Source organism: Orcinus orca, chromosome 1 (assembly GCF_937001465.1).
Source record: "Orcinus orca chromosome 1, mOrcOrc1.1, whole genome shotgun sequence".
Lineage (NCBI taxonomy): Eukaryota > Metazoa > Chordata > Mammalia > Artiodactyla > Delphinidae > Orcinus > Orcinus orca.
Genome location: NC_064559.1, coordinates 135,782,699 through 135,851,918, shown reverse-complemented (window position 1 = coordinate 135,851,918; position 69,220 = coordinate 135,782,699). Strand labels below are relative to the sequence as shown.

General features: G+C 39.0%; 1 long non-coding RNA gene across 1 annotated transcript; it reads left to right on the top strand.

Moving 5' to 3' along the window:
• The first annotated feature begins 12,772 nt into the window (after positions 1-12,772).
• On the top strand, positions 12,773-32,753 carry LOC117201982 (uncharacterized). The gene is made up of 3 exons (XR_004484143.1): positions 12,773-12,876; positions 29,954-31,033; positions 32,147-32,753. It is a non-coding gene; the product is annotated as an uncharacterized LOC117201982 (long non-coding RNA).
• The last annotated feature ends 36,467 nt before the right edge of the window (positions 32,754-69,220 follow it).

Here is a 69,220-nt window from a genome sequence, read left to right as displayed (position 1 = left end):
GGGTAAGGGTTAGACCGTGTACCGGAGAAGCTGTTTTTTTTTTTTTTTTTTTTCGGCACGCGGGCCTCTCACGGTCGTGACCTCTCCCGTTGCGAAGCACAGGCTCCGGACGCGCAGGCTCAGCGGCCATGGCTCACGGGCCCAGCCGCTCCGCGGCACGTGGGATCTTGCCGGACCTGGGCACGAACCCGTGTCCCCTGCGTGGGCAGGCGGACTCTCAACCACTGCGCCACCAGGGAAGCCCGAAGCTGTTATTTTAGAGAGTGTGATCCATTTAAAATGAACCAAGGCCCTTCTGGGAAGGTGATATTGGAACAGAGACCTTGCTAAAGGGACAATGACCCACCTTTTGTCCACTGCATATTGTCTTCTGGAGTAGAAGCAGAAAAAGAAAACAAAAGCTTTCTAGCCTGGAGAATGAGGTAATAAGACAGGATCAAAATCCTTCCGGTAAGAAAAAATGGGGTGCAGAGATTTCTCAGGATGCAATTTTCTAAGCAGAGTGCTTGAAAGGGCCCGCAGCTCCTGCGTAAGCCCTTCCTTTAGGAATCCCTGAAGGGGCTCCTTCACCCTTTTATCTTCTCTTCTATTTCTCCTGTTCGGTGTGCCCTTCTCTTCAGTTTCTCAAATAGAAAGAATGCCTTTATTTATATAAAATTTGAGAGTATATACAGAGCATAATTTTCTCATTTAATTCCCCTGCAACTGTGTCCATTAAGTACTTTCATCCTTATGTTATAGATGAGGAAACTGCGACTTGGGGACTTTGCTTGGGACCACCCAGCAGTATTAGAGCTTAGACTCAAACTCAGTCTTTTGGTTCCAACCCAACATTCAATTCAGTGCTGAGTTGATGGGCCTCTTAACCAATTTTTGTCCCTTTCCCTCACCCTCACTGACCCCTACCTATGGCAGCTGACTTGTACGGGCTCATGATCTTCTCCTTCTGGAGGATCCCATCATTCTGACTTTCCATCAGTGGGTACAGGATCAGATCTCAGCAAATCCAGAAGTTTAGAATAGGGACTTCCCTGGTGACGCAGTGGTTAAGAATCCGCCTGCTAATGCAGGGGACATGGGTTCGATCCCTGGTCTGGGAAGATCCCACATACTGCGGAGTAATTAAGCCCGTGCACCACAACTACTGAGCCTGCACTCTAGAGCCTGCAAGCCACAACTATTGAGCCCACAAGCCACAACTACTGAGACTGCATTCTGCAACTACTGAAGCCCACGTGCCTAGAGCCCGTGCTCCGCAACAAGAGAAGCCACTGCAATGAGAAGCCCATGCACTGCAATGAAGAGTAGCCCCTGCTCGCTGCAACTAGGGAAAGCCTGTGCGCAGCAATGAAGACCCAACGTGGCCAAAAAATAAATAAATAAATTGATTAAAAAAAAAAAAAGATGTTTAGAACAGGAACATCTGAGAGCTCTATCAAGAGATTCTGTCTTCAATATTCTAACTTAGCCCAAGTGCTATACTCTTTTTTTAATTTTTTAATTGAGGTATAATTGATTCACAATGTTGTGTTAGTTTCAAGTATACGGCAAAGTGAATCAGTTATACATACATATATATATATATATATATTCTTTTTCAGATCCTTTCCCATTATAGGTTATTACAAGATATTGAGTATAGTTGCCTGTGCTGTACAGTAGGTCCTTGTCATTTACCTATTTTTTATATAGTAGAGTGTATATATTAATCCAAAACTCCTAATTTATCTTCCTTCCATCCCCTTTGGCAACCATAAATTTGTTTTCTATGTCTGTGAATCAATTTCTGCTTTGTACATAAGTTCATTTGTATCATTTTTTAGATTCCACATATAAGTGATATCATATTTGTCTTTCTCTGTCTGACTTACTTCACTTAGTATAATAATATCTAGGTCCATCCATATTGCTGCAAATGGCATTATTTCATTCTCTACTCTTGATTGTGTTTTCCCACTACCACATTAAGGATTTTTTTACAAGTAATTATTTTTAAGTATGTGCTGCTAGGATAGCTGATGCTTAATGCTCCTCTTTTTGAGAAAACACGAGATAAAATTTGACATAATTGCTCCTGGATCCATTCCTCTTTGACAAGTGGACCTCTTTTTTTTTTTTTTTTCTTCTAGGACATCCCACTTGATTCTGAATCTGAAAGACTCAATCCCTCAGTGGTGAATTCTCTCACATGTTGAGGGAACTCAGAGACAATTTCCTCTGTGGGTGAACTCTGCTGCACAGTTTATGGTGTCAGGCTGAGTAGGACTTCCTTTGAGTTGCTGTTGGAAAGTACAGAGTTTTTTTAAAGTTTAAAACCCAATGTTCAGTGTCAGTGTCTCAGAGAATATATGGGAAGCTACTGTGCTTTTAAGGAGATTGTTCTTAAAATTTTGGAAATTCAAGATGATGAATGGTCACTTAAGGCCGTTTCTTCTGGCATACAGATTGACAATGCTAGACATTTTTTAAAGGTTCTTTTTGGTATACAAACACTCCAACTAGTATTTTTTAATCCTTACGATAATTCTGCGTGAGGTAAATATTTTTCCAATTCCCATTTTATGCTACAGTAGCACTTCGTATTTCTCCTTCAAAACATTTTGCTCACTTGTAATTAACAACTTAGTTTCTGTAATTATTTGTTTAATATGCTGGAGTTTCAAAGGCACATTCTGGAACCAGACAGACCTCATTATGATTTTTGGTTTTGAAAGCTGTATGACCCATGACCCTGGGAAGGTGTCTTAAGGCCTCCCTGCCTCAGTTTCCTCATCTGTAAAATGTGAACAATAAAGGTATTGGCCTCATACGGTTGTTCTGAGTTTTAAAAGTGATAATATAGACAGGGCTTAGGATAGTACTTGGCATGCTATAAGCATTCCATGACTGTTAGCAGTTGTTATCACTATTGTTGTTACTATATATTACTACTGTAATAAATAGGTGACCATCTGTCAGGTTTTGCAGGAGACAGTCCTCATTTGAAAGTTGCCCAGCCATGATTATTAACATGTTCCCCTTTGCTTTCAAAAGTCTCCAGTTTGGAAAAACTATACGAATGGAGGACTGATTAGTGATTGCCTGGGTGAGGAAAGTAAGACTGGGAAAATCTGAATAAGATTAGTGGATTGCATCAATGTCTATAACTTATTTGTGATATTGTACTATTGTTTTGCAAGATATTACTATTGGGTAAAATCAGGTAGGAGGTACATAGGATCTTTTCATATTACTACTTACAACTCCATGTGAATCTACAAAGATTTCACGTAAAAAGTTATATTAAAAGAAGAAGAAGGGGCTTCCCTGGTGGCGCAGTGGTTGAGAGTCTGCTTGCCGATGCAGGGGACGCAGTTGCGTGCCCCGGTCTGGGAAGATCCCACATGCCGCGGAGTGGCTGGGCCTGTGAGCCATGGCCACTGAGCCTGCGTGTCCGCAGCCTATGCTCTGCAACGGGAGAGGCCACAACAGTGAGAGGCCCACATAATGCAAAAAAAAAAAAAAAGAAGAAGAAGAAAAAAGTTTGAATTTGAAAGATAAAAAATAGTATGGTCATTCATGAAACAACACCCTTGGTCCCACCAGGACATGACCACCTTCTCTAAAAAGAACTGCCATTGGTTCCCTCTATTTTCTTTACCTGATTTAATTTTTCTTCATAGTATTTATCTCCTCTTGACACATATTTAATTGTTTCACCTTTCAACAGCTATTTATTGAGTGCCTACTAGGTGCCAGCCTTGTATCAATGAATAAGTTCTTTGTGAAACTTACATTCTACTGGTGGAAATAAATAATAAACTAAAAATATAATAGATGAATTATTTAGTGTCAGAAAGAGATGTGTGATGGAGAAAAGACAGAGCAGACATATTAGTCAGAGTTCTTCAGAGAAAGAGAGCCAACAAGATGTATATAAGTACTTGTTATAAGAAATTGGCTCACATGGTTATGGAGATCTGCAGCTGGCAAGAGGGAGACCCAGGATGGTGTAGTTCCAGTCCAAGTCTGAAGGTCTGAGAACCAGGAGAGCTGATGGCATAAGTTACACTCTGAAAGCTGACAGGCTCGTGAGCCAAGAAGAACCAATGTTTCAGTTCAAGTCTGAAGGCAGGCAAAACTAATGTCCCAGTTTGAAGGTGGTCAGGCAGAAGAGGTCCCTCTTACTCTAGGGAAGGTCAGCTTTTTGTTCCATTCAGGCCTTCAACTGATTGGATGAGGCCCACCTACATTAGGGAGGGCAATCTGCTTTACTCTGTCTACTGACTCAAATGTTAATCTCATCCCAAAACACCATCACACACAGAATAATGTTTGAACAAATAGCTGGCCACTCAGGGCCCAGTCAAGATGACACAACACAGCAGGGTAAAAGAGAATGGATACTGGGTGGTGGTTGAAATTTTAAACAGGGTGGTCATGTAGCTTTGTTGAGAAAGGGATATATGAGCAAAGTCTTGAAAGGGGTGAGCCGATTATTGACTTTTTTGCTCATCTTCTCCTATCAGAATACAAGCTTTAGAAAGCAAGAGATTTCATTTTTTATCTGTTATATTACCAGTGCCTGGAGCTTATCAGGTCCTCAAACATCTTTGCTGGGTGAATGATTGAGAATGAGAGCTGTGCTCTGTGTGCAGTTGTATCTCTTGCCCTTAGCTCGGTGTTTGACACACCCTAACAGTCAATAAACATTGGGTTTTATTTGATTTCTATAATTGTTTATAACAGCTAATAAACATCACTGAGGACACGGGCTTACTTGTTTTGTTTGATATTGGAACACACATGGGAGTTAGTCAATAGTTGTTATTATTATTATTATTATTTTAATTAATTAATTAATTTATTTATGGCTGTGTTGGGTCTTCGTTTCTGTGCAAGGGCTTTCTCTAGTTGTGGCAAGCGGGGGCCACTCTTCATCGCACGCACAGGCTCAGTAATTGTGGCTCACGGGCCCAGTTGCTCCGCAGCATGTGGGATCTTCCCAGACCAGGGCTCGAACCCGTGTCCCCTGCATTGGCAGGCGGACTCTCAACCACTGTGCCACCAGGGAAGCCCTAGTTGTTATTATTGACTGTGGGCTCAGGTAAGGAGACTGAGGCTCAGAAATGTGAGGTTGGCTTGACCATGGTCTTGTGGCCAGGAAGCAGCAGGGTGGGAGCCTTTACTCTGTTTTTTTAACTCTCAAGTCACAGTATACATTGACATCACATTGCTTTAAAAATTGTCCTGGGGTCTCTCCTTTGGCCATAGCCTTTCTGTCACTGCCCCGCTTGTCCCTTACTTGCCCACACAGGGCCGTGTGGTGATGTCTCCCTGAGGGACAGGTAGTCAGGTGATGTTGAGTTGTCAGTGCACACACCTCCCTGAGGACAGCCATCTCTTCCAGGTACCACAGTGTCAGGTACCCCCTCATGTTAACACAAGTGAAAGGGAGTGCAACCTTTTGCGACCATCGACTTTGTCAGACAATAGCACAGTTCAGTTTGAAAGACTCCACCAGGAAGTTGCAGACTTCTGAAACTAATTTGGTGTTTATTCAACTTTGCAATCACTTCTATGTACTGTCTGTGTTTCACACACCGTGAAACGGCACTATGCTGTGCAATTGAATTAGTTGTACAGTGACTCAAAGGCATTAAACAATGACTTTGATATTTTAAGTACTGACTAGGAGGGATTTTTAATTCCTTCCTCATAATCAAAGCAACAAAAAAGCCCAGTTACACAACCCTGGAACACTTATTTCTCTTTTCTATTCTGGGTGGACCCCACTGAGACAGAAAAAAACCTCCGAGCATTTAGTTTGCTTAATGGCAGAAGAAAAATTAAACAAGCATAGACGTGCAAACTTAATGACACCCAGCCACACTAGAATAACAGTTCCCAGCTTCTAAAACCTGTTATTTAATATAATGGGGAAATCTTGTGGGAGCTTTTCAGGTGCTGCTGAGTCTGAAAAAAAAAGCTACTTTGTGAGCAGGGGCGGGGGCAGAGGCAGGACACGGGCTCTTCTTGTATTCTTTTGCTTGGGGGTGGCGGGATCCTCAGGGCGCCATCCAAAGCAGACAGGGGCTGGGTGAAGTACAGCGCTGGCTGGCAGTCCCTGGAGGCTGTGGCCCTCGTGAAGAGAACACCATGCCTGTACGAGGCACAAGTGTTGCCAGTTCTGCCGGTGACATTATGGGACTCTTCATCCAGAGCCTTTCTGGAGATGGCACTGACAGAAAGGAAGAGGGGGGAAAAATACCCAAACAAAAATCCCAGCAAGTGAATTAATGCCGTGAAACTCCAAGCATTAGCTGGTAATAGTCCAGGGTAAAGCACCTAAGTGATGATTCACATCTGACAATAAATATATGAATAGCTGTTGAAAGCTTGTTTGATTTTCACAAAGAGGTTTAAACAAACATTCGTTTGTTCATTAGTCTTAAGCAACACTTTTATGGCAGGGGATGCATTAAACCTAACATATGTCTGCAACTAAGATAGCTGGTGGTTTTAAAGATGAAGACACAAAGCCATGCATATCATTTATGTGGAGAGGCCTTGAACTACCTGTAATGGAGAGAGATACAGTTATTATGGATTAATGCTGTGAATCTTCATCCAAAGAGAGAAAACAAACAGGCAAGGAGAAGGGCCCCGTCTTTGGAGATAAAGACTTAGAGGGCTCTATGTGCAATTGGTACTGAGTCTGCATAAACTCATTTTGTTGTTGTTTTTGTTGCATACTTTTCAAAAACCAAGTGGCTTAAATCTGTTCCCGGAGGTAATTATGCTAAACTGGCATTCCAACACCATAAATTCCCTGCTTATGGCAATCTCTGCTAGGGTGTCAGGTCGGGCTAGGTTACCGAGCAAATGGGTGCTTCGAAAGTTTTAGGGTAATTGCCTCTATAACTCGTTGAGTATAGGCCCTGTCAGGCAATCTCTAATTGTCACTGACGCTTCAGTTCCCTTTCTCCCTCCTCCTTCTTTTCTCCACTGTTGAACTGAAGGCCACTCTTTGGTGCAGAATGGCTTTGGACCTTTCATCTTCTGGAGCACCTGGATTTTGTCACCGTTAAAGCTTTTGCTCATGACATCATGATGTCACCCCGATGGAGCCCAGAGGGCGGTAGTTTGGCTGAGCAAAAACTGTCCCTGTGCAGCCTCATCCTTGCCCAAGAAGCTATCAGTTGAGAGAAGATAAGTTATGATGATGGACTTGGTATGAAATGAAGAGTACATGACCATAAGCCCAATTCTTCTAGGTTTGTTTTTTTTTTTTTTTTTTTTTTTAACGAAGGCTAGATTGGTTGTTGATGTGTACTAGGATGGTGTCAGCAATTTCAAGAGCATACTTTGATCTTCTCCCCTCCCTTTTGTGTGTGGGCATGGGGCCTCAGTAGGAAGGATGTTTTTGGATTGTAAACTAGACTTGTGACCAGGAGTTTCTATTGAACTCTATCTATATATGGGGATTTTTCATCAAACTGCATCATAAAATATGTTAAATACTCAGCTCCTAAATCCAATTCATTAATTATCTTGCTTAAAGTATACTTCAAATAGATCACATTTGACATGATATGTCACTGATAGTAGAGGGAAATGATAACACTTAAAACCAATAAATGTTTTAAATTTATTTTGCTTATTATGGTTGTCATATTTTGACATGGAGGGCTGACGTGTCAACAAAGCTGTTATCACGATGTAAAGCAATGGCATTGAACTGTCTCACCTTTCGTGTGGTTGTTTCAGGGTAAAGTGGGCCCAGGGGGAAAATATAGCTAAAATCTCCAAGGAAGCATCTGCTTATGGAGTCAATACAGATCATCACTGCATAAAACAGCCTGAGCTCAAAACAAAAGCTGGGGGAAAAGTTCATACTTTGATCTGCTACCTTTTTCCTAGTGGATTAAAAAATAATGAGAGGTTAAAAGGAATGTTTTCTATTTGCCAGAACTTGTGCAAAGTGTCTCATGTATTTTATCTCATTTCATTCTATGAGGCTAGATATTTTTGTCCCTGATTTATAGACGAGAAAACTGAGGCTCGAAAGTCATAAGTAGCGTTCACAAGGTCACAAAGCTAGTTAAGTGGCAAAGCTCGGGTTTGGATGGATCAATGTCTGGCTTTACGCAGACACCAGAGCCACCACTGTTCTGTGTGGTTTGGAACTAACGTTGATTCTGGCTTCTGGCTCATCTTGACTTCCCACTAGAATCCAGCCTCATTCCCAAGCTCTTGCCATCTCTGCCTGCCATATGATGATATAGTAGAACTTAAATGTGGACAGTGGGTTGTGATCTACAAAATGTTTTCATATACCTGGGGAGGATAGGTTTGGAGGCAACCAACATGCTTCTCTTTGTCTCCAAGCTTTAGAGAATAAAGGTAAAGTCAAAGGAAACTGCTAGAAAGGAGGGCTTGAGAGCTATGCTTTTTCTGCTATTTAGGACAGTGCCAAAGCCAGACTTTTTAAAAGGCTAAATGTAGATTTGACCCTGATCGAACTAAGCACCAAAGCAATGAGTAATAGATGTGACTTGGAACCCTTCACAGCAGCAGTGTTCTCTATGCCCAGCTAATTAAAGTCCAGCAAAGAGCTTGCTGTGGGCAGGGCTAATGTCTTCTGTACCTCAGTCTCTGTTTTGTGCCCAACTAATATTTGTTGAATGTAGCTGTTCATGCATAGCCAGAGACCAGCAGCTTGTTCTTATCTTAACCTCTCTTTTCTCAACTACTGATTTGCTTCTAAAATGTTTTTGTTTTTATTGGGTAGTCTACACCAATGCCTTAACAATTAGCCTTGGCAGCTAAGAGCTAGTCATTTGTTCAACTCATATTTATTTAATGTTATTTTTATGGACAAGGCTTTATGTCAGGCACTAGAGATATAGCAGTAGTGAACGAAATAGTAAAATGTGGCAGATAGACATCGATCGATGAATTAGACAATTATTTATCATGGTGGCAAGTCTTCCAAAGTAGAAGTATAAAATGTTATTGGTGCCCATGATAGGAGAACTTGATCTAGACTGAAGGATCTGTGAAGGCTTTCTTGGAGAAATAATTTTTGAGCTGAACTATTCAGGGTGAATGAGAATTAACCAGAGCAAGCAGAGTAAGAAAATGATAGGAGGTAGGATGGCAAATAAACAATCCAGGGAGAGAGTGTATTGCTGAGAACAGTTTGATAAGAAGAAGCTCAGTTATGTTCTGAAACAGAAACCAGATAAATTTGGCTGGAAAAAGGTAGGGAACAGTGGAGCAACATGAGACTTTTTTTTTTTTTTTTTTAAACCAGCTAAGACTATTTGGTTGCAATAATAAGGAAAATTTATTGGTTCAGTAAACAGAAAAATCCAGAGGTGGATGTCTCCAGTCATTACTTTATCAGAGATCATTATTCCTCTCCGGTTTTCTTGGCCCTAATCTCTCCTGCATGTTGACTTAAGTATCCTAAGGTAGTGAAGTGACTGCAGCAGCTCCAGCCCTCACATCTGCCTTCTACACCATCCAGAAGAGAGAAAAACTTGTTACAGAATTCCTAATAAGAGGCCTGAGATGAACCCCAATTGGAGCAGTGGAGGCCACATGCTCTGCTTTGGACCACGCACAGTGTTGAGGAGACAGGAAAAGCCTGCTTTAGTGTGGCCTGGGCAGAGATTTGTTCTCTGGAGCCAAGGGAAGATTCAGCTTCTCTGGAAGCACAGAGATTATAAGACAGAAAGCAGGACTGCTGGGAAGCACAGAATCGATGAGGAGGAGGCCGCAGAGGCCACTACAAGGCTGAAGAGGTGAAGATGGGCCTGTGCTATAGGACTTTGGGCCTATTAAAACCACAGGGCATCATTAAAGGATTTTCAGCAAGTCAGTAACATCATTAGATAAAACTGAGATATTTAAAAACAGATTATGAACTCCATTTTGACGCATCTATCGTTCCCAAGAAGAAAATCAGTCAGGTAAATAAACAAATCATTAGGCTAGGAACAAAAATGCAAATCTTTATTTGTCTAGTTTTTCTAATGATTATAACAACTAGTTCTTATTAGTTTATCTAATGTTAATAATAGCTTATAATGATAATAAGCCAACCACATTGAGAAGAGCTTTACAAAAATTACCTCATACAATCTCCACTATAATCCTGGGAGGTAGGTTCCACGATTATCTCCGCATTATTAGTGAGGAAGGGGTAGCTGAGGTATGGAGAGATTAATTTACCTAAGGTTGTGTAGCTAGTAAATAGCAAGAGCAATAACCACCTGAATTGAAATATTGTGTTCTTTCCACTCAACTCCGGAATATCATGGGGGTGGGGGAAACCATGTCTTTCTTTATTTGGAAGATAATTACTGAACAAAGCCTCATGCCAGGACTCATGAGTCTCAACTGGCTAGCCAGATTGCATAGAATCTGCCTGAATTTAAAAAAATATATATTGTGGTAAAATATAAATAATGTAAAATTTGCCATTTTCACTATTTTTAATTGTACAATTCAGTGACGTTAATTACATTCACAACGTTGTGCAACCATAGCCACTATTGATTTCCCAAAGTTTTTCATCATTCCAAATAGAAACTGTAACGATTAAGCAATAACTTTCCACATCCCTCTCCCCACCAGCCTCTGGTAACCTCTTATCTACTTCCTGTGTCTATGAATTTGCCTATTCTCGATATTTTATGTAAGTGAAATCATACTACATCTATCTTTTGTTCTTATTTTATTGTGCGCTATTTCACTTAGTGTGGTATTTTCAAGGTTCACCCATATTGTAACATGTATCAGAACTTCATTTCTTGTCATGGATGAATAATCTGCCAGAAAGTTGACAAAACTATTTTTATTAGTAGAGTGATTACAAAATATTTGAAATTGAATAACTATAATTTTTTTTTAACCCCACATTTGTTTATTTATTTTTTTATTTTTGACTGTGTTAGGTCTTTGTTTCTGTGCGAGGGCTTTCTCTAGTTGGGGCAAGCGGGGGCCACTCTTCATCGCGGTGCGCGGACTTCTCACTATTGCGGCCTCTCTTGTTGCGGAACACAGGCTCCAGACACGCAGGCTCAGTAGTTGTGGCCTCACGGGCCTAGTTGCTCCGCAGCATGGGGGATCTTCCCAGACCAGGGCTGGAACCCGTGTCCCCTGCATTAGCAGACAGATTCTCAACCACTGCGCCACCAGGGAAGCCCTTGAATAACTATTATTTTAAGCAAGCTTGTCCTCTCCAGGTTTCACTACCCTCATGATATGCTATTATCTTAAAATCAGCTGCCTACTTACTCTTAACATTTTCTGTCTGGTTCTTAAGACATTTGTGTTTGCAACCATTGCCTTGCAATCTGGGGTGACAGAGCTCTTGGATTAGATGGATTAGACTGAGTCCTCTCCTCAAGAAGGTAGAAACTTATCTCTGTACTCCTTTTTGCAATTACCTATCAGCACAGTGACTTATATACTAGGTGCTTAATAAATATTTGTGGATTCAAATTTAAATTCAATGTAGCGAAACTTTATCAGATATTTATGATGTTCCAGGCACTGTGTTAGGGAACAGGGATACGATGGAGATCAAAAGAAATGTGGTTCTTATTCTCTTGGAGACTACACTACAGGTAGACAATGATGATGTTAAGAGCCAGTGATCTTAAAAATAATAATGTCTTCTATTTTTATAGTTTCTTTTGTTTCCAAAGACTGTGCACATATATACTAACTCATTTAGTGCCATGACGTTTGACATACATTTTCTCCTAATGGCTATTTTTTAGTATATTCCAAATGAAGTAAGTTAGAAGAGATTATTGGTTAACCGAGATTTTAAGATTTGATTTAATGGGGTGGTAAATTAATTAATTCTTTCAGAAGACGGTATCTTTAAATCCAAAAATAGCTTGCATAAAGGACATTGTCTCTCGGCAAGTTGGGAGATGTGCCAATTTTTGACGGGCCCTAAGAATCCTTACCAACTTTCCTGCCATTTCATGAACCTAACTCTCTTGATAGCTCCAGGATTTAAGTTAAAAGAGTGCCTAAAACAAAGTCCAGAGCACATGACCCTTGTCTCTTCATGTATGCTGTATGTCTCTAGATCAGTCGTGAAGGCTTTCAACGGTTTCACTCTTTCCTTGAGTAGGTTTCCTGAATTCACCAGACTTGCTGTCACCTGGAAATCTCCTGCTTATTTGGTTGTCAACACAGGCTAGAGGAATAGAGGATAATGCCACGCACACCTCAACAACTTTCTGTCTTGCTATGTAACTGAAAGTGTTGGTCTCGCTTTTTTCATTTGTCGCGGGCCTCCCCACGCCAAGAACTGTCTGAAGGACATAAATGGAAAGAGGCAGAATTTAGGATGACTGAGAAGAGATAGTATATTTCTGAATTTTCTAGTAAGCACTTATTCCCGTGTCATTACCAAGTAAGGATGAAAGAGGCTCACGGAGAGCAGTGGACGAGGATCATTTAAAAACTCCAAATGCAAATCACAGTTACAAAAAGTGCTTTTGGTCAAACATTAGGAAAGAACATTACTACATTTGAACAACCCTACCTAAGAAAACCGTGTAGGAGGGAGAGAAGGAGACTCTTGGAATGGGAGGAAATTCCAGTTCAGTCTGGTTTACAGAAACTTCAACCACAAGCTCTTTTCAAAAGAATATCAGGATTCAAGCATGACATCATCTAAAGAAATGCTCATTGGTGTTCAGACCCTGACTGGCTGGGATCTGGTTCTCTTTATTTAACCCTTTCTCAGCTATTACCCGTTTAACTTTGGGAATACACTTTTCATGTTGTTTGCAGCAGCAGTAAGCACTGGAGCAGAAAACACTGGAACGCAGTTGCTTTCTATAAACTCCTCACCTCAGTGTAAATTTTTATGCTTAGAGTGTCAAAAGTTATTTCAAATGCTTTGTTGCTATGTAGTTGCAAAAGCAGCATTACTGAGAGAAATGCTTCAATTAAAGCCTTTGAAAAATAGAGGATATCAAGTCATTGTGTGGTTATCTTCTCCACCTTAGTCTCCTTTCTCTTATTTTTATCCCAATTTTATCGAAATATAATTGACACATAATATATTGTGTATGTTTAAGGTGTACAACATAAAGATTTGATACAAATATATATTACAAAATGATTACCACAATATAGTTAGTTAGCACATCCACCACCCCACATAGTTACGTGTGTGTGTGTGTGTGTGTGTGTGTGTGTGTGGTAAGAACATTTAAGATCTACTCTCTCAGCAACTTTCAAGTATACAATACAGTATTGTTAACTATAGTACCATGTTGTACGTTAGATCCCCAGAACTTATTCATCTTATAACTGGAAGTTTGTACCCTTTGACCAGTGTCTCCCCATTTCCTCTACGCACCGGCACCTGGCAACCACCATTCTACTCCCTTTATCTATGAGTTTGACTTTTTTAGATTCCTCAGATAAGTGAGATCATACAGTATTTGTCTTTCTCTGTCTGCCTTATTTTGTTTAGCATAATACCCTCAAGGTCCACCTATGTTGTTGCAAATGGCAGGATTTCCTTTACTTTCAGAGCTGAATAATATTCCCTTGTATACATATATCACATTATCTTTATCCATTCATCCTTTCATGGACACTTAGGTTGTTTCTATACCTTGGCTATTGTGAGTAATACTGCAATGAACATGGGAGTGCAGATATCTCTTCAAGACAATAATTTCATTTCTTTCAGATATATACCCAGAAATGAGACTCCTGGATCATATGGTAGTTCTATTTGTAATCTTTTGAGGAATTCTTTCATACTGTTTTTCATAGTGGCTATACCAATTTACACTCCCACCAACAGTGTATAAGGATTCCCTTTTCTCCACATCCTTGCCAACACCTGTTGTCTCTTGTATTTTTGATAACAGCCATTCTAACAGTGTGAGATGATATCTTCTTGTGATTTTGATTGGCATTTCTCTGATTATTAGTGATGTTGTGCATATTTTCATGTACCTGTTGGTCATTTGTATGTCTTTTTTTTGGAAAAAAAAATGTCTATTCAAGTCCTGCCCCTATTTTTAAATCAGATTATCTGGGTTTTTAAAATTTGTCTGTTTTGTTTTGCTATTGGGTTGTGTGAGTTCCTTATGTATTTTGGATGTTAACCCCTTGTCAGATATATGGTTTGCAAATATTTTCTCCTATTCCATAAGTTGCCTTTTCATTTTGTTGATGTTTCTTTTACTGTGTAGAAACTTTTTCATTTGATATAGTCCCACTTATTTATTTTTGCTTTTGTTGCTTGTGCTTTTGGTGTCATATCCAAGAAATCATTCCTAAGGCCACTGTAAAGATTTTCCCTATGTTTTCTTTTAGGTGTTTTATGAATTCAGGTCTTTCTTACATTTAAATAATTAATCTATTTCACGTTAATTTTTGAGTGGTATTAAGATAGGAGTCCAACTATATTCTTTTGAATGTGAATATCCAGTGTTCCCAGAACAATTTATTGAAGAGATTATCCTTTCCCTATTGAGTATTCTTGGATTCCTTGCCAAATATTAGTTGACCATATATGTGTGGGTTTATTTCTGGGCTCTCAATTCTGTTCCATTGATCTAAGTGTCTGTTTTATGCCAGAACATACTTTTTTGATTACTATAGTTTTGTAATATAGTTTGAAGTCAGGGACTGTGATGCCTCCAGCTTTGTTCTTCTTTCTCAAGATTGCTTTGGCTATTTGGGGTCTTTTGTGGTTTCATACAAATTTTAGGAACATTTGTTCTATTTCTGTGAAAAATGCCTTTGGAATTTTTATAGAAATTGCACTGTTCTATACATAGCTTTGGGTAATAAGGTCAGTTCCCTTTCTCTTATAATCACACTCTTACCTTTTGGGTTAACATTTATGTCAGATTATTGCTTTACCTTGTCATTATGGATGGATATTAAAATTACAGGCTTATAACTAAGCAGCTATTTGCAAAAACTGAAGTAACGTATCATGACCACCAAAGAGATGTAAGTATTTTGGCTGAATGGTGATAATTTTATTTGGATATTCCCCACTTTATCTAGGAAAAGACACTGATACAGTTAATGATTTCGAAAATATACCATTCTGGAATTAGCCTTTATTCTTCCTGTCTTCTCACTGGATGCTTGAATGGAACCAGATAGACACAGGCAGTAATTGTGGGTCAGAGTGATAAAATGACTCATAATATTGAGCTTAATAGTTGTGAAACCTAGGGATATTATCTTGATTTCATATCATTTTCACTGCCTTCTACTGGTAATATAGGAAATATGTGATTTCCAGTTAATAAATTCAAACCCTCCCTATTTCAATCATCTTTTGATTTTCATAACATCTCTGGAGATAAAAGAGACAACTATCAGAGGCAAGAAACACAGGTCTAGAGGCATGAAGAGCTGTATACAATAAAGGAACATAGGGATGAGAATATGGGCACTTTGATCCCACACCCACTGGCAAGACGATTGATGGATGAAACATAACTGTCAGCCAGTAGACTAAGGAGGAAGGAGCTACTTCTTGAGCTTTTCAAACATGATGAGCTTACTCTCCCCTCTGGTTCTATTACTACCAAAACAATCATAAGACTTGACCCCACCAGTCAGGATTTGGTCCCTAAAGATATGAAGAGAAGGGTGGGAAGGCAAGACCCCCCCTGTGGTTGACTGTCAGAGGAGATAGGAAGTTCAGACAAAGAGAGTATGAATAGCTGGGGAGCATTAGCTGTCTCTTTACCCTCTTCCACACTGGGACCTGCATTTCAACTAATACAGAATTGGTGGTTGACTCAGAATGACATAGTGTTTAACACTGTCAAAGTAGTTGTGTTTGAAAGGGTAACAGTTGTATATTCTTTACCTGGTTCAACAATATTCCCTTGTCCCCTGTGAAAGGCGTTTTCTAGAATAAAGACTCCCTCTAGCCCAAAGCTCAAAATTAGCAGTCATATTGAATAGTAAAAACAAATCAACAAACTGCTATGCATTTGATTCAGTTTATAAATCCACTGTCTTTCAAATATCCATGTTGTAAAGCAGGTTCTTCAGGAAACAGACACTGAGAGCATGTACTGGGTAGTACCCTGCCTTTTGGAGAAGGGAAGGCAATAGGATTGGGGAGAGGGCAGAGTCAATGTGTGATGGTCCCAAGAAAAGCCTCAGGTTACTGTGACATTTGTCACAGAGCCCTTTGGGGATCTCTGAAGCTGGACTTGCCTTGCAGAGTTGTCCTGAATTGGCACTAGAAGACTGGGTCTTTATACCCTTGCAGTGACAAGTCATGGGATGTGGGTGACCCTGTGACCCTGGGTGAGGTGGCTTTCTAGGGTAAGTCCTAGAGAAGGACTCAGCTGAGAGCTGTAAGTGGTCAGTACAGCAGGTAGCTGAGGGAATGTGTATCTCAGTCCTGGAGGATGGATTTGGGCAGTGTATTACAGCATCCACTAAAATACAAATTAGACTTCTAAGTTATTTAATTCTTTCAAAAGTTGCCAGAGTGTACCAGAGTTATAAAGACTTCAGAGAGATCCTTCAATGGCCCAGAGATGGCAGATCTCTTAGAAATTATAAGGCAAGTCTCTTTTTTGGGACCTTTTTACTCATCAAACAAATAGATTTTCCGTTTACTATATGGTAGCAAAAACACAGGGGCTGTTCTGGTTTTTGATATGTAGGGTGTTTGGGGGGACTGGGGCAGGAGTGTAGCTGCCTCCGTACAATCTGCTTGGAAGAATAAAAAGTGGTTGGCTTAACCTTCACCACCCCAGCTTGAGTCCACATTCTTAGAAGATGAGCTAAAGGTTGAATTCTGGATCTTTCTGTGTAAGAGGGGGAAAAATCTGCTGCCAAGTACAGGAGCACTGGAGCCTTGAGACGGAATCCAAAAACTGGTTGTGGATGAGGAATAATGCCTTATATGGCGTGACTGTTCGGAGCCACTTCAGGGAGCTGGGGGATCATCGTGGCATTGCTTATGATAATCAAGGGCTGTCTGAGATTCAGGAGGTGAAGCAAGAAGATATGTGTGCCTAATGTTGAAGAAAAGCATTTCTATGTCTGTTAACATTTATGGTGTCCGATTGAGTGGGTTAGCAAAATAAAGACAGATGGCAACAGATTAATGCGAACATTTACTATACCTACAATACTGTGCCCACTCCAGCTGAAGCTCTCCTGCTTAACTTCCTCTACAACTCACAGTCAAATGTCACTTAGTGACCCTGAAGAGAAGAGCAATTTATGATGGATCAGGAATCAGGATTAACCATACATTTATCATGGAATGAGGAATCAGAAACTTCATTTAATGTATAAGTGATGTTTGTCTGGGGCTGGTGGATCATTACTTTGCAATCACTCCTTGTGTTAGGAAGCAGGAATTGATTAGCCTAGGGTCATTAAGTCCATCCCCTGCCTCCAGGCTGTACAGTTTGTGTAAATGGTTCCAGCTGGATATGCCTTTATGCTATTCTTAAGGAGCTCCTGAAGAGGAAATTACGAGATGTCCCTGAGGAGCACATTGTGAGGGTCTCACAGTCTTAAGCTCCAAGAAGTTCTTTTCCATATTTAAGGAGCACTGGAGGAGGGAGTCATAATATCTGGGCTCTCCTACTAACTCTATTAACTCTATTGTGACTTAATTTTTCCTATGTAAGAGATGAGTAAAAGTATTTCTCCAGACAACTCCAGCACCCCTCCAACACTGTCAGGAGGATCAAAGGAGACAGTGATATGGAGAACACTACTGTGTTTCTAAATTAGGTCATGATGTACCAATTCAAGGTACAAATTGAGATCAATTAGATGCAATTAAGGACTGATCAGGTCATAGAGAAGCAGATGTGATTAGGAGTGAAAAGCCTCAGTGAGTTTAGATTGAGGACAGGTCTAAGATGAGGTTTATCATGCCTACAGTAGAACATCAGGTGTATTTGACTTGGTCATGTTCAAGTCTATTGCTTTCATCACAATGTGATACCAAAGGTTATGTTATCTGGTATGGGCGTTTCAGTTATCATTGTTGGGTTTAAGTACCATTTGGAATGCTTTTTGTTTCTTGCTTTAAGATGCTCAGGGACCTGGAGTGCACTGTCCTGTGTTTGTCTGAATCCGATTACTTGTAGGACAGTGTGGGTTTGGTGTTGAACCAGAAACCTACCCACTCATTGCACATGTGTTTCCATATCCCATAATGAAAAATTCATTGTAGATTCAAGCCTCTGATAAATGGTGGTAAATTTTTTCCAACGTTGGAATTTTTCTAACGTCTGATAAATGTCTTTCATAATTCACCAAAGCTTTTAGAGCACAAGAGAACATCCATTATAAAGCAGAGATATGAATTCTCCCTGTATATGCCTCTGATATGAACTCACCTTTGCTTTGCTGGCGTTTGAGTTGGGGCCGTTTTGTTGTTGCTGCCCAATGGGCTACGCAGTTGCACTGGAAGAGTTGTGACCCCCTCTCCTTCGACTCTTGGACACAATTTGTCCTGTCTCTTTCACCCTTGGAGAGCCTCACAGCTGGTCTGCATGATACCCGATATCATTTTGATGATAAATGAAGGCCTTTCTTAAAGTACAGTATCTCTATCCTGCGATGGTGAACGGAAAACCTCCTCCAAGGACGATGAACTTCCTATTAGTCGCAGTTATTGCACAGTCATTTCTGCTCTTTGATTTTTGCATTTCCTAAAGTTTGGGTATATTTCTTTCTTTCCTTTTCTATTTGATTTCTGGGGCTTTACAGCAGAGTTTGTTTGAAGCTCCTGTCTTTCAGAGGCCTTTTAAAGTTTGTTTTTAAAGTAATGAATGGAGGCTTATATAAACAACAAATTGTGAAGACTGAAAATAACGTAACGATATATTATATTTGGAATAGCACCTCATAACTTACGAAGTACTTCTATTACCAAGATCAGCCCTTGTTTCATTTATGCTCACGTTGGTGCTGCAAGGTAGAGAAAGGAAAATATCAGAAAACTGGGCTTAATAAATTTAGATGTTTTGTTCATTTTCTTATTTCTACCAAGTGATGGTGCCAGTATTCAAACTCAAGTCTTCTGATTATTTGTCCATGTCTTTCAACTTGATCACACTGTTTAGTAGTAAATAAACCTTGCAATGATGTTTATTTGACACATTTAACAGTATGACTGTGGATGACTGGGCTGCCCGGCCTTTAGACAGCTGTGGTAAGTTACACAAATGAAAAGGGTAAGTGTGTTTCAGGCACAAGTCAACATTTGTAGAGGTGGTTGGAGAGTGAGCGGAGAAGGAGAGACAAAGAGGTTGTGGCTCCCAGCAGTCCTTCCTTGCAGGCGTCAGGGGATGAGCCTTCCATGCAGGCTCATCTTAGGGAGGTGGCTGTCCTGTCTCAAGTCAGTTCTGGAGCCCCAGGCTTGGAAAGAAAGACAGGGTGGAGGGTGGCGTGGTGAACATCTTCCCTTTCACAGCACTTGCTTTGGGCCTGCCACTTTTCACTTCTAGGAGACAGAAAAAAAGTAGATGCCTCAGAGAAGCTTATTTTAGGGTTTAGTAGGTGACTTTGGTGACAAGTTTACATCTGCAATGGTTAGTTTCATGTGTCAACTTGATTGGACCACAGGGTACCCAGATATTTGGTCAAACATTGTGTTGCTATGTCTGTTGGGGTGGGGGTTGGATAAGATTAACAGTTAATCATAAGACTGGGTGAAATGGATTGCCCTCTCCAGTGTGGGAGGGCCTTATTCAATCAGTTGAAGGTGTGAGTAGAACAAAAAGGCTGACCATCCCCTGAGTAAGAGAGAATCCCTCCTGCCCGACCACTTTTGTACTGGGACATCAGCTTTTGCCCACCTTTCCATTCAAAGTGAAGCATCAGTTTTTCCTGAGTCTCAGGTCTGCTAGCCTTCCAACCGGAACCACACCATCAGCTCTCCTATGTCCCCAGCTTGTGGACTGAGGTTCTTGGGAATTCTCAGCTGTCATAATCATGTGGGCCAATTCCTTATAATAAATCTCTTCCCAGATGTACATCTTGTTGGCTCTGTTTCTTTGGAGAACCCTGACTAATATAACATCCTTCCAATAAGATAGGTGGTACATAGCAAATGACGAGGCAGACGCGGCAGTGGTGAGTGAGCTGTTGGAGGTTTGGGAAAGGGGAATGGGGTCCTGGCAGGGAGGACACTCAAGAAACAGGACACAAAAATGCAGAAACAGCTACACTCTCCATACAATGTATGGGTGTGATTTCTCAACTTTGCTGTGCAGGAAGTGTTGCTGGGGAAGTGGTGAATGGAAAGAGCAGGAGGGGGAAGGCAACTTGGGAGCATGAATAAGGAGGACTGGGCCAGGTTCCACGGCAAGGGTCTTGCACAGTCATAGAACAATATAAAATGCACTGGGGTGGGGAGAATGGGAGAGAAGTAAAGAGGGTGAGAGAGCCATTCTGAGAGGGTAATAGAAGGGCATATAGACAACATCTCAAAGACTGAACTTTGTCTTTTTTTTTTTTTTGCGGTACGCGGGCCTCTCACTGTTGTGGCCTCTCCCGTTGCAGAGCACAGGCTCCGGACGTGCAGGCTCAGCGGCCATGGCTCACGGGCGCAGCTGCCCCGCGGCATGTGGGATCTTCCCGGACCGGGGCACGAACCCGTGTCCCCTGCATCGGCAGGCGGACTCTCAACCACTGCCCCACCAGGGAAGCCCTGAACTTTGTCTTTATCCAGCTTTGCTTGCTCCTTTCCTAGAGATGAAAACAACTGCCATTTCACTCTGTCAAATCAAATTTACCTTATTTTAACTCAAGCCAGCAAATATTTTCTCATTCATTTACTCCACAAATACTTATTGAGTGCTTACTGTGTACCAGGCATGGTTCTAAAGTACTGGGGATATAATAGACCAAACAGATAAAATTCCCTGCCGTCGTGGGGCTGCCCATCACAGACAAATAAGCATCTACCCTTCTGTACCTTACCCTGGCTCGTACTCTAGTAAAAGCCAACATTCTGAACAGACAAGACAGGCTCTGCTCTGAAGGAGCTTATAGTCCAATAGGGTGATTTAGACATGCACAAATAATGATCATAGCATAATTTGACATGTGGGAAGAAGTCTGAGGGAATGAGAATTACTCCCTCCTAATTTTACTTGACCCACTTTGAGATCTTTCTCTTAAGCCATATGATTACTTAGTGAATAAAAAGTATAAACTGCATTTGGCAACCGTTAATTCTCTTCAACCTCCGAACAATCCTTCGAGTTAGGTAAAACAGCGATTATTATTTGCAAGTTTGGGGAAAATGAGTGCTCAAATGTTAATGGTCCTATTTTTATGCAGAGTTTTATATTTCCATTTCATGTCAGACCACACATCCTGCCTTTCTTAACCTCTCCCACTGGAAGAAGTGAAGCATTGTGTGCCAGGTACTTGGTAAGACAGTGGCAACAAGCTGGCTCTGAGGGGTTACTAATCACGGTAAGCCAGGTGGATACAAGGGAAAATATGGTGTGGTGGATGTGGGAGTGGTATTTTGTCCTGTAATTGGCCATGCATGCCCAATTTATGTGTAATCAATGTGAGGGAGGAATGTTATATGATATTAAAATTTTCTAGGGAATATTTCCCCTCCACGTACAGACAACTTTTAACACACATAGATAGATGTATGGCTCTTTCCCTGTCAAACAGGTCCCATAAAAGGGAGGATGAACAGTGGGAATGGAAGGCAGCAGCCTTAAGGGGCAGTCTTCCTAGCAGTCCTCTTCTGGGAGAAAAGGAGGAAGGAGGGGAATGAGGACCAGTTCTCCCAGGATGCTCCTAGAACAGACCCAAGGAATTGCTGCTGTTCAAAAGTCAAGGAGACTGAAGAACAAAGACTCAGATTTTACCTAACAACTTGTGTTTAGAAGAGTTTAGCATCCCTTTCACCCTCACCATCCTCCTGAGAGGTAGACGGAATAGGTACTGATAGTCTCACGTTATGGAAGAGGAACCTGAGACTGAGACCTTAAGTAATTTATGGGGACTATAGACGAGTACAAGTGGAGTGGAGATTTGAATTCAAGTATATCTGACATTTAAACCTTAGATTTCTTTTCCTATGCTACAGTGTTTCCTCTCATGAATAAAAAGTGAGGAGGAATCAGTGATTAAATTAAATATTGTAAGTAATTATTTGTGTATTTAAATTTAATTATTTTGCAAGCCAGCATTACACTTACTCATAGTATTGCTTTTATTCTTAATTGTGGCTTGCAGAGTCTAAGGGTAATAGTTCTCAACCTCATTGCTCACCTGGAGCTTCTCAAAAACATAGGATGTGTATGTGTGTGTGTGTGTGTGTGTGTGTGTGTGTGTGTGTGTGTGTGTGTGTGTGTGTGTAGGGGATGGCGTGGAGGCAGTTAGCTATACCTTTTATACTGAGTCAGAATTTCTAGGAGGTGGAATGTAGTGTTTCCCAGGTTATTCTGATAGGCAGCCAGGTTTCGAAGCTACTGTTAGGTCTTATGCTTAAGCTGAGTCTGGCTCTGTCGGAGTGTGGCTGACCAAGCCTCCCCAAAAGGTGTCCAAATGGTGACCATGCTTATATATATTCATAACTTAACAAGGCCCATTCTTGATTGACATACATGGAACAACTTAGCAGAATTCTGAGATAATCCCGATGACCTGTGTCCTGTATATTCCTCTCCCCTTGAGTGTGGCCTAGACCTGCGAATATGATGAGACAGTCACTCCCTTGGTTAGGTTACATGATGCTATAAAGGTAAATGGATTTTCCTGATGTGATTAAGGTCCCCAATCAGTTGACTTTAAGTTAACAAAAGGAGGATTATTTTGGGTGGGCCTGACCTAATTAAATAAGCCATTTAAAAGAAAGTCTAGAAATTGGGGTCAGAAAAAACAGCAGAGGTGCCCTCCTGTTAGCTGTGAAGAAGCAAGCTCCCAGTCATGGTGAGGGCCATTAGGTGGGGAAGGGTGGGTGTCCTCTACAAACTGAGGGTCTCAGTCCTCCTACCTCAAGGAACTGAATTCTTCTGACAGCCAGATAACTTGGAAGGGGACACAGAAGCCCAGGTGAGATCTGAAGCCCTGGCTGACATCTTAATTTTAGCCTAGTGATACACTGAGCAGAATACCCAACTCATCGGTGCCTAGACGCCTGTCCTGTGGTGAGATAATAAATTTGTGTTGTTTTAAGCTTTTCAGTTTGTGGTAATTTGTTATGCAACAATAAAAAAAAAATGATACAAATATTAAAGTAAAATAAAGATTTTCTAGGACAATGGCTAATAAACTGCAAATATCTTGGAATTATTTAAGTGCTTTTCTTTTTTCTAGGTTAAAGGGAACCACATAGTGACAAAACAAGCAAACAAAGTTTCAGTGTTAGACACATTTGCAATCAAATCTTCATTTACCTCTAACCCATGTTGTTGTTGTTGTTGTTGTGTGTGTGTGTGTGTGTGTGTGTATGTGTGTGAGTGAGAGAGAGAGAAAGAAAGAGAGAGGGAAGTATGGATAAGTTAAATTTTATTATAGTTTTTAAATTGAGATATAGTTCACAAACCACAAAATTCACCCCTTTAACCTATACAGTTCAGTGTTTTTTTATTGTATTCACAAGGGTGTGCACCTAACATCACTATCTAATTCCAGATATTTTTATCACTCCCCAAAAGAAACCCTGCGCCCCTTAGCAATCACTACCCATTTCTCCCTCTCTATAACTCTTGCAATCACGAATCTACTTTCTCTCTTTGGATCTGTCTATTCTGGACATGTCATATACATGGAATCATATAATATGTGGCCTGTTGTGTCTGGTTTCTTTCATTGAGTATAATGTTTTCAAGATTCATCTGTTATATAATAAACAAAATGTGTTATATCCATACAATTGATATTATTCAGCCACAAAAGAAATAAAATACACTTTTCCTTTATGGATTTTGTTTTTCTGTTGTTAGGTACATATATTTTTATAATGATGTCATCTTGATTGATTGACATTTTAATCATTTAAAAACATTCTTTATTGTCTGTAGTAACACCTTTTATTTTAAAGTTTATTATTTCTGATATTAGTATGGCCATTCAAGCTCTCTTCTAGTTGCTATTTGTATAATAGATCTTTTTCTGTATTTTTACTTTCAAACTATTTTCTCCTTTGACTCTAAAGTTTGTCACTTGTAGATATCATATAGTTAAATCATGCTTTTTAAAATCCAGCCTGCTAATCTTTGTCTTTTATTGGAGTGTTTAATTCATTTACATTTAATGTAATTACTAAGGTAGGATTGATGTCTACTATTTTCCTATTAGTTTTCTGTGTGACTTATGTCTTTCTTGTCCCTTTTTTGTTCTATTAGTGACATATGTTACATAGATATTTTTTACTGTGGCATTTTAATCTCCTTGTTGTTTCTTTTAGTATATTTTTTTGAGTTATTTCCTTAATGGTTGCCATGGTGATTACAATTAACATTATAATTGATCACAATTTAGTTTGTATGAATACAAATTTAATTTCAATATTATACAAACATTTTGTTCCTAGCTGCATTCCCTCTCCTCTCCTTCGTCATAAAAATGACATCTTTGTGCATTATTTGCTTATCAACGGAGTTATAATTATTGCTTTACACAGTTGTCTTTTACTCTTATAGGAGAAGAAAATAATTACAAACTGAAAATACAGTTTAACTGTTTTTATATTTACCTATGTATCTACCTTTACCAGTATTTTCTATTTTTTCATGTGGATTTGATTTATTTTCTAGTATCCTTTCATTTCATCACAATAGACTCCCTTCAGTATTTCTTGTAGGGAAGGTCAGCTAGTGACAAATTCTCTCAGTTTTTGTTCATCTGACAATATTTTAATTTCTCCTTCATTTTGAAGGATAGTTTTGCTAGATATAGAATTCTTGCTTGATAATTCTTTTTCTTTTAGCACTTTGAATATTTTATTCCACTGCCTTCTGGCCTCCATGGTTTCTGATAAAAACTGGATATTAATCTTGATGATTTCTTGTACATGATGATTTATTGTACCTTCTCTTGCTGTTTTCAAGATCTTCTCTTTGCCTTTCCATAATTTGATTATAATGTATCGAGGTGTGGATCTCTTTGAGTTTATCCTATATATAGTTCATTGAGCTTCTTGAAGGTGTAGATGAATGTTTTATAAATCATATTTGAGGGGTTTCTGGTCATCATTTCTTCAAATATTCTTCCTGTCATTTTCAGTCTTCTCCTACTGGGACTCCTGTTATGCACATGTTGGTACCCTTTTGTTGTGCCATAAGAATCGGAGACTGTTCATTTTCCTTTATTCTTTTTCTTTTTTATTCTTTAGACTGGATAATCTTGACTGACCTATTGCCAAGTTCTCTGATTCTTTCTTCTGCCAGCTCAAGTCTGATATTGAGCCCCTCTAGTAATTTTTTATCTCTATTATTGCACTTTTTAACTCCAGAATATCTATTTGTGCTTTTAAAAATAAAAATGTCTATCTACTGATATTTTCTATTTGGTGAGACATTATTCTCATACTTTTCTTTAGATGTGTTGCCTGTCAGGTTTTGAATATATTTAAAATATCTGATTTAAAGTCTCTGTCTAGTAAGTCTAACATCTAGATTTCATCAGGGACAGTTTCTCCTGATTGACATTTTTCCTATGGAGGGACCATACTTTCTTGTTTCTTTGCATGTTTCACAGTTTTTTTGTTGAGAAATAGACATTTTAAATAATACAATATGGCAACTCTGGAAATCAAACCCAGAAGTTATTGTTGTTTGTTTGTTTAGGGACCCTCTTGAACTAATTATGTAATCTCTGTTTTCTTTGTCATGTTTAGCCACTAATATCTCTGCACAGTTAGCTTGGTGGCAAGATAATAATAGTAAAGTTATTTTCTTAAATGCCTGGAACCAATAAGACTCTCAGCCTTTGTTGAAGGGCTTTGTCTGTGTATTGGGGTACATCTTCAACTCTCAGCTTGGTAGTTTACAACTTTGCATAACCCTTCACTTCTTGCTTCCACAGAGCCTCAAGGTTAGCCAGAAATGGGAGTGTAGGGCCTTCTCATACACTGGGGATGTGTGCAGCCCTATGCACGCACATGGGTTTCTAGATTCTCAGAAATATGTCAGAGATTTTTAAAGCCTCAGTGAATATTTCCTTATGATTTTTCTTTTAAGTTTTTTGGTTAGCTTCTTGTATTCCCCAATTTTTATCCCTTTCTCAGGCAACTGAAAGGTTATACAGTTGCTGCTGATTTATTTATTTATTTTTTGGCTGTGACACATGGCATGTGGGATCTTAGTTTCCCAACCAGGGATCAAACCCATGCCCCCTGCAGTGGAAGTGCAGAGTCCTATCCACTGGACTGCCAGGAAATTCCCAGCTGCTGATTGTTTTTGATAAACATTTTCAGGGAAAAGGCTATTCATACTAAGTGAGCTCTGATTCAGGTCAAATAAAGACAGTCTTTCAAGTGGGATTTCCTGGGAACTGGCAGACTGGAATGACAGTTCTCTGGGAACCCTCCTGTGGCTGTTAGTCCAGTGATTTTTATTGTAACTCTGGGGCTGTTGGTTTTCAAGGTTGTATCAGCACTGAGAAGAGGGAGATGGAAACAGGGCAAGTCATAACACCATAAAGCTTGATTTTCTTATGGGGATTCAGCTGTTTTTCTTGAGTAAACAATCCTCATTGCAAATGTTTGGTTAATTTCCAGAGTTTTGAAATATTTAATTTTGACCATTTTGCCAGTGTTCTTTTTGCTTTATGAAGAGGCAGATTTTTGGAGGTCCTTTCTCTTCCATTCCCATTGACATCATCATCTTTATTTTAAAGAATAAATCATGTTTACTCTTTAACAAATTTCTTAAGATTCCATACTTCCTCTTTTTGTAAAGTGGACTAATAATATCTGACCTACCTTATTTTAGATTTATGGTAAGAACTAAATGGAGTAATACAAAGAACATAAAGAGTTCAAAATAAGGACAAGTTGAAATTGAACATACAATTTTAATTGTATTATTTTTATTGTGTTATTGTTCTTTTGTTGAGATATCTATATCCATATAGTGCTCTGGCAGAGATGCCTGGCTCTCCTCAACATTTGTGCTTCCTTTTCCAGGGTGTAGAGTTGTCTCTTGGAAATGATTTCCTGGCCACAGGCTATATTTTCAGCTCCCTACCCCTTATATCTAAGGGAAACATGCAATTGGTTTTCACCAATGGATTTTATGCAACGTGTTGATGCTGAGTGACGGGCATTAAGAAACAGTATGCCTCTCTTCCCCCTTCTCCCAGTTTGATGCAAAAGAGCATGGTGACTTTGAGGGTCACATGTTAAATATAGCGGAGCTACAGGAGGGAATGAGTCTGGCATCCTAGATTATTACTTGAAAAAGCACCCATCCTAGTTTTTTTATTTTTATTTTGGTGAGTGAGAAATAAATTGTTTTGTTTGATCTATTAATGAATTTTTGGGTTCTTTTGTTACAACAGATAGAGTTACCTTAATACAAGAGGCAGTTCCATGAAAGCACTGTTGGGTAAAATTATTTTACCTAATCTTGTATATCTGAGGATCTCAGAGTGAGGGTCTACACTGTATAGGTAGTCAATGTGGGTATACCTAGACTCTATTCTCTGGGCTGGTTTAATGAACTGGTGAAACTCCCTTTAGACAGAGGAGAGAATTAATAGCTGTCAGGTTGGGGTTGATGACTTGTCCCCCAAGGAGAAGACCCTCCCAAGAATAAATGGCTAGCCTTTAACTTCCTAGATAATATGTTAGACTGAGGAAGAATGGGTTCCTTTTATGTAGGTCCAGGAAGGCTTCTCTAGGCCAAGGTCAGAATCTTAAAAGAGACTATGTCAAGGGTGGAAATACCTGCCTAGAAGATTGATGTCAGTTTTAACACGTGGAGAGTCATTCTGGGAGTCAGGAATAGCAGAGAAATTTGAGCAAATGTCATAGGTGGTAGTGGAGGAGGCTTGCAGTGGTTTGGGACACATATGAGACTCCCCAGGGATTCCTTGAATCAAAATGGGCTATGGAATCTCGATATTTTGCTAGCGAGGGTTATGTAAAGGACTGTTCTTCTGTTGCTTTATCGTGACATACATTTCTGATTGAACCATCAGGCTTCTGAAACCTGAGGAAATTGCGGCACACACACACACACATGCTATGATGAGCTGGGTTATACAACTTATAATGGAGGCAGAAAAAGACGCTGTGATTTGAGTCGGTCCTTTGCTCCTTCTTTTTTATTGTCTGAAGTTTCCTTTTCCTTTTCTAATTGTATGACCACTGGGACTAGAGATCCCATGGATGGAGTTCTGAGAAATCCAGTGGAATGTTGTAATAAGAATCTGTTTCCTATTGATCTTCTCCCCTCCCAGTAAGCTCGTATTTGGATTGCTTTGGGCGTGGGGGGAATGGGGCAAGAGCAAACATCCAGTAACTTACATTTTCAGGAGCTTTGTGGTTTCTACTCAGAAACTCAGTGAACTGATCATGATGGCAAGCAGAGGTTAAATCTCCATCTCATCATCAAACTGGGAAGAATAAAGCATTTGTATTCAGTCACACAATGTGGAATGAGGGCAGCTCTTAAAATGATTGCTCAGGGTGCTTTTTCACATAGCCTCTGTTTAGCTGTATGTGACAGCCTGCTCAGAGAGAAACTTTTGACTAGATATATAATAAATGAGAAATGCCCTTGGGAAAAGGGAAACACCTGTTTTTCCCCCACTTAGTTCAATTCCTACCCATTAATTACTCAGGAATACTTAGCTGGCAGACATGAACTGTACAGCCCTGCCTCCCCTCCCGCTGCACCCCATTCTCCTAGCCCCTGCCCCAATACAAGTCCCTTTGGCATTTTAAAAATTAAGAGCTATTTTTTCTTCCCCTTTGGCCAACGGTTTGCTTTTATACTGTCTCAATGGGGCCATAGGAATACCCTGCCCCTGAACATACACAAACCCGAGTTTGAAAAGCCTGATGTGGGAATGATCCACAGAAACAAGAGAATGCCTTTGCTTTTGCCCGTACGTGGACCTTGGCACTGCCGTGTGGGGAATTTGCCCAGGCTGTTCCACAGCCTCTGCCCTGTGCCCTCGGCGGGCAGGCAGCTCTGCTTTCTTTAGGACGGATGCTTCCGGAGAGTGACCGCTCAGAAACCTCAGATGCTTTCCCTTCACAGCAGAAGGGCCCTGCCCCAGGGTTTTAGCTGGAGCAAACATTTCAAAGGGAGATGTTTCCTGAACATCCCCTCCCCTCAAATCCATTCTACTCCACACCAGAGCTTTGCAAGAAACTCTTTCACTGCCACCTCCCACAAGTGTTTAAAAATGTTTCTTTTTCACTTAATTTACTTTCCAATTTCTTACTCATACTTGGCTCCCGTCTTTACTTCTGTGCCAATTGAAGGTAATATTATTTAATAGTCATAGATACACCTACCCACACGGGGGCCACATCCTTGTTACATTATAAGTCCACAGCTGCCCATTCTATTCTTTGAAATCAAGAGGAAACCTCCCAACAAAACAGGGCAAGATAATAAGCTTGGCTACTGTTGCTGCAGGAAACACTTCTGGTTGGCTCTGGGCATGGAGCCTCAGATTTTGGGCTGGGCCTCTGCTTAAATGGAGGGGGCAGTAGAGACCCCGGCCTGCAGCAGCCAGACCCCAGCTCCCTCACCATAAGCCCTTAATTGTTTATTAATGAAGCTTTCGCCAAACACATCTACGCATTGTCTAAACCCTCCGCCCCCAGAGCACATTCCAGCCCGCCCAAGAAAGTGCACTGTAGGACCGTTCTCTGAAAAGTCTCATTCCGTCCTTGGCAGAGTTGGTTAGGATTCAAACTTTTCATTTTTTTTTTTTTTTTCACTTTTATTGGCAGCACCAGCTAAATATGAGATTGTTTCTGAACCCTTATAAATGGCGGCACAGGTGTCACCACTCAAAGCTGAGCTCGCATCCCTTTGCCTCCACCGCCTGAGAACAGTGTCCCTTTCTGCTCCGCAGCTGGTCTCCAGGCCTCAGAGACAGGAAAACCCGGGTGGAAACTCCTCCCAAACACCCAGTGGATGGAGCAATCCAGCAGGAATAAGCCAACAGTTGCTGCTTGGTATTTGAACATCATTTAATGAGTGCCCAGAATTCATCTGTAAATGTACATTGTTAATTTAGGGTCTGCTATTCATTAATTAGGGCTTTAGTGGCAACTGCCATCGAGCTATCTGCAATGTTTAAGGTTACGTCAAGCCCTAGTAAACGGCTTGCTGATAACAGGCTGCATCCATCTTCATTACTCGGCCACTCCTGTCTGACTTCGCTCAGCATCTTCGAAGGGCCATGCCTCTTGGAACTGAAGAATTAAACTTTTATCCAAACCAGATTCTGCTCTTTCACCTCTTCTGATTCCTTGAGTAGTTCCCATTTATTTTGCCTAAATGACATCTGATTACCTAACATGGAGTAGAGCAAGGTCTTAACCTAAAACAGCCTGCAGACCTCAGTTCTCAGCTGGAGAATTCCAGTGGGTTAACGCTAAGGAAATCCTTACATTTCCATTTCATCTGATACCGGGCTCAGTGTAAAAGCAATAGTTTCTGATTTTTCTTCTCATAAGGTTGCAGTTCCAACAGAATTTTTTTTAAAGCCAGAGAAATACAGGAAATTAATTTTAAACCTGGAGAATAAATGTCCTTATTGGTTCGAGTTTACTTTTGCAGTGTTTCTCTCTCTGAAAACATGTATCATTTGAGGCAATCACCGTGCCAAATGAAATAATTCCAACCGTCTAAAGAGCCCTACATTCCGAGCCTCAGCTGTACAAACGCAGTCATGTTGGAGGTACACGCTCAGTCACCAGAGGGGCTCAGAAACCTACACTGCTTTCCTGTTTCTAGGCCCACAGTTGAAGCAGGCAGCTAGGGCAGACATTTAGCGAGATACTGTTCTTAAAGAAACTATATAAGTACAAGTTTGTTTATCCTTCAAACACTAGGTTAGAGGATTTGCATAAAAACTAACTTCCATTGACAGATGGTCTCCATAAGTCGTTGATTCTGAGAAAGGAGAGAGCTACCTGGCATGGCTGTTTAACACATTAGGGAGCTTGCAGGGAGAGCTTACTGCTCCCCTGAACCATGGTTCAATTTTAAGCATCACTGGCTGGGATGGGCTATTTTAACTATGTCAAGAAGTGAGCTCGAGAGCCTCATGCTCAGTGTGTGCAAGGGAGAGGAGAGGAAGAGAATGATATAGCCCAAGGGAGGGTATCTGAAAACCTTTGCACCACTGAGCTGGCACACTTATCGCAGGGTGACAGTCTATACCGCAGGCCTGCAGTGCATTGCTGTTTGAAGTGCATGCTGCCAACTGGCTTAGAAAATGCAGATCCCCTTCTCAGATAGAGAGAGCGAGAGACAGAGTGTCAGCTGACTGACATTCCCAGTAATCGGTATTCCTTGCCTCTGGATGTGGGAGTGCGGATCCCAGCCGGGTCTGCCAGATTGGAGGCGGCTCTTCCCAGGAAAGGCCATTGTCTCCCAGCTCTCACCACCAGCGCATCCGGGGCTAGCCTTCCGCTGGAGGCTCCCTACCCCTTTTCACAGGCTGGCAAGAATGCCATCCCTTTTTCTTCTCCTTTGAGTTTGGTAATTAAATTCCACATCACAAAGATTAAAAAAGTGAGTTGTGTTTGTGGATCATCTTCTCGTCCTGTATCTTACCAAACACAAAATAGAAAATGCCCCAGAGACTATGGTGAGGAAAACAAACAAACAAACAACAAACCCAAGGAAACAAAAGGCTTGGTTTATAACATTTAGTCGTGAAGTTATCTACATTATATGCTATTGAAAGAGATAATCTAAAGGCAATGATTTCTTAAATTTACCACAATGATGTGCTGGACACTTAAAGTAAGAGCCCTTTGAAACTGATGTGCTTGAAGGATAAAGCACACTCTTTCTTTGGAAGAGAGAAAGCCAATATATTGTGGAGGCAGAAGGAACAATGGAGGTCAGAGCTGAAGGTCTCTGCTAGAAGCAAGCTATATACAGGTATTTTAATTTTTTTTATTCAGACAGAAACTCTGCTCTAGGACCTGGAGCACTGCATGCAGACTGCTGGTAGGAAAAGTGCTCAATTGTTCAATTTTTATTATTCAATATTGTATTAAAATTTTTTTAGGCTCTTTGGGCCAAGGCGACTTTTAAAAGGTTAAAAGCTATTCAAAAGGGTTACCGTATCCATAAAAGCAAATGAGATTAAGCCTAAAGACTGATGGAGGAAAAACAATAATTTAGATAAACTGCTACCAGCTCAAAAATGTTTTGACTTTTACCAGAGAAAGGGAATTCAGAGATTCTTAGATTGGTTGTCATGTCAAAGAAAGATTCATTAAATTTGAAGCAATTATTTTTGTGCTTTTTATTGTTTGGTGTTTTAGACCAGCTTGCACCTTTCTTTGGTTATATTCTTTATAATGGTTTGGGAAATGTAATTGCATGGCTCCAACTTCCATCTGTCAACTATTGACCTTGCTAGTTGGGCATCTGTAACATCAGACACTGTTGTCATGGAAAGAATTATGATGTTTCAATCGAATGTATTGCAAAGTTAACAAATCCATAACATGATCTGGATCACATGGAAGAGTTTAGAAAATGTGTTTCAGAGACCTCAGGGAAAAGTGACTAGGAGCTGCCCATTAATGTTTATCTCCACTGCTTGCCATTAATTGTGAAATTTATCGTATTACAGCAGAAGAGCTCAATTTTACATTTGGTAGCATATATAAGTCCACGCCACTCTCTCACTTCATCCCAGCTTACCCTTCCCCCTCCTCATGTCCTCAAGTCCATTCTCTACATCTGCGTCTTTATTCCTGTCCTGCCCCTAGGTTCTTCAGAACCATTTTTTTGTTCTGATTCCATATATATGTGTTAGCATATGGTATTTGTTTTTCTCTTTCTGACTTACTTCACTCTGTATGACAGACTCTACATACATCCACCTCACTACAAATAACTCAATTTTGTTTCTTTTTATGGCTGAGTAATATTCCACTGTATATATGTGCCACATCTTCTTTATCCATTCATCTGTTGATGGACACTTATGTTGCTTCCATGTCCTGGCTATTGTAAATAGAGCTGCAATGAACATTGTGGTGCATGTCTCTTTTTGAATTATGGTTTTCTCAGGGTATATGCCCAGTAGTGGGATTGCTGGGTCATATGGTAGTTCTATTTGTAGTTTTTTAAGGAACTTCCGTACTGTTCTCCATAGTGGCTGTATCAACTTACATTCTCACCAAGAGTGCAAGAGGATTCCATTTTCTCCACACCCTCTCCAGCATTTATTGTTTGTAGATTTTTTGATGATGGCCATTCTGACTGGTATGAATAAGGTGATACCTCATTGTAGTTTTGATTTGCATTTCTCTAATGATTAATGATGTTGAGCATCCTTTCATGTGTTTGTTGGCCACCTGTATGTCTTCTTTGGAGAAATGTCTATTTAGGCCTTCTGCCCATTTTTGGATTGGGCTGTTTGTTTTTTTGATGTTGAACTGCATGAGCTGCTTATATATTTTGGAGATTAATCCTTTGTCAGTTGCTTCATTTGCAAATATTTTCTCCCATTCTGAGGGTTGTCTTTTCGTCTTGTTTATGGTTTCCTTTGCTGTGCAAAAGCTTTTAAGTTTCATTAGGTCCCCTTTGTTTATTTTTGTTTTTATTTCCATTTCTCTAGGAGGTGGGTCAAAAAGGATCTTGCTGTGATTTATGTCATAGAGTGTTCTGCCTATGTTTTCCTCTAAGAGTTTGATAGTGTCTGGCCTTAAAATAGATAGCTAGTGGGAAGCAGCTGCATAACACAGGGAGATCAGCTCGGTGTTTTGTGACCACTTAGAGGGGTGGGATAGGGAGGGTGAGAAGGAGATGCAAGAGGGAGGAGATATGGGAATATATGTATAGGGATAGCTGATTCACTTTGTTGTACAGCAGAAACTAACACACCATTGTAAAGCAATTATACTCCAATAAACATGTTTAAAAAAAAAAAGAGGGGCTCAGTTTGAACTTTGAACTTGGAGTACTCCAAATCCAAATGTAGGGTTCAGCAACTGAGACAAAAACCATTATATGTTTACGGCATGAAGTTGTACATTCATATCATTGATTGACTTGGTGGCAACTTTGAAATGTTAGCCACTATTGGGTTGCTTTAATTTTTGCTCAGAGTACTTAACGATAGGCTTTAGTTTGGTTTTTGCTGCTGATCTCAGAAAACTAAACCTTCCAGAGGGTAGATCAGTCAAAGAAGTAGACCAAAGAGGTAATTAGAGCAATCAGGGTCAGCTTATATTTACTTGAAAGTGTAAGCATATAAAACAGCAAATTTCTTGACATTAAAGTGGGAAGTGAGTTGATACAAAATTATTTAATCTGCTATGGAAACTGGATCTGGCCTGACAAAATTAAAATGAATAGAAATAATATTCTGGACACAAATTTTATTTTCATCATCCTGTGTCTGAATAAATAAGCGTTCCAAGTAAGTAAGAGGAACTAAAATTTCCATTTCACGAGAAATATTCCCTAACAAAGAGCTTTTGTGCTACATATCTTTCACTTTTATAAACTCTAAAGGAGAATGGTTGTTGTGAACGTTAAAATAATTGGTTTCTTGGATCACAAAATGGCAAAGCAAAGCAAATCTGATGCATTGAGAAGAGCTAAAAAAACCTGATTCGGGTTGGCCCTGCCTGAAGAAAAATCTATTATATGAAAACAAAAATTTACAGATGAATAAATTAGGGGGTGATTATTCATACTGTAAAAGAGTCTTTAAAGGATTCCCCCAGGATTCTTTTAAAGGCTGAGCTCCACTAGTTCATGTAAGTGTTTGTGTGCAGGTCATTAACTATTTGACAGGCCGACCGGAAAGGCAGGTGGAGAGAGCCGAGCGGAAGGGAGAGAATGTTCAAGAGACAGAGGAATCACTGACACCTGAGGTTCACCAAGTCTCAAGACAAACGTTGATGAAACAATAATGAAAGTCTAAGTGAAAATATGACATGTATTTACAAGATATGCTGTATACACTAGAGCTCTTGAAGGCTGACCTTTTGAGTTCATCTCCACCACCCATTTAGCTGTGCGACTTTGGAGAAGTTCCACAACCTCTCTGAATACCAACCTTCTAGGGCTGTGTAAGTCTTACATGAGTTAAAATATATAAAGCACTTAGTGTTCTGGCACATAATAGATGCTGTGTACATGTTTCTAAGATGATTCTGCAACAAACTATTATAAAGTATCAGATATTCCCCAAGGCAGAGATTGTTAGTATGATCACAATGCTGGAAATTATTTAACAAAAACAAAATACTCTGTACCCCTGCAAAAGGAAAAAAACAAAGACATTTTGAGAAATGAGTACTTTTTTTTTGGGTTTCCCAAAGGAGGTCAAGCTAAAATTTAACCTTCTTTGAAATTATTGTCCTATCTTCAGTTTTCTAGGGGTTTGGCAAAATTTCCAAAACTGGGAAGCACATGGAGGCAATCAGCAACCTAGTGTCTATTGATTTTTCTGTTAAAAGGCTTTTATTCACCTATTATTGCATTTGTCATTTTAAGAACAATAGTACATAGTTGAAATATAACTTCTTATTTGTGGAAAAGAAAACTTCTTGTTTGGTTGTCTTTGCTTGGTTTGCACAAAAATGAACTCTTCTCGTGTATTCTATCCAGTGCATCTGTGCATATAGAGGTTTGGGCTTGAAATGCACATGGATTGATACTTTCTAAAGGAACAACCAGTAACAAAGTGTCCCAATTTGCTCTCCCAGTCTGATCAAATGGTTGAGTTTAACAGGTTGCAAAACCAGAAGCACTAAAAATGGGTATGACCACTGGTGTGTGTGGGGTTGTAGATAATATGGCAGTGGGAATCTCAGAGTCAGGTGAATGTACAGAAAGGTGCAGGTTCATTGTAGTCGACGTGGTCCACTCTGGGGTCTCTGCAGTTACAATTGTCCTTACCATGTCAATTCCGACATGGCACATGAGAAAGCCCCAACTTGTTTTAAGGGCCAAGAATGACCTTTTTATTAAATTATAAAATGGTCTCCTAATTATTTAATGTATTCTCCTTTTGTGCCCTCCAAAATTCCTCTTTCACTCAGGGCAGGCCTCCCTGTCTGGCCAGCCCTCTGGCCATATCAGAAGACCCTCTACTCTGTCACACTCTATCCCATGTCCCAGTTGGATACAGGATGAATAAAAATATGCTTTCTGATCCTCACACTTAGTTTATGTGAGTGAGTGCTGATGGAAATAGGTAAGTAAATAGTTTTTAAGTGCAGTACATCAAATTACTTCCTTTACAACCTGAAGTTCTTGACAGTTCTGGAAACACTATGCTTTTTCCAAATGTGAAAGTGGGTTGATCTTTACCTAGCTTCACAGCAGATTGCTAAATTGTCAGCTTTCAATACACCCTATTTTTTTTCATTTTTTAAAATTTTATGTTATTTGATTCATCTTGGGGAGAGATTTCTACAGTTCAGTAAATTTAAAACCATGGACATCTGTAAATGCTTTTATTTCTGACTTGAATTATATAGAATAAGGGACAGAACTGTGATGAAGTGGGAAGTAGTTTAGTTGCCTTTAGTTAAACACTTGTCTCTCACTGGTTATTTCCTGTGTGTCCAATAGCCTTTATATTTTAATACCAAGAAATCAAAAAATTTTAAACTTTGCTTGTTATACAACTTCATCCAAAGCAACCTCGTCTCCCAGACTTAAATTCCCCTGTTATATTTTTTCATTTTACACTTATCCTTCACAGCATGTAACACAAGGGTATCGAGCAATTTATTTGTGTAATTATTTGTTTAATGTCTATCTTTACTGATAGACAGTGAGCTCCAGCATGATACGGGCCAGGCCTGTCTGGCTCAGTGCTGCAGACCCAATGTTGCACAAAAGTACACACATAGTAGGTGCTCAAAACATTTACTGAATCAACAGATACTTACTAGTAAATTTTCTGTGCTTATTCTGCTTAGTTTCAATTAGATAGCTATTATACATTGCATTGACATTGTTTTTTTTATTTAAAATGTTTTACTTTTAAACATTATATATGTAAAATATTCAAACTTGTGTACATGTGAAATGGACGAAAAGTAAAATTTATCCTCACTGTCCTCTACTGAACTCTAACGGTTTCTAAAGAAAATGATTTTGTTTCTCTTTTTTAGCTATTCTGATATTTACCATCATATTTCTAAACAACAATTTTTATTCTTGGTTTTCTTAAGACTTCAGAGAGTATCTATTGCTTTCCAGATGGAAGATGAGAAATTTTATATACTCATACTTTTACTTTTTCCCTTCTCCTTTATTTCCCTCTAAGTTGTTGTTGTTGTTTTGATATAGTTCTTCCATTGGTTACCTTTATTACTTAATATACTTAAATTATGTTTTTCAGTCACCAGCTTTAGACTGACTCTACCTTCCATGTATTAGGTGAGATGAAGAAATAAGTGCACCTACACTTCCTTCTTTTCTTCCTTCCGGCCGAATCATTATATTTTACATTTTTAGAGCTTAAAGCAATTTATATGCAAACATTATTATTATAATAACTATACTTACACATCGGTATCATTACATTTATTCCATTTACACATTGATTCTGTATCCAGTGTCTTTCATGAATTGTCTATAATTGGATTTAAAAATATAAATATCTGGAAAAAATCAATATTTGAACATTATGAATATTAGTTTTTCTAGAACCAAGTATGATTAAGCACATGGAGAAGGTAATGTAGTCCCATATAGTTCCAAACACCAAAGTCCAAAGGCTTAATATATATAATGTGACAAATATTAAATCTTATTTGTTAATTATTATTATAATAATAAAGAAATAAAATGCATATAATATGTTATACCTATTATATATATATCAATAATCGCTCAGATAATGTTACATTTTAGCTTGCTTTATATTTCACCATGACTTTTCTCTTATGTCTGTTTGCCCATGCACACTGCCATTCTCAACCCACCTCCAATTAATATAAATCTTTTTTTTTTCCCACAAAGTCCTCGGATTTCCTTCTAATTTCTACTCATTACTTTTTTTGGCCTACAGCTCATTCTGAGATTTCTTTAATTGTACCTCTGGATTAAATTAAACTGTTCTTAGATTCTTTTTCTTCTTCTTTCTTAGATTATTTTTTCATATTATGGGGGTACATCCTCATAATATTTTCTTTAGAAGAGGTAGATGAGAGGTAAATTTTCTGAATTTTTTTCATGTCTAAAAATGTCTTTATTCCTCACTTAAAGTTTATTTATAATTGTAATTGGTATAGAATTCTAGATTTTAAATTTCTTTATAGTCTTTTAATACCTTATATTGTTGAAAAGACATTGATGCCAATTAGGTGGTTATTTCTTTTTGAGTAATCACTTTTTTCCCTCTCTTTGAAAATTTTTAGGACTTTTCTCTTCATGCTTAGTGTTCTGAAATTTTACAAAGATATATATAGTGCATTTTTTTCACTTGGCTTGTGGTAGGGTATGCCAATTGTGGGGCTGATATTGTTTCCAGTTCCAGGAAAGTTTCTTTATCTATTTTCTTTTGCTATTTCTTTGATTATTTCAACTCCTTTTTTGTTTATATTGTCTCCTAAATCATATTTTACATAGGTATTGGGTCTTCCAAGTTTATGTTCTATATCAGCACTTTTCAAATTTTAATGCATACGAATCACCTGGGGATCTTATTTAAATGAAGATTCTGATTCAGTAGGTCTGGATGAAGTCTTTTTTTTTTTTTTTTTAATAACCTGTAAGAGATTATAAGCAGAGTTACGTAAGAAGCTTATAATAGTTACACAAGGATTGTTCTAGGCCTGCTTTACTTCAATCATACATACTGGATTAAGTCTTTGATTCTGCATTTCTAATGAGACAGATGATGATGATCCTGTTGGTGCATGGACCACAGTTTGAATAGAGAAGATTTATATTTCTTGAAATGACTTCTCATATTTTTTTTCTCTCTTTTTCTTTCTATTTTGGAAAATTTTACCAATTCTACGTTTAAAATTAAATTTAAATCTTTACTTCTGTTTGCCATTGTTCAATCCACAGTTTAATTCACTTTTAGATGATTTTATATTTTTATTTCCAAGAACTTGTATCAGCTTTTTCTAATATTACAAATATACTATATTCTTAAAAATTGGAGGATACTAACTAGAAATTTTTAATGTTCTCTTTTATTTCTTCTATTATTAGTCTCTTTAGTAGTCAGTTTTTTAAAATTCAACTTTGTCTTTCTTTTTCTTCTACTTAGTTTCCTTTAAATTTATGGTAATCCTTGGTTGATCACTAATATTTGGGCATAAAAGACTATATTTCTTAGTTTAGATAACTGACATGAATATCCTTTTAGGTCAAAGGCACTGTTTTACCCAAAAGGCCACTTTCCTGAATGCAAAGGCTGCCTTCAGGCTCTGTGTCAAAGGGTGAATCCTATAGACAAGTGGCTTTTCTTTCAAGTACATTAACAGGCTTGAGGCACCACAACTGCCAAAGAGGTCAACTATTCCATATACAAGATCCAGTCTAGCTGCTCTGAAGATGGTCTTCCCTTACAAATCCTTATTGCTGCCCCTTAGAAATTTCTTCTACCAGTACCTGCTTGGAGCCTCTCAAGAGATATTTTAAGGAAAATGATCCCTACCTCTACTACCTCTTTTTTTTGTGTACATTTTGGGTTGTGATTTAGTCTGCTAGTTTATCTAACAATACAATGCAATCTGTTTTCTATCTTCCAAGACTTCATCAAACTTTCTGGTCTGCTAATGTCATCCCCCTTTCTCCTCCCTTTTCTGGTTTGTTTCAAGAGCTGCCAAGGGGTTATTTATTTTTATGTGTATATTGTCATTTCAATGGGAATTTGGAATGGAGAGGAGGCAATGTAGGGTCTGTCCATCATCTTGACCCAAGAAGCTATATAGCTGTCTCAGAATTGCTCTAAATGCTGATCTGAACCTGGCTGAAACTCATCTGACTGTTCACAAACAGACAGACCTAACTGTAAATAGGTAAATTCCCATACAAGTTCCCTAGACCTTGCTAATTATTCTTCATGGATCAAGTAGGATTTAATAGTGTTAAGGGCTTTGGATGATTCTAAATTGTTCCCTGAGCCTCTTGGCAATTTCGTGTGTATATAGAAGACTGTAATCATGAAGCAAAGTAACTATAGCGATGTGCCTAACATAAGAAGGCTAAGATAAAAACGAAGGTTAAAGCAGAATTTGAACTGTCCTACAATTTACTTTGGGGTGTTACATATTTTTATGTTAGTTGAGCTTGACCAACTCTACCTTGGATTTGCCAAGAAAATAATTGATGTAATCAAGAGCCAAGAATGATAACATGTGAAGATCTGTGGAGGATTGGCAGAACCCCAGATCACTGGGAAAAAGCCAGTGCAGTACCTATATTTAAAAGGCCATACAAAGTTGTTTGAGAATTAATGACCTTTTATAGAGTAAAAAACTCTTATTTGACCCAAATAAGTTTTAGACAGTCTTATATAGTAATGGCAGTAATGAATAGAAAAGAAGTGTATTCATTTTTTATATCAACATAAAATTAAGTATCTAAAACTAGTTAAATGTTTCTTAATGTAAAATACTGGATTTTTATTTATTATATTTATTACCATCATTTTGTTAGGGTTTGAATCCATATGATGTCAAACATCTAGATAATTCAAGACATCTGGATTTTGGCCACATTTCTCCATTTTTGCCCAATATGTGTTGGTCTTTTAGATGTTCTTAATTATACAGACATAGGATGTTAAATTGAAAATATTAACAGAATCATAATTCAGATGCCAAATCCTTCCTTGATATGTATGTAGGATATATGTTAACATTTTGCATATATGACTAAACCTGATGGTGGCTGCCTTATTCTAGAATTTAAAATTAAATTCAAAATGATTCCAACAAACCAAGTCATCACTGTTCTAAAATCAAACCTAATAAAATGAAACAACTGCTGATATAGGGTGTCTTAATTAAGAAGGCAAAGAGAATCCCCCCATTTTTTAACTGAGGAGAACAATTTAGGTAATAATTGGGTGGAAGAAAAAGATCAGGGGTCCCTCAGAGTCCCCAGGGAGCACTATCCACTGACTCTATAATTTGATGAGATCTTTCTTACCTCTGGTCTTTGTCTATAATGCTTCCTCTGCTGGGATCTACCTATTTCCCTTCTTTCCCTTAGAAATTCTCTACTTATCCTTCCAATCTGAACCATGTGAAGCCTTTCTTGCCTTGCATTTTGAGTTAGTTTTCTGTCTTCTGTGTTCCTTTGTTCTATACATTCAAATACAACCAACATCTGTTGAGTGCCTACTGACTTCCAGGCACTGCATCATGAAATAATAGCTATATCATGGGGCATGACCTTGGTATGATTATCTGTATTTAACCAATTGAAGAAGCTGAGGCCAGTTCGTTCTTTTATAAAGTATTTACTTATATTTATTGTGTATAAAGGTGCTTCATCAGTCTTTATGAGAGGAATAAAGTATATAGACACAGTCCCTGACTCCAGGTTCCTGACTTCAGCATGACAGGATGTAAGAGATGTGTATTCATCATGGCGATGCAAGGTGGTATGTATCAGTGCTATAGCAGTCAGAAGAGAATGTGCCAAGTGATCAGGAAATGTCTATAAAGAGTTGATGTATGAGCCAGGCTTTAGACAGCTCTGTTAGGTGGTAGAGGTGCTCAACGTTTGCTGTATGCTAAGTGGCATTTTGAAGGTTGAAATTTAGGGGGCAAGCTATTCACTCATTCAGTTATTCATTTACCCAACACATATTTGAGTGCTCACTAGATACCAGACTCTCCCAGGCACTGGGACATTGGTTATTTTTCTAGGTGTGGACCCTTCTTCAAACACATTCTCATTGTGTTAGATTTTTAAATAAGAATTGAATTCCAGGGTTGGCAAGGGTCTTTAAAAGTCATGATATCCACCTAGTCTTTAGTTCTAACTTCTAGGATAATGGCAGCTACTAGAGAATTAATATAAACACTGGATTTGAAGCATGCATTTGTCACCCCATTTTCAAAAAATTTACCAAAACAGCAATAAGAGGAAAGCACAAATATGTCCTAGTGCTCTCTTTCACATGTTTCCAGCTCCAAGGCTAACCACCATAAGTGAAGAATTAAAGGTGCAATGAAGGATCAGCTCTACATTAAGAAATAAACTGCAATTAGCCTAGATAAAACTTTCTGATTGATGTTAGATCCTAACTAATAGTGTGGCAGGATCTGGGTAAATAAGTTTAAAAAGAATTATCTGTCACATTGAGAGAATTTGAAAAATATTAAAAAGTACCCATGACATAGCCCAAGATGATCTTAAGACAGTCACGAGAATAGTTCTATCAGTTCTATTCATTCCCTGACTGGATATGAGAATGACTGGCTGAATATGAGAAGGTCCCACTGTACCAGAATGACTCAGACCCCACAGACATTTTGAGAAAGGGTTAGTGGCTCTGGAAGAATTAGGATACAGAGTCCCCATTGGTTCTGAGACTCTCAAGAACGCACAAGATTTGACAAGAATCAAAATTTACATGGACTTAACCATTCTCTGCTAATATAAGCACGGTCCCTGATACTGAGCTGAGAATGAACACTCTAAAGTAGCTTCTTTTTACTAGCAACATTTGTAAAAGAAAAAGAGTCCTAGATGCCTCCAAACAAGGCTTGTCTAACAACACGTATTTTTTCAGAAAGAAATGTTCACTTCTAGACTAAAAATCTGCCGCCTTCCGCATTAGCCTAATATATCTTTAAAACAACAAAAACTTGACAATTAAAAAATGAGTTACAAGTAGGAAAATGCAACACTCATTTGTGGGAGGTCAAGTAGAAAGGGAGAGGTGGATATACGAGACCCAAGTTGAAATGTCTGTCATGCCCTATAGAATAATTGTATTAGTTATTCAGGGAGCGACTGTTGAGGAAAAACACCAAAAGACTTGTTCAATTGGCTTCGTTTCTCTTTTACTTGGTCATAGAGCTACACGATGAATCTTCCAGTTACGGCCTTCATTCTGTGGCCATTTCCTCTCTTTTTTTTGCCAATAGAGCTGGTTCTGGGGGCCACCCTAGTCCAGGACTCCCCTTCCCACCTGCACACCTAAGAGGTTATTCCTTTTCCCCACTCCAACGTCCAGAACAGAAGCTCATTGCTTATGTTGCAATTTTGATAACCTAACTGGCAGAACAGTTATTCAAATTTTAAGCTTCTGAATGCAGCAAGATCAACCTGGCCTATCCACATAAATAATTTTGACACGATAAGTATGCGAGAGCGATGATAACTGATAAGTGAAGCAATTACCTTGCTTTTCTGGATTATATTAAATGAAGATTCTGATAGAGTAATGAAAAGAGACAAAGCAGACAAAAAGTCAGCTGCAGAGCTTTTGGGCACTGTGTTATCTCTATTATACCATATTGAAATAGAGAAGCTATCACCAATCATGCATTTCTATGTAACTTCTGGCTTCTAACAGTGAACAATGAATAAATTGTCACAAGACAGTAACTGATAAATTGGATTGGCAGTGCTTTTTAAAAAGCATAAATAAACTTACTAGTCACCTTTTTCTTTCTCAAAGCAGTTTTTAGGAGACTCTGGTGGGGGGGATCCACTGCAACTTATGTTTCCTTCTATTTCCTACCTCTACCCCAGCCTCTTCTCTGCCCTTGTTCTTTGTTTAATAATTAATTTTAAGGAATCAGAACTGTGTTCTGGCATTATTACGAAATTTCACCAGTCTGTCCTCTCGATTTGGTTTGTGGTTTGACTAACTGAAATTCACAACTTCAACTTAAGTTTAAAAGTTTATTTTTGGTAAAGCAAGTTTTACAAATAAGGGTAAGTATAAAATATGGGCAATTCATTCCATGAGCTTTGGATTCTAGCAGAACAAAAGTTCTTTAACAACTCACAAATACTTTAATGATGGCCTAGTGCTGTATTCTCAGATTGTTCAGAAACAATATTGCCCTTGTTATAAACCCCTTAAATTACAGAGATGCTTAGGTATGAGTGGATGAACTTTTCTAATGTGAATCATTCCAACTCAGTATCCTGGCAAAGTCTGTTCACCCAGCAGTTTGTGGGTTTAATGATGACTTGTTTATTTATTTGTGCTTTCTTTTTCAGATGGTCTGTGGTATGAGAGGGTATGGTTTAGGAATAAACAGAATTCAGTTATTTTCCCAATTACACCATGGACCTGCTAAGCTCATTATATTAACACACCACCCACCATAGTGCAGAGGTGGGAGCTTGAAGTGTTCAAGTCCCAGTGCCACCACTACTCACGGTGTGACATTGGTCAAGTCCATTTTACTTCAAGTGTCTCTTCCGTGAAATGGGAGTCATATGGTTTAAAGGAGCACATATAAGTGAAAGTGCTTTGTAAACAATTAGGAACAGTGCAAATGTTAGTTAATATTGATCTGGCTGGTGGATGCCCTCAAAGTTCAGAGAAAGGACCAGGTCCAATGCCGCCACTGGCTCAATCAAGATTGGAGTTTCAGACTGATCACTTGTAATGGCAGGGTCGGCTGACTTAGTTCCTTGAAACAAAGAGCATGGGAATAAGCATCATTAGTCTTCTGCTCCTACAAGCAGAAGCATTTATTTCCTCTCGTTAAAAATGCATAAGCAAACCATTCACGTGGCCACTCTTCAAAATGAAAGGGCCAATAAAGTTATTAAAAGCAAATCACATTTGATTAAATTATTATCATTATGGTGTTTAAAGCAACATTTGTTCTGTTGATCAAGTTCCAGTCTTACTGCATCAGTAAAGAATTTGCCTTTAAAGACCAGAAAAACAACAATGCGGAAATGAAGCTCAGTGCCTGCACCGAACACTGGATCTTTGGATTGTTTTTCCACAAGTTCTTTACAGCAAGCCTGCACTGCTAGAGATCAGACTTCCAGACCTCCAGTCACACAAGCTAAGGACATGTGGATTGAGAGAATCCAAGTCTGTGAGGAAGAGACGGAGGAGGAGAACGGAGGTGTTGATATTGCTAACCCAAAGCAAGGTCTGGTTTTACATGACTTCGGCAGCTGTTTTACTTTAAGGACACATTTAGCAAGTTGACTTCCCATACTATTTGTTACTCATCCTGGTCTTCTTAAAAGTATAATTTCTTCCCTACAATCACAAAGACTAGTTCTTGCTGTTACTTGAAATAAAGGCAAGGAAAATTTGTCAATTTGTACATGGCCTTATCCCTAGATTTTAGAAATCAGTAATATTTTTTAATTGAAGTATAGTTGATTTAGCAATCTTAAAGTATGTTATAATGAGCTTGATCATGATTGATCATAACCACGGAGACAGGCGTTCATCAGAGTGAACCAGGTATGTACTGTGCAGCTCAGGGCCAACTGTGATCATTGGTCAAGGACAGCAGCCAGGAGTTCCAAAAGTACCCCTACTACCTCTGCCCCCACCCACCAATGCCTCTTCCAGAACTCCCTGCCGCCCAACAAATAAGGTTAATGACTGGCACACATGGGATCTCCATATATCCATTCTGATTGGTCAGTACCTATATCCTACTGGTTGTTAAGTATTTGAATATCATACATGTCTACTTAGTATTACAAAGTCAAGTAGAAAGACTTGAGAGCTATATTTCAGTCCATGGAAATGAACTTATGTCTGTAGCCCTTAAAAGAAGTCAAGATAAGCCTGATAGAATTCAAGCAGACAAACTTAGGGACATTTAATACTTTTAATCTATGTATTCTATTTATGCTGTGATGGGTTACTCTGGGTACGTTTGATAAGGATTCTTAAGCTTTCTACTTCACATGAGTGTTATATGTAGGGAGGAAACCAAAGTTGTAGGATTTGGGCAGCCACTGACAAAGGCTCATGAACCAGCCAAAACACCCTGTAAACCTCGTATGGTATTGTACCTTTGACAACTATCCTTAAGAAATAGGGAGTAGATTGAAAAGGATGTAGCTTGACCCAGCTCATGCCACTTAGAGGAGCACTGACATATTGGGTTGACCAGTATATTTACTGGGTTTTCTGTGAAAACCTGAACGAACTTTTTGGCTAACCCAATATTTACAAGATCTGCAAAACTATGCAAGGCATGTACGTGCCCCAGGACCAAAATATGCTTTCCATAAAACCTAGAAAGTATTCTAAGATAGTCTGGGATTCCAACTAGTAACATTACTTATGGATTGCCTCCTTTTTGAGCACTTTTTTTTTTTTTAAGGAATAAAAATGAGGGCTTTGGGCTTCCCTGGTGGCGCAGTCGTTGAGAGTCCGCCTGCCGATGCGGGGGACACGGGTTCGTGCCCCGGTCCAGAAAGATCCCACATGCCGCGGAGCGGCTGGGCCCGTGAACCATGGCTGCTGAGCCTGCCCGTCCAGAGTCTGTGCTCCGCGGTGGGAGGGGCCACAACAGTGAGAGGCCCGCGTACCGCAAAAAAAAAAAAAAAAAATGAGGGCTTTTGATGAGATATGAACCAGGGATCTGGCCACTGTGCAATGAGTGCATCTTGAGTTTTGAGCAGCCTACCAGATGCCATCGGCTCACATGCTCACTGGGTTCACCAACGTTGATTTCATCACATGGAGGGTAGTGGTGATGATGTCTATGTGAGGGGGGCACAGGAGTTGCAGGAGGCAGGCATGCTCCCTTATGTGGAGGGGAGTATAAGTAAAGATTTGGTCTCCTTCCCACTCCCTGGGGTCCATGTTCCTCATCCCTAGTGGACATTTAGCAAACACATATTGAAAAAATAAATATTCTTAGAGATGAAATGGTAAGTCCCTTTTTCCTCCCTCATGCTGGTTCTTCTCCTTGGAATGATTGTTTTTGCATTCTCTTTGTGCCAACTCCTCATTCTTCATTTATTTGTTCATCAAATATTTACTGAGTGCTTACTGTGAGCCAGGAACCAAGTCAGGCACTGGGATCCAGACCCGAACAGGACCTGGCTCAAAGATTACCACCTCTGAGAAGCTTTCCCTGAGTCTCTTGAGCAGGAGTTGCCCCACATCTAGATCCCATACTATCTCCACGGTTATAATATTTATTACACTGCATTCTAATTAGCTGTGTCAGGTTCTTTCCCCTACTCTAAACTGTAATTTTCTTGAAGGTGATGATTGGATCTTGATTACCACTGTATTCTCACAGCCATAAAAATATTATTTGTGACAGTGGTAGATTGATTGCAAAAGTGACCATGATTCTTCACCCTTCCCTGCATCCACAGCCTTTGCCATACGACCTTGTAGTTTTACCCATCAAGAGGCAGATATTATTTCCTGATTCCTGGAACGTGTTCTGGCTAATAGAACATGGCAGAAGTGATAGTAGGCCAGTTCTGAGACTATATCTCAAGAAAGAACAAGCCTGACCTGACTTGCTGGACGCTGAGAGATTCATGGCTCAACCACCCCTTCGTCTCCCTGTGAGGAAGGGATGTGTTCCTCCCATGTGAGGAAGGCTATCCTACACCAACAGCCCTCGGACAACTCCCCAACTGAATACAAACAGATGAATATGCCCTGCTAAGGTGAGCTGAGTCTGACCCAGACCAGCCAACTTTCAGCTGATCCATAAACTCATGAAAAACAATAAATATTTTTGTTTGAAGCCACTGAGTTTTGATGTGATTCGTTATATAGCAATAGCTAACTGATACAGTGGCATTATTTTCTTTTAATTTTCTTCTCCTTCTACCTAAACAACAAAAACAAAGGCTGTGTATGCTCTTGTCTGGAGACCTTAGCATTTTGTTTGAGGAGAAACGGTCAGTTCTTTATCTTTCTAAAGCTAGCCATTGCCAGTCTTGGCCTGGCTTACTAAATGTCAGAGCTGGAAATTGGCCTAGTGGTCATCTTACCCACTCCCAATTCTTGACAAGGAAACTGAGCCAAGAGAAATGGTATAACTTTCTCAAGGTCACCTAGTCTCTTCCCAAGTGCAGATTCAATCACAGGCTATTTTGATATGGTACCAGAAGAGAACCTCGGGCCTCCACATCTGTGGCACATTTCTCACGTCCCAACCAAGATTTGATAACTAAAATCTTTCATTTACCTTCTTTTTTCTTTTTTAAAGGTAAAGTTGGCACAAAATGTACATAGATGTAGCCAGGCACAAAATGTTCATAAACGTAGTCAAACTTAATGAGGAATGTTATAAGCATCTAAGAATGAGGTTATCTAATTGCTTCAATTACTAAAGAAATGCAGTATGTATATTTTCTTCTGCCCCATTTATAATGTTTTTGGACCCTCACTGCAGGCTAAATGGATGCCAAGAGTTCCCCAACAGACAGATGTGTGCTCATGCATGCCCCTGCAGCTTGAAGCTTATTAGTCTTACAAAACACCAATTCCTCAGCCGACTGCATGATGATTATTAAACTCTGACTTGGAGGATATGATCACTCTTGTGGTTTGTTTGCTAGAGGAATTTCACTTGCTGCTGGATCATGTGATTCTTGGATGACCATATTCAAACAGACTCAGGGGCTCTTTAAAGAACATTACTTTCCAGCAAGACAGCTAACACCTTCATCTGAAAAATATATTCTGGGGCCTAACATTTTTGTGTTTGGCTTAAGTAGAATATAATGTCAACTTTCTTTGCTGAGTAGGTGAAGGAATCATGGATTGGAGATAGGAGAAAAGAACTGAGGGCTGTGGTTAAAGCATTTGGGTGTTGATGGAGTGTTTTTCCAATGCAAGTCAATAGTTGAGAAACTGATGTGCATCCCTAGTCTAAATTTATAATAATCAACGACAATGAAGAAAAAGCTTTGGTATGGATCTTCTCTTAATCAGAACTCAAACTGAGCCTTATCTCATGACAAAGTAAAATTAACTCTTTTGTTAATTACTATAACTATCTTCCCCACATTTATTTTGACAACAGTGTCAGTGGTAGGAAACCATCTCCTTAAATTGCCTCTTGCCTATTATGAATTACAAATTCATACAATTTTGATAAATGATTTTCTTCTCTCCTTTATACTTGCTTTGGGGCCTTTTGCAACAGATGATTTTTTCAGAGAAATGTCTTGGTGACTTAAAAATAAAGAAATGTGAAGAAAGGCCATATCAACAAGATAAACTGTGGAGAGACACCAGGCCTTAGAAGTACCTATCAATCACAAGGAGCCTCATCTTTCCTTTTGTTTTCACCCCAAGAGTATTTCAGAACCCTAGAATATTATAAGCAAAAATTAAGAGGTTATTGTGATTGGCTCAGGAGTTGTCAGCCCAGAGTTTCCTTAAATGTGACTTTTAGCTTTAGGCCTACGTTTTCCCCAATGTTACATCACGGTTGAGATCTACTCTTCAGGAAGTGGCAAAAATTTTCAGATCGCCATGAACAATTAAGCCAAGGAATAAAGGCTGTTGGTCAGTTGCCCCAGCAAGTCTCCATTAGTCACCACTGAGACCTCAGAGCTCTCTGGCTTTAGCACTGTTCCTCTCTTGGGCTTTACAAATCATCCTTCATCTCCCTCTTACAGTTTCTTCAGAAGCCAAGAGTGATAAACTGTGCCAGGACCAAAGGGGACATATTATTTGCTAATTTAAACACTTTATGTCTGGTTAGGCAGAACTTCTGCAAAGAGTTGGCTGCTGGCAGCATTTTTCCAAAGCACCCCCATTCTTTACTAAAATGCTAATCGGCTAAAATGACCTTATTTAACCCAACTTGTGAAGCAGGTGGAGTAAAGATAAATGTCAAACTTTAATGCTATTTTACCATGGTCGTCACATAAAATGAAATTCATTCAAGTCATATATCCATTCATCAAACAGTTACTAGGCATCTACTATGCCCCAGGCATGATAGTAGGTATTAGGGGGTATTAGGGTATTAGGTATTTTGCCTTCCAATGCTCATAGACTGGTACAGGAAGCAGGTGTATAATCGGAAGAATACAAAACATTGGTAGGGACATTTTTTCAGCTCTTATATTGGGTCCCTTTGAGTAAACCTAATTTCTGTGTCTTACTTGGTATTCATGGAAAAATGAAGCTACTTTGCTTTGGAAATCTATAGACTGGAGAGAATGCCAAAAAAAGGTGAAGAGTGAAGCTAGAGACAGGCACATTCTGTCACAGGAGGACAAAGAAGGTGTACCTCATCTAAATTTAGGAGTGTGGTAGGGAGGAAGAGAAAAGCCCTACTGGAAAAGGTGACTCCAGGATAAATCTTGATATAAATGCGAGTTGATTCCTATTAGAGAGGGACCAATTCTGCATCTTCCCCATGGAACCTCTGTCTTTAATGAGTAACTACCCACAAAAGCATTCAGATCTGCTGAAATATCTTTCAGGGTTGCCCATGTTATGCTCGAGCAAGCTAGTGGAGACACTTCTGCATGTTGTTCACCCTGTTTGTGCTGGCAAGTCAATTAACTAATCTGGCCTGCTCAACTGGGGCTGTGATGTGGTTTACAAACCACACGTTTTGTGGTTCCCTTTCATTTATGTCATTATTACTGATGTTATCTATTATGGATGTGTAGTGAAAAAAATTTTTTTTGCTCGCTCCCTAGTGTCTCAAGGAAAAGGAGAGTTTTACAAACTAATAAATAAACAAAATTTCCTAACACAGAAAATGTGGAGAGTCCTGTTCTTTGATAAACACCTTGGCACTTTCATTTGGAAGGTTTTTGTTTTCAAATGAACGGCTTTCTTGTTCTCAAGTAGTTTTGCAGTACTTTAGAACAGAAAAAATTGAAACGTTAGGTAATTTTCTCAGTCAAATTGAGACTTTAAAATTTCCTTGGACTTTTTAGTGATTTTTCTTGCACATTTTGCACATTTTATACATTTTCCATTTAATGCACTCACGAAGGCAGTGCTGGCTTATCTATGAGTAACTAGGCGCTACCTTGGCTCAGACATTCCTAAATCCATCTATTTTAAGAATTTTAAAGTACCTCTTATCATTTCAGAATTCAGATTCAAAGTCAGGGTAAGGAAGAGAGATGTTTGTTCTTGGCCTCGGTCCCATTCTGAACAATATGAGGCTGATATGGTAGCTTGGAGAATGAATTTGGGATGTGTATAGATTTTATTTTAAAACTACTTACAGTTCCTTTCATGAACAAGCAAATGGTGGTTTTGCAACCGTCTTCCCCAACTAAAAACACATCTATTGTGAAAGGAACACTCTCTTAGCTCTCACTGGGTCTTTTTAAAATAAAAATAAAACTTTATCTTACTTGTTTGTGGGAAGGTTAAGATACTTTACTTAGAAAACCTCTTGTATAGAGAGAAAGTCAATAGCAAGCATGAGATCATTTGTCTCATGAGTTCTTGGAAACTTAGGTACCTGGACAGGAAAGGTAAAGCACAGAATTGAGTCTTATTTCTGGCTCTTGACTAAACAGGGGTGGGCAAACTGAGGTTTCCAGGCTCCCTCAGCCCGGTGAAAAATCTAACCAGAATTCCTAGGCCATCAATTTTACTTTGTGTTTTGGAGTTTCACTATTTCTAAAGATAGCTAAAATGATTCCACAGTGTGATTAGAAAGACTATGTAGACTTTACTTCTTAGATGACACTGTTCCATGGCCAATGCCCTCCTCTTGTCCTGCACAGGAAGATGCAGCATAAGATATAACACTTGTGGCATCTCCTCACTTCACTCCTAAAATCCTGATATGCTAAAAGTTAGTCCTTCCTGGTCAACATTAACCAGTGTTTCTCTTCTCAGGTCTCCCTCAGTGGGTCCTGTGGCTGCTTCTTGTTGGATCTCACAGAGCCTGTGGCCCAGTATTTCTGGCAAAGCTGCACATGCTAACATCCTTATAATTTCTTTCATTTCCTGGCTTTTCTGTTTCATTATGGCTCTTCCTCTATGGGCTCTTGTTTTCAATCAAGTTTCTCTTTAGTGAGACGTGAGAAAGGGTCCTTTCCTTTTCTTTGCTGTTTGTACTTCTCTTCACCATCACCATGGGGCCATTTCAAACTATCATTTTTAAAGGTCACTTGTTTTGTTCTACATGCAGTTGAGCCTGACAATGGGTTAATGACACCCAAACAAGCCATATTAAAATTACATGCTGTATGATCATAAACAACTCTTGAGTAAAAGAAGAAAGTAAACAAGCTCCCTTCCAAGAAACCAACACTGAAGATATTAGTTAAAATGTTAAAGTATATTAGCCAATTACATAAAATCCTTTTATATTGCCTTGCTTCATTTCAAACATGGCATGGGCTATTTTGTCTGTGAACTCAAGTGGAACAAAAAGCTACAGAATGCAATTTGTGTCAGGAGCTGGACTACAGAAGGACAACTAATTCTAATTAGTACGAATTCCCCATAGGCCAGAGGGAGGCCAAGCACAGGAACCAACTGCCTAATGCTGTTTCTATCTTGCAACAGGTGGGCCAAGGCCTTCTAAAGGTTGTCATGGCAATAGCTAATGATAGACCTTTAGCTGGACACCCGTAATTAATTGTGGGCATGTCCAGCCTTTGAATGTGATATCTTTTAATACATTTCTGAACGAAAAGAAGATTGGCTCTTCTAATTGGCTAAAATTAAAACAGCAGAAGGCTTTGCCAGGAACTCCTGCGATATAGTGAAAGTCTGATTTCAGCTTCTCAAACTCAGATTCTTGGCCTATCATTACATGAAGGAGTAAACAGAAAGGTATTTACTTCTGATAGCACTAATACTCAGTTGCACGTGGTCTCAAGAGCAAGACATTCATGCAGTACAGTGTTCCATCATGCTTGGGGCCTTTAAGAAGCATTCCTTCAAAATTCTGACAGATGATCAGGAATGCCATCTGATTTCCCAGTCCTGAGTGTGTATAGACTGCAGGGCAGCTTTCATTTAGATAGCAGTGATCTTCTGTGATGGCCTTCTGTTTGAGGGGTGGCCCTTGACCATGGATTGGTTTGGGGATGTGGCCAAGAACTGGGAAGTGGTGGAGCCACCAGCAGGATGAGGCGACTGAAGAAAGACAGCTGCACTACGTGCTCCACAGGAGTCCCCAGGATGCCCAGCTGCAGAGCCTGGGTACCATTCCAGCGTTTGTAAGCAGCCTTACAAACTACTCAAGGCCTACATTGGCAGGCGATTTGAGAAACAGGACATGGTCCAGTTTTAACAAAGTGCCTGAGAATAGGGTATAAAGAGATTCTTCCCTTTGGGTTTGGAATTGTTCTGTTGTCTATTCTGAAGTTATAAAATAAGATGAACAACCATAACAGGAATAATAGCTAACACGTATGTGTGCCAGGCATCATGTTAAGTACTTTGAGTGCATTATCTTATTTGATTCTTCTGGCAACATTAGGAAATGCGTATTATTATTATTCCAGTTTTAGGGCTCAGGAAACTGAGGTGTAGAGAGGTGGACTTGCTCATTGTCTCCCAGACAGTAAGGGACAGGGTCAGGATTTGAATCCAAACCTGACCCCAAGGATTGAGCTGTTCACAAACGAGAAAGCCATTGAAACAATGAGTTGAGCTGTGTTTATGCAAAAAATCAACCAACCTCCCTTTTATTTTTTTTTTTGCAGTACGCGGGCCTCTCACCGTTGTGGCCTCTCCCGCTGCGGAGCACAGGCTCCGGACGCGCAGGCTCAGCAGCCATGGCTCACGGGCCCCAACCTCCCTTTTAAATGATCCAAAACACATTATGTAGTCTCTGCACTATGAGTTATGAACCCTGAACCTGAATTCCTGACCTATGGCCTCATTTATTGAGATGGTTTTTCAAGGGACCTTTCATTAAATGCTTATATTTCTAATTATGTGTCCGTTTGTCGTTCTTCCCTTTCTGTTGAACAAAATGGGAAATGCAACTATTCTTCCCCCTTGTTCTCATGGTAAAAAAGTGAACAAATAAGGAAGGCGTTCTCCCCATCCTCACTGTATCAGTCAAAACACACATTTGGAAATTTCCAGCCACTTCTCTCCTATGTCTGATGTTTTTTAAAAAATAATGTTCTGGTGAAACAAACTCAGATTCTATCCATTTTGAGAAGGGGATGTTTTAAAAATATGAGGTTCTAAGCAAAATGATGCTGAATTGCATATTTATGAGGATTAACTTGTTTCACGTATGGTACTGCTTTTCCTGGGTGAACAATTTCCTTTTGGCTTTCTTGGATGAGAAAAATACACAAAGAAGTGGGTTTTTTTCCTTTTTTTTTTTTTTTTAGAGATCTTAGTTCTTTAGGTAAACACTTGAATTCGAAATATCTATTCTTGCTACCCTTCAAGTGTGGGTGAATAAGAAGTACATGAGAAAAAAAAAGGCATCTTTAGAAGTTCAGTTCATAAAAAAGTCTTAGCGCTGTTCTTTGACTACCTTACTGTGATACGTTATGTGGGCAACAGACTCCTGCACTGTGTTGTCACACATCCCTAATGTTGATACATGTATGTGCTCATGCATCCCACCCGTACCTACACACATTCAAAGCAGAACAGTTTTTTAATTCACTGTAACAGATGGAAAATTTCTGGGCTGTGGACTACAAAAGGAGAAAGATTTTGGAGAGTCTTATTGTTCTAATACTGTTCCTTTATCAGGACCTACCGCTCGGTAAATAAGGCAGCCATTGGACTCTCCATGGATTTCCTTTTACCAAACAATTGGACCGAAAATGCTCCAGAGGGTAACGCCCCCACCTCCATCCTGTTACTGGAATCGTTTTATTAATAAAATGCTTTTAACATGACCTCCCAAGATTTTTGACTCTTATTGCTTGGGTGGCACTAGAGGCTAAAACGAGACTCCTTTTAATAACACATTTGCATAAGTTGATCTGAAAGATCCCCATGCGATTACATGACTCCAGGGTTGTTGGCCTGTCATCTCAGAAAAGCCTGAGGTACTCGTCCCAAAGAGATCAAAACTCAAGAATTAACTAGTCTTCGTAAAATGGGAACATCTCTAGGAGCTGTAAAACAAATGATTATCATTTCTTTTTGGCGTTGAACTATGCCAAGCTAGAGAAAAACAGAGCTTTCAAACGTTGACAATCTGGTATATTGAAGTATGACCATTATTTTTTATTTTCCACATTTTTGGTCCAAAGACAGTTCTGAGTAATTGATTCCCATAATGAGCTATGGTTCGTTAGTCAATTTAATTTATAATTGAATTGGATGGATGTAACTCTGTGTAAAATTGTCTCTGAAGAATCTGTTTTGTTCGTCTGTTCAACTTCTGACAGGGATGGAAGAAATTCTAAATTATTCCCTCCTGCAAGGGGGAAAAATTCAGAGTCTCAGCTTCCCTGGTGAAATTAAGAGAAAAAATGTTTTTAATAGTTGCCATGCAAAAATATTATGGCTTGACTAAAATTTATACAAGCATGCCAATTAACACATTCATGGCAAGGTGGGTGGATTCAGGCATCTGAGTAAACGCCTGAGGCAAAGACCTTTCCTGAGCACCGAGAAGGATTTCTCATTATTAGAATGAACACCAGGCCTCTCTGCATTTATTTTTATCAGTTATTGACAAAGGTGGTCTTATTGCTACATAAATTTACCCAGAAAACAATAGCTCTAATTCTCCAGGTGTTTTGCAATCATCACAACTTGTATTTTCTATACATTTCTGATAATGGTGTAATTTGGGGAACAATTATTAAAATAATAACGTAGAGTTTTTCTTTATTTCCTTAAGTTTTGAAAGACTGTCAGGAAAATGTTGAACTTTAATTGTTAACAACAGGCTTTCATTTTTGCTCAAAGATTTTTCTCTGGTTCCCCAAGCGCTTCACATTTAAAACTTTTACAACCATCTTAGCACACACTCAAAACAAAGCCATAATTATGTAAAAAGAAATGTTTTACAGTTAATGCCATCTAAGACACTCACCAAGTGCCAAAATGCATAGGATTTTGGTAAAAGGCAATCTGTTCTTTGAGGATAATACATGCAAACTACTCTTGTGCAAAACCTGAGGCAGGAATAGTACCCTGCCTTAGATCACACCTATGGAGCTGACTTTGATACTATGCCCAGAAGTGGGTTACAGGCTGTGATTTGAATGAAGTTTAATCATTTTTAGAAGCGAAGGGCCTTTAGGGTACTCTTGTTCCCTAAGACTTATTATATCTAAGAGAGACGAAGGCATAGGCTTTATTCTTCCTTGTTAACAATAGTAATACAGTAATGATCTCTAATGATGGACTGTTGTGTGAAATAGACTGGGAAGAGAAGCTGGATGAAAACAGCTGTCATTTTACATTGTCAAACCCTGTTCTTATGTGGACAAAGAGATCATGAATTCACAGCCCATAATCTGATGGAGAAGGCATTATATCACTGTATGTCCACTGCCATTTGTATGGGCTTTAATCTAATCCCTTGCAAATGTTAAAAATATATATTTCAGTTAGTTACAATGATATGTATAAATAGGTTGAATTAAGGTGGGTCAGGATATAAAGGTCAAATGTTACAGCTACCAAGAGACACATCTTTTGCTGTTTCTCTCTACGCACATATACCTGACTGCTCTCTTTTTCTCTGAACTTCGTAGGGTTTCAGCCAGTTTTTATTTTTAAAATTTCTGACACAGATAAAAAAGATATTTCCTTTGGAAAAATACTGCCCAAATGAGCCAGGCTCGACTTTGGTTTCTGATTCTAAACAAAGGAGGAATTAGCTTGATCAGGTGATCACTTAAATTCATACTTGTTACATTCATCCTGGAGAATTTTTCAATAGGACTCATCTTTTCTGTACGTCAGCTACATAAAATGGATTGAAATGTGAATCTAACAAAATATTCAAACCCACATCAATCATTCATACATAATGCACAGTTCAATGAGGGCCGACTCTGGAGCCCAGATAAGCAGTGTCACAGTAAGTTATGTTTTATGGTAGCAAAATCAGTTGTGATCAATCACCTAGTAACCAGCACAAGTTACATTTTTACTTTAGTCCTTAAACTCTTTGGAGTGCACTTTGAAAAGTACTGTTTTTATCTAAAGTAGTAGATCAATACTGGGATCAATAAGCATTCATTTCCAACTAACAAGGACAATGGTGAGTGAATTCCTTTAAACAGTTTCATAGCAAGAAATATTGGGCTGAATAGTAGATCATGAATATGTCAAATTTTAAGCAGGGATCTTAAAAATCTCTTCTAGGACAACCCTCAATGAGCACCTGCATTCTTCAAGACAACTGTTCTATTCCTGGAACTTCCAGTAAAGTCATCAAGACCTTGTATATTGACAGGTCCTACAGCTTCAATCCAGATCCAGTAAATCACTATTTATTGATAGTTTTGGCCATTGTGAAATTTCATAACACATTTTGTGTGATGAGGTGAAAGCCTTTGCAGTGACACTAGTGAATATCAGAGTGGAAAATAGGGAGGCTCTGTTCGTGGGCCCACACTTACTTCCAGACGTGGGATCATGGAAGGAAGCCTGCTTACTGGTCTTGAGATCAGGAGAAAGAAGGAAGAATTGGACACTTGTGACCCAGGTCCATCTTTTCTAACTGTTCGCTAATTGTACTCTTTTGACCAGCTCCTTGAGGCAGGGACTATGGCTTATATTTCATTGTCTTCTGGAGTTGCTAGTGTCTCTTTTGCACTGTCAGAGATACTAAGGGAATATTCAATGGAGATATTTCTCTAGTGCCTTATGGTTTTGACTTAAAAGCCACAGCTTACCATTGATTCAGTGGCTTTACTTCTACAACAGCAGAGGGTTGGCCCGGATGAGAAGTGGGCAGGCATCACAGGATTGGATGGACAATAAAATGGCCTTTAAAAAAGTACTAGGCTTCAGGCTTTGAGAGGACAAAGAGAGACAGGGTGGAAAGTGGAATGGGCAAGAGGGAAGGGGCTTGCTCCTTCCTGGACCAATGTTCCACAAGTTCTTTCGATTGAACACTCCTCAATAAAACATTCCCTTGAGCACACATCTATACATGCTTGTTTATAAATTATATACATGTGCCACTATCATCAGTTAACATCTAAAGCAATGCCCAGGGCAAACTTTATCATTTATGACAATGAATGTAGCTGCTTTAAAACATATTTTGATTATATTTGGTTGACTTATTACCATATAAAATTATATTGCCCTTCTTTTAGTTAGTAATGTGGCTGTTGAAGGAAGAGTAGACGTCAGCTTGTGCTTACATTATTGTTTTCATCTTTGATCTGTAGTTTTTTAATCTTCATTCATTTCAAGCTGTAGTTTTGTAGCAATTTAAAGACATAAGGTGTCCACTTTGTGAGGTTAGTGTAACTAAAGTTGGATGACAGACTACATAAATCCATTTTATCAGTACGTGGTGTAACCCTCAGAAATGGCATGTTGTGTGTGCTCTCATTCCCTCTCCTCAAAATCCAGTGGTTGGCACTCCAGTTAAGGCTTCCCAGTGTACATACACATTGGGATGGGCATGAAAGTTGATTAAAAGAGAAAATACTTATAAAACTTATTTTTATATAAATATAAATGAACGTCACAATATTCTTTTCCTGCATAACAAATTATCATCCTACATAACCCATTTCACAGAACACTGTGCTAGACTACAGGGAAAATACCCCACGGTTCTTTGGGTATGAACAGACTTCATATGACATGAATACCAGAGACACTGAATTCTATACTCCCATCTGGGGGAAGGTAGACTTACATTGTAGACAGGGAGAGTCACTTCTGCTTCCTCTCCCTTTAAGCGACACACAGGATGGCGATTTACTTATTCATTCATTAATTCTATAAATATTTAATAGAAACGATCTGTAAGTCTGGCATTCAGTCTCTCTGTCCATATGGAATTTATGGTCTAATGGAGAATATGGTTGCAGGAAATGATAATACATCCAAATAAGTGCATTAATGACAGTGAACACAGGTGCTCTGTGCACGGGAAGAGACAGCTTTCCAGAATGCATAAGGTCAGAAAAAGCTCCCTGGAGGAAGTGATATGGGAGTTGAGGCCTTCAAACTAAGTAAGACTGGTCCTAAAGTGAGAGAGATCAAGGTATATTAGAAGAATTGAAAGAATTCCTTGAAGAGTGGTGTATGGAACATAAGTAGTAGGAAATGAGACTGAAAAGGTTAAAAAGAGAGGTGAGATTTAACAAGGTCCTCTCTATTCTGCTATTAAAGTTTGAACTTTATCCTGAGGGCAAAGGAAAGCCATTTTAACAGGGGACTGATATGATGAGAGAAAGTCAAGTACAGAAAGTATATACTATGATGCCTGGCATGTGAAAAGTACTCAATGAGTGACAGTTCTAATGAACATTATCAATATCATTATCAAATTTGATTTATCAGTATTATTATCAGCTTTGATCTGTGGAGTCATCCTCCTAGTTGCAATTTGGAGAACAGATTGAAGGGGACAAGACATTTTATCTGAGCTCTTTATTCTTAATAATTTCTTCTCTTTACTTCCTGAGATTCACTGAGCCCACTTAATTCTATGCTTTCCCCTTTAAAGAATATTTTATAAAATTTTAATTTTATCTATGTATTTATTTCCGAAAGGGACTAAGGGGAAGTGGTAGGAGGGGACCCTGGGGGAAAAAGAAATGGGTAAGTCTTGGAGAAGGGACACTGAAGTGCTTTCATTATAGAGAATTACGTATCTCATGTGGAAAGTGTTTCACACTGGGCCAGTTAGGTACACACACCTAATAAATACTTGTTGACTGATATAGTTTTTCTGTTAACGTAAGGAACCCCCTCACTCTCGAATGCATGGATGACTTACTCTTTTCCTATATGAAAATGTCTGTTTTTTTCCCTCTCCTTTGCAGTGTGTGTGTGTGTGTGTGTGTGTGTGTGTGTGTGTGTGTGTGTGTACATGTTTGGTAAGTTTATATAACTGCATGGTCAATTCTTTTGGCCTGCCTTCCTGGAGCAATTAAAGAGGCAATAAATAAAAGTAAACAAAAAAAAGAAAAAAAAGAGGTAATTGCCTTCTCTTTTAAATATTGTACTGAGCCTATTAGTCTACCATTGCTGTATTAGCTTCACAAGTCATATCCCATTGAGGTGAATTCTTCATTGAGCACTAAGGATTGAACATTTCTTTAGATTATGTAAGTTTTAACAAAGGTATTGTTAATGGAGTTGCTGACAATTTTGAAGATAATTTCTCTTGAAGATAATTTCTAAACATCTGCCCAGAAAAATTTAGAGAGATTGCTTTTCTTTGATGTCCTAGGGCTGCCATCTTGTTAAAGGGAAGCAACCCTAAACCTTTCTCCTGTGTGTGAGTCTCAGTTCAAAACCTGTCCAGATGAATACAGATGTGGAGTTTCACATTCTTAGTGGGGAAGATGGTCTATGGAGGATTATCTTAGAAAAGGTCAGAGGAATCCATCGAAAGTATCATTTTTAAAGGAATAGGCACTGGCTGTTAAGGGGATAAAAGACTAGATGCTGTAAAAACCTAGCTGTGTTTTAGGCATTTCATCATACAAGGAAACAGGTGGCTTATTCCCATTTTTGGATACACTAATACCTGCTGTGCTGAAATTAAACATTGCATGAAACAGGTATTTAGAATGCCCATCAGAAAAAAGATTAAAAACAGTAAATCTCAGGCCCATGAGGCCCAGGCTAAATCTGGCAAGCAGCTTATTCTGCAAAAGACTTCCTACTTTCGAAGACAGCAAACTTCAGCCTGGCCAGGTAAAGACCAAGCACAAATACTGCAAGAGAATCTTTTATTTTTCTTTCTTGCATGAAGGGTACTGATGCCTCAATCTTTTTCTCAGCTAAAATAAAATTTATTCCCAAAGGAAAGAACTTAATTCCCTGAGACGAGAGTGTGAAAAACCTACAAAAGGAAATATGTGCGGAGAAGAGCCCCTCTTCAGATGATGTAGGGGAAAGTCCACATGGAGATGTCAGAGGAACTAGTCTGTACGTAGGATGGGTCATCTCCATCTGTCAAAGTGAGAAGGTATATGATTCTACCACCTTCACTGACTTAACTGCAATGAGAGATGATTCTCCTCCAAATAAATACCAAAACAAATATTAGTTTGTGATTCTGCTTAACAAGTCTGAAAGTGCACGAGAAAGGCAAACATAATTTAAAGTTGGCATTAGGAAGCTAATGGTATATAATTTGGAACAGATGACTTTTTTGTGCATGTTGTCAAGTTATAGTTTATCTTTGACTTTTATGTGTGCTTTCCCTTTTGGTTGCATTTTCATCCAATACTGTTCCAGATTTATATATGTAATATAACCTAGAGAATGATGCACAGTATGCAATACTGGTATTGTTGGGACTATCCATTTACAATAATAAACAGTTAAAAAGACAAAATGTAATTATAATAGTAAACAAAAAAAATCAATGCTTTTCTAGTTTCTCATTTCTAACTTTTCTTTCTGTACCATTTCCTCTAGCGGGTAACAGTTGACTATTTTAAACCCTGTCTCTTCTTACCCTTACTTCCATTTTCTCCCCTGTGTCACCATATTCCTCTAGATCCCTAAATCCTTAAACATTTCCCCTTGTTCTCATATTTATGATAAGCTTTAAAATGATTATTTTCTCATTTTAAAATGCTCAGTTTTCAAATACCATATGCTAACACATATATATGGAATCTAAAAAAAAAGAAAAAATGGTCATGAAGAACCTAGGGGCAAGATGGGAATAAAGACACAGACCTACTAGAGAATGGACTTGAGGATATGGGGAGGGGGAAGGGTAAGCTGTGACAAAGTGAGAGAGTGGCATGGACATATATATACTACCAAACGTAAAATAGATAGTTAGTGGGAAGCAGCCGCATAGCACAGGGAGATCAGCTCGGTGTTTTGTGACCACCTAGAGGGGTGGGATAGGGAGGGTGGGAGGGAGGGAGATGCAAGAAGGAAGAGATATGGGGACATATGTATACGTATAACTGATTCACTTTGTTGTAAAGCAGAAACTAACACACCATTGTAAAGCAATTATACTCCAATAAAGATGTTTTTAAAAATAAATAAATAAAATGCTCAGTTTTCATCTTTTCTTAGCTACTAACTTTAGTTTTTTTCTCTGTATTTACACTGTCATCAAAGCACCACTTTTTGTCTCTACCCTTTCTCCCCACTTCTCACATTCTTCCCTTTCTCCCAGCTTCTACTACCTCAAGTCACATCTTTGCTTTTCACTTTCTTTATTCTTCAGTTATGCCTCTTCCTTTCTACCTCTTTCATCAGCTGCCCCTTCCTTCCCTCCTTGCCTGACTCTTTCTCCTTTTATTTTGGCCTCCTTTCTATCAGTTTATCTCTACTTCCTCTTTCTCTGTTTCTTTCCCTTAAAATGTACTCTATTGTAGTGATTAACATGGAAATACTACAAGTATAACTTGTGTTCTTTCTCTGAAATAGTAAGAACACAAGAAAAGTATAAGGAGACAATTCATGAAAATAATCTCTCAGACACAAGTATATCCTGCAATATTAGAACATACCTTAGAATTGGATTGATCAGACCTTTCTATAAGTGTCTGGATACTGGATCATGACACTGCATTTCTTCCTGGAGCACTTTGTTTGTAAATATGTCATTTTATCCCAAATGATAAATATTGAAGGGTGCTACCAACTATTGTAAATTCACCAAATGTACTTATACTCACAGAATGTTGTACTCTGGGAATTTGTAGGTTTTCTGTTTGGGCTGCTGATGGCCTTCTAGCTTTAAGACATCGTAGGCTCATATCAAAGGCAACTATTTGTTAGAGTTGTGAAGTTAGCTCAGATCCAAAGAATGGACATTGGGAATACTCGATATCAGCCATGGGGGTTGAAATCAGGCCCCACTCAAAACATTTGCAGAGGAATTGAGCAAATTGCTCTTCTTATTTGGTTATGAGAATGAGGACAATCAAGAAGCTACTAATCCTAATTGCTAAGTTTTAGAATTAAAATAAAGAAGTAACAGGGGTACAGAGATTGATAAATCAAAAGGGAATTATGAGATACTCTTTTGTCTTGTTTTTCTAAATTTAGGTTTATCATACTGACTCTTTTTGAAATTTGCATTTTGCATTAGGGAGAAATGAGTTGTATCTTCATATCCTACAGAGAACCTAGAAGGTATGTTTGTGTGTGTGTGTGTGTGTGTGTGTGTGTGTGTGTGTGTATGAATGAAGTTTACTTTAATGACTCAAATTCACCGTGGCCTCCAACAGTTCTCAGGGTTTATAAACCACTACATAAGAACTAGTGCCTCCAGGGCTGGAACGATAGTCCTTTTGGTTCACACCTGTGGTATTTAATATATGAGTCAGCTTTCCCTATGGAAGGCTACCACCACACAGGCTTGATTCTCGCTTGGTTGTGCTCCATGTGACTTTTTCATTTCAGAATCCTGAACTAGAAGTAGTAGGCCTCCTCTGGGATATGTCATCCTTCCATCAGAGGGAAAAGAGTAAGAGATAGATGAAGAAAACACATGTAAAGATCCTTAACGCTTTTACTCAGAACAGGTATACCTGAAATTTGCTCTTATCTTCTTGGCCAAAGCTAGTCACATGACCAAGCTGACACTAGGTGGGCAGAGTTTACTCTCCCAAGGAAGGTAAGTCACATAGTAATAGATTAGACCTAGAATATTTTTACAGGGAAAGAGGGGTGAATAACTGGGAACAATAATACAATTTCCATACATCATAAATGTTATTGAATTGAATTATAATCAGAAGCAGTTAATAACCACATATTCTACTGAGAATGTGTAGACTCAAGAGTTTTAAGAATTATGTTTTCTTTCTTTTCATCTTCCTCAGCAAGATTCTCCACTTAGGAGTTAAGTAATACCATCAGCTCAGCTCAGGTACTTACTGCTGATTCAACAGATGTATAAGTGATTATGAAATGGTTAGACAACAACAATAATATGAACAGAAGGAAACTGCAGAGTTTTTGTTTGGTTGTTTGTTTGTTTTTTTAAGAACTGGGGAAAGACTTTTGGTGGAGTACCTGGACCAGAAATTGCTCTACTCCCACCCAAATCCAGAGGAATTAAACAAAAAATCCCATTCTCGACAACTTATCACAGAGGGAAGAAATCAGTTGATTTTATAGATTGTCTGTCCTGAGAAATATGCCAGGTTTTGCACAGATAGGTGCGGTAGCTAATCAAAACATATGATTTCAGGTAAACATTGTTGAAAAAAACTCAGGACCTGAAAGTCTGAACTTTTCCTGACTTCCCTGTCAGGACATTTTCTAGCCCAAGTGCCTCTCTTTCCTAGCTCCTAGCAGAGTTAGCACCTCTGTTCTCGGCTTAATTTCTCCTCCACCAGACTCTATGAGGGCTGGCACCCTGAGGCCAGAGGTGCTTAATAAGTATTTGTTAAATAAATCAATACATGTTGAACAGATGCTGATAGAGAGGCTGAGAATTCTCTACAGTTAGCATATCAGTCTTGATAAAAGGAAATGATCGATCTGATCTAAATTCCTGTGAATTGTAGACTAGCACGTGTGATATTTCAAGAGACCAGAAGTAGATGACAGTAGATAACTCAGCTTCCAAATGCAAAGGAACTTTAGCTCATCCCAGGTCTGCCTTGTAGTTAGAGTTGTATCTTAATTGTAGCCTGTTGTCTATGGCCATATCTATATTTAAATTATTCACCTTACTCGGTATATTTCATTGCATAAGATGCAATTAGCCCTTCTAAATCATTCCCTGTTTTTACTTAAATGTTTTTTCCTGAATTTAAAAAATCTTTTCTAGTATGGCTAAGAAGTTCTAAAAATGGATAGAGTTAAACTGACCTTCATCATGTGTCCAGGTGGTCAGAGAGGGAAGATCGCAAGGCAAATAACACCCCTCCCAGAGTCTACCTGAACAAGACCTGAGCCCCTTTGGATCATCCCCACCTGCACAAACACCTGGTATACAATAAACACTCAATAAATATTTGCTGAATTGAATAGGAAAGTTAGAGACAGGTCGCAGTGATGGGACAGAAAGGCTAACTCACACCCGGCTGCAGAGATCCCAAGACTGATCACCAGCTGAATGTGTCTGAACAACTCATTAAAAACCAGGGGAAATGCAGGAGAGCATTTCTTCCCTACCCCATTACTCTGTGGGAAATACAAATGAAATAGATAATTTACATAACAGCATAATGTGCCTAGATATAACAGATTATTTGCATAACTGCATAATGCCACCAATCAGGGAAAAAGCCTTAAATATTTCCGGATATGAACATACAGAATTATATAAGGTACGCATATCAACCAATAATCAGAGCCTTCTCTTTTTTGTAAATTGTATTCCAGTAGAGAGAAACTAATCTACAGAAATGAATGAACTTCCCCCACACCATGAAATGAACAAGGAGTGCTTGTAAGACACAAGACTACGTGATCTGGGTCTGACTTCCCCAATCCAACGTTCTTTCCCTTCATCACGAGCCATTGATAGGGACCTGTACTCATTGGAATACAAGAGAAGGCCTTTGGAAAATAATTTTAGGGTGAGTAATGAGGAAGTAAGGACAAGACTGTTAGGTATCAAATGCCTTACCTTTCTTGTTAACAAAGACAGCACTTTAAGGGACTACAAGGACAAGGGAAGAAAGAAAAGGCAGCATGGTTTAGTGAGTTTTAATAATCTTTTTTTTTCATAACCAGAGTAGCTATGCCAGGTTATATATTTACCTTAGTGCAAAAGTTCTTTAGTGTGTACAACTCCACTGAGTTCATTATATTATTTAACGTATCTCAGACTAATTTCAGATTCTGATTTCCCAGTATAAACTAGAGTAACAAATATATAATTATTCTCATAAATAACTCAGCACCTTATATTTCAAACAAGTTTCCCCACAAGGCACTAGTGCCCTATATTAAATTCTTTTAAGTGTAAGTTGATTAAGGTAAAAATTAGTTGTTATTACCTTATGGACATTTTAGTTTTAGCAGCAATTCAAAGCCAGGTCTATCACAAGTAGATTTGTTGCCGCCCACAGGTATAATCATCAGGAAAATTAATAATCATGTTCAGTGTGACTATAAATCATTGTGGTTTAGGCAATTAATTTCTGTAGAAAAATGAAAGATCTATCAGTATTATTACTGTGCAAACTGCATGTTGTGAAAACCCAGATCCAACACGGTCAAATTGCAAATGCAGTGTTTCTAATTTCAGAGTGTGATAATACGGGGTCATCAGAAGCAGGGAAGCTGACGATTCTGAATAAATAATGTAGTAATTTTTAGCGGTTTATGACTGTAGCTTTTAGTGCATACAGTATTCAGAATCTCTAAACCAGATGCAGTGGAAAGGGTTGCTAATTTCTAGTAAAGGTAGAGAAAGAGACTAGAAGAAAAGGGACACAGGCAGATTTGAATGAGTGCACCCTCATGGCTGGGCAAATACCCTGAGAGCCATAGTATAAGGCACACTGCTTGCAGAACTGCTTTCACAAGACTTCTTTTATTCTGGTCTGTTTGGTGTGCAGAGTCAGACTTGGGCAACACAGACCCCTAATTAAAAAAAAAAAGGTAACATCTACTTGTCTGTGAATACTTCTGGTGTACCAGACATCTCCTTGACACTTATTTTCTCATTTAATGTTCACAACCACATTATGAAGTGTGTGTAATTGTCTACATTAATAGATGGGGAAAGAAGCTCAGAATGGTTACGTAATTTGTTCAAGGACAAAAAGCTGGGAGATGGTAGGGTCATGGTTCCCATCCAAGTTGACCTCTGAAGTTAAAGGCCTCCTCCAGTTTCATTCTGTTTTTTCTTTACTCTTCCTCTCTCTTTTTCTTTCCCTTTTGTGTTTCTATTATCTGATTTTCTTTCTCAGATTTTTTCCTCTAGCTTTATGCTTTTCCCTTGTTGATGTTTGAGGTCCCCTACTGACGCCTGTTTCTTACTGATGAGTGTTTCTTAGCCAATTAATGGTCCCTCAGCTCAAAAGGCTGCTGTCCCTTTGTGAAATTGTGGTATTGGCATGTGTGACAATTTGAAGAACAGTTTATTTCTCTTTATAATTCTAGGTATTCTCTCTTTTACCAAGACTGTTTCAGTATGTTCTTTGTCTCATCCCTTCATAATTTACTACAATTTCTTTCCTAAGAGGCACTAAGGCTTTGTTTTGTGTCCTACATTTCCTAAAGAAAACTATACAGGTAAAATGAAGAAAAAAAGAAAGAACTAGAGAAAAGAAGGAAGGAGGAATGAAAAGAACTGGAAAGAGGGTGAAAGAGAGAAAGAAAGAAAATATTGCAGCATGACTGTTCACATTAAAAAAGTTCTGTCACTTTCCCAAAGATTCACCATAGGTTTCTTTGAATAGCAAACTAATTTAAAACATTGACTACTATTTGATTTGTGTAACTTTTCTGGAAATCGCTCATTGCATGGATGCAATAGAGCCATCTCTATTACTAGCTCAGCAATACCTCACCTTGTGGAACACAAAATTATAGTTAACAGTGTATTTTTACCGACCTAACTCATCTGACTCTCAGAAAAATACATTGGGTGGGTGGGGAAATGGTCTTATTTCTGTTTTCAACCTGAGGAAGGAATGTAGACCTTCAGGGATTAAGTGATTTGTGTAAATCACATACTGAGAGGAGAGGTAGGAGAGGAACTCAAATCCAGGTCTCTGACTCCAAAGGCACACCTATTTCCATTAATTTTTCTTTCAGATTCTCACTCACTTAAGGTAAAAATTGACCCAGCTTCTCTTCCCATCTTTCTGTTGAAATTGCTCTGGTTAGTGCAACCAGAAATTTCCCAATGATTTAATTTAACTGTTCAGTGCTTACCTTACCTGATTTCCAGACAGCTTGGACATCCTTGAAATTTCTTCTGTGTTTCCAGAGACTCTTTTCAATCCTCTTTCTCCTCTTACATTTTAAATCATTCTTTCTCACTCTTTTCTACTGGTTCATTCTTCACACATTTAATGTTAATTTGGTTTGGGCCCATTTCTCATTTGAACACTTTTTCTGTACCATTTTCTTTCCTACCGAGTAGTCACCTACTGTTCATAGCTGAAGGTGCATGTGTATTCGTACCTTTGGTCCAGATTTCTCCCCTTAGCTCCATGTCTATAATTTCAACTGATAAATGGATATATTCATGGGAATATCAAAGAAGCATTTATATCCCAAACTAAACTTAGCATCTTCTCCACCAAATCAGCTTTTCCATTTGCTTCCCACATAAGTTACCAGCGCCACCATTAAACAATCCATCTAGAAACTAACCTTCAATGAACATGGATCACCCAGTTCTGTTGGAACTGCATTCTAAATACATCTTGTGTCTGTTCCTTTCTCTCTATTTTCCACCCCCAATCAAGAAAGCATATTAGGAATGTGGAGGAGCTTCAGCTCAGTGCAAAAAATAGCATCAGCTTGACTTAGGTCTCTATCTAAAGCAGGATCCCAAGCCAGCCCCCAAACCCAGCCCCAGTAGCTGACAACTGCTTATTCTTTTTACCTTTCTTTTCAGCACACAAACGTCTAAGCATTATAGTATATTTATGTGTTTATTTGTCATTGAATGTTTCCTCCACTTTAAACTTCAAGACATGAGGGACTTTGTCATCTTCGTTGCTGTTCCTCAGGGCTGAGAAGGGTTCCTGGCTCATTGTGAGTATGAGAGAAATGTACGTGGATCAGTCAGCATCCTTGGAGAAACAGAAGGCACACTTAAACTGGGTAAGTTAAGAAGGTTTAACTAAAGGGACTATTTACTAAGGTGTGAATAAAATTTAAGAAAAGGAGCAGAAGGTCACAGGGGATCTCAGGTTGGTAAGAGCTGGGAATATTAACCACCCACTGGCTGAGTGGGTAAAGGAGGGAACAGTTATCAGAACAATGGCTGGGACTTGGAAAGAAAGCCGTGTGAGGGCACCACCTGACAGGACCTGCAGCCTTCAGTAGAGGGATGCAACCAACCTGCGTTGGGAACAAACCTAGTAGAGAAGGATGG